This window comes from Pempheris klunzingeri, chromosome 3, assembly GCF_042242105.1.
Source record: "Pempheris klunzingeri isolate RE-2024b chromosome 3, fPemKlu1.hap1, whole genome shotgun sequence".
NCBI lineage: Eukaryota > Metazoa > Chordata > Actinopteri > Acropomatiformes > Pempheridae > Pempheris > Pempheris klunzingeri.
The window spans coordinates 12,264,667-12,316,503 of NC_092014.1; the positions used below are offsets into that span (position 1 = coordinate 12,264,667).

General features: G+C 41.3%; 3 protein-coding genes across 3 annotated transcripts; 2 read left to right on the plus strand and 1 right to left on the minus strand.

Moving 5' to 3' along the window:
* The first annotated feature begins 19,329 nt into the window (after positions 1 to 19,329).
* bdh2 (3-hydroxybutyrate dehydrogenase, type 2) lies at positions 19,330 to 26,904 on the plus strand. The gene is made up of 10 exons (XM_070856529.1): positions 19,330 to 19,371; positions 21,366 to 21,453; positions 22,591 to 22,669; positions 23,482 to 23,578; positions 24,845 to 24,953; positions 25,313 to 25,373; positions 25,565 to 25,678; positions 25,946 to 26,004; positions 26,187 to 26,279; positions 26,765 to 26,904. Exons 1-10 carry the CDS (start codon positions 19,349 to 19,351, stop codon positions 26,816 to 26,818), a joined length of 777 nt encoding a protein of 258 aa, XP_070712630.1. The 5' UTR covers positions 19,330 to 19,348; the 3' UTR covers positions 26,819 to 26,904.
* A 329-nt stretch (positions 26,905 to 27,233) lies between these two features.
* LOC139225697 (sodium/hydrogen exchanger 9B2) lies at positions 27,234 to 39,116 on the plus strand. Its single transcript, XM_070856527.1, has 13 exons — positions 27,234 to 27,342; positions 28,529 to 28,782; positions 29,602 to 29,803; positions 29,893 to 30,063; positions 31,969 to 32,111; positions 32,582 to 32,709; positions 34,098 to 34,273; positions 34,692 to 34,798; positions 35,296 to 35,445; positions 35,659 to 35,767; positions 37,022 to 37,158; positions 37,349 to 37,571; positions 37,971 to 39,116. The coding sequence occupies exons 2-13, from the start codon at positions 28,660 to 28,662 to the stop codon at positions 38,030 to 38,032; spliced, it is 1,731 nt and encodes a 576-aa protein (XP_070712628.1). The 5' UTR covers positions 27,234 to 27,342; positions 28,529 to 28,659; the 3' UTR covers positions 38,033 to 39,116.
* Positions 39,117 to 41,023: 1,907 nt separating this feature from the next.
* Positions 41,024 to 44,817, minus strand: cisd2 (CDGSH iron sulfur domain 2). Its single transcript, XM_070856530.1, has 3 exons — positions 44,640 to 44,817; positions 41,350 to 41,564; positions 41,024 to 41,139 (listed from the first exon to the last, which is right to left on the minus strand). The coding sequence occupies exons 1-3, from the start codon at positions 44,740 to 44,742 to the stop codon at positions 41,050 to 41,052; spliced, it is 408 nt and encodes a 135-aa protein (XP_070712631.1). The 5' UTR covers positions 44,743 to 44,817; the 3' UTR covers positions 41,024 to 41,049.
* Positions 44,818 to 51,837: the final 7,020 nt, after the last annotated feature.

Genomic DNA, 51,837 nt, shown 5'->3' on the forward strand with positions numbered 1-51,837 from the left:
AAACTGTAAACAAGTGCAACTGAATGGCTCCTCGGACACTTTTGGTCCCTTGAAAATTGTGATCGTTATTGTGTGAGGAGGATAATGACTCCAAGCATTAACATACTCCAGAGAGCTGGGCTGAGATCAGTTACACTCTATGCTGGAGAAAAAGGCCATGTCAACGAGACATAAAGAACAAGGTACAATCCTGATTGACAGCAAAAATCATCAAATAGAAATACAGCAACATTTGATTTAAATTATTAATGTTTTCCGATGCAGTAAAAGGTTTGTTTAAATCAATAATATCTGTGAAGCTTGTTGTCTTTCTGTGTCACAATTTATTGCTTTATAATATTTGTTTAACTGGAGAAAGATTTGGCACAGACAGTGACTGGTTGGCTTCTTTACTGATGACAAAACAGACTACACAGGGAACTGATACGTTTGAGATGGGCCTGTAAATTATGTTTGGTAAGCATCTAAATTGTAATTTAATGACAAATAACATCAGTTTTTACGGCCCTTTGGCAACAACCTGATATATGAGAATGGTTTACAAGTTTCATATTGGTGCTGAAGTGATGCAGTTGTTTTCCCAATAGAGAGGCAGTGATAGCTTGTCTAAATTTCTGAAATGTGTCACAAAAAAACAGAGCCAAAGGACTCACAAGTGAATAAGTCATTTCAGTAAGTGCCCCAAACGACACCTGCTTACATTCAAGTGATAAAGTCTCCCAGCCAGGAGGAGGCCACAGTGGATGGATGGGTCGACAAAATATACTTTAACAAAGGAGATTATAATTTCCTGTATCAAACTGACAGTCAACATTATTTAAAGCATGACCAGGATCATTTCATAACCCTAACCTCATGTTTGTTATAGTAACCATGACAACAAAGCTTAACAAAGTGCTTATTTTAACCCAAACCAAGTTATATTTTTGTCTAAACCTAACCAATCTAATTTTGGAAGGAGCAGATAAATGATGTTGTTACAGATCAGATCAATGTGCTTATCTGTTGTTCCATAGGGCGTGATGTATTTTGTTGTTTAATTTGGAAGACGTGTTTCGCCAAAGTCATTACATGCCTGAGTGGAGTGGAGATCAGGGGCTGCTATTATCTGAGCGTTTGTCTGTCTATCAACAGCAGTGAATAAAGTTTGTGTATTATTATTATTATTTTGTTAATGAATAAGAGACTTTAATGGATTGTGCTTCTCTGCTCTAAAATTATAGCTGTAAAGTGTTATGTTATGAAGAATATTTTTGAGAGTTTTGTGCTTGGCTTTCCAACACTTTCATTTTTGAGACACTTGATTTCACAAATGAATTGCAAAGTCATTGACAGAGAATAAGTAAATATTGAATAAATACTGACTGCTGTCCTCAGGGTTTTGTGAATTCACAGCCTGAGGTTAAATCCATGGTGGTGTACATTACAGCCATATGCTGAGTTGGTCCAACATTATTCAGGAAGCAGGAGTGTGTTTTAGCACACATAGGCCATTGGTTACTAATGGGTTTTAAAATCAATTAGAAGAACTGCAAGGCCATCAAGAAGTCAGCATAGATATGAGACACAGCATGATTTTAATAAAATATTATTTATTATTTCTTCTAATCTAGTTTTATGAGTGAGGTTGGAGTGTAGCCGTATTCATGCTTTGACTCAATTGGTTTGTTTTTAGAACAGGTTTATCTCTGCTTGGGTCTACCCTATCCCTACCCAGGGGTGAGCCAAAGGAAGACAGGGAGACTATAAGGGATGGTGAGTTGTCAAAGTGTTGGGCTGAGGGATGCACATAAGAGTGTTAAGAATGACTTGTAGAAGGAATTGAGGTGGTGTTTTATTTAATGCCACAGCCAGTTCAACTTTATTTAAAGTGCTGAGGGACTGAAATTCTAAGAATACTAATCCACAAGCTGGTTATCAATAAGCTGAGGCTGTGTCGTTTTGTCTTAGTGGTGCTACTAAGACTTCTGCATGGAGTGTGCATGATAATGGACGGGTGTTGTGAACCCAGTCTCCTAAAAATGATGTTATATATCTTGTTCTACAACGAAATTACAAGGATGTGTTTGGGATGAATGGTGGACATTAAAAGGACAAGGACTGTGTGTGGTTCAGTTTAGGCAACAGACTTTTTCAATAACAAACCAAAACCATAATCTCAACAAACCTTAACAAACACATTGGCTTGTATATTGCAAAGTACTTGTATGTAAACATAATTTCCAGGAGACAGAGTTGGTGTTGTTGGCTTCCCATGGCGCAAAATGAAGTTGTTTAACTCCAGTGCAATTTTGGTGGAGGCAAATTGTCCTCTAAAGGTGTATACATCTCCAGAACACATTACTTGCCATGAGGTGTTCCTTGAACACAACACTGAGACTACCCTTACATATCCCTCCTGCTGAGTAAGTAAATACGCAAAGGCAATTTCATATTAAAAAGGCAATAACTTTGGAAGCTAGCCTGTCACAAATCCCTCCTGATCTCTCTGCCATTCTTTCATTCACTTACCTGTGTTATTGCAGACTCACACCTTCCTGCCCTCCTTTTATCCCGTTCCCACCAGATTCATCGCTGGACCTGCTCCACCCAGTTTCTCCCTTGGTGTCTTCTGCCAGCATTTGCTTTGGTTCATAGCCAGAGATTTTCAACTGCCAACTGTATGAGTGTAGTTTGTTTTGTGAGGTCCTCTCACCTAAGATAGCAAATTACAGTTAAGTCAAGTTTAGTCATGCTGATCAGAACACTGCTTTATCCCAAAGCCTTTCAAGAATAGCACTGACCTAGTTATGTTATATAATGTATAAAGTTCAGAAACCAACCAAGTTCTTTTATATTTACTGTGTGTACTGGGGATTGTGCGTGTGCCGGGCTCTTCTGGGACAGGTGTACTCCACATTAACAGCTATTACTCTGTGTCCTCGTGTCATGTCCCCCATGGTATTACTTTAAAAGGATTCATCATTTCTTGAATCATCATCCCTGCAAAAAAGTATCTTGTTCAGCTTCACTGCTGCCATCTTGCCTTAAGATGAAAGCCACCATGCACACTTTGTAAAGCTCAATGGAGACATACCTCCCTGGATGTAACATGATTGGCAAAGGTGCATGGAGCTGGGTGGAAAACCACTATAGCTTAGTAGTTAGCCTTAGTCTAAAAAAATCTCTTACTTACTGACATACTTAAGATATAGCCTTGTTAAGTCCCTAATCATAATTGTAGTAAGAGAACAGAACAGTAAAATGTCACAAGAACATATTTTATTCTTTGCCAAACATGAACTAAATTTTAGTATAATTTCTTGACAAATCAGCACTGATATGGTGTTGTGATAAAATAATTCCATTAGCTGTGCGTTTTTAAATTCGAGTGACTTGCTTCACACCCAACAACAAAAAAAGAAAGAAATTGGAAACCTCATTAAGTTGCCGCTGCACGTTTTTCGATATCACTCAGCCATATCATTCTCTCTACATTATTTGGTAGAGGGATGATAATAATTGATAGCAACACTGCCGAGGAATTAACTGGTTTGAAGGCTGCAGTTGCCATTCAGTTAATTGATTGACAGAAAGTTAATTGGCAACTTTGTTGTTAATCATTTTGATTTCTCATGCAAAAGCATTTCACGGTTCCAGCTTCACAGATGTGATGATTTCAATGATCATTTCAATTTATATCTAATAATTTTGAGGTTCAGACTATTGCTGGGACAAAGCAAAGTATTGTGAAGGTGTCAGGCCAGTAATGGAGAGAATAATCTTTAGTAATAATGATCTTTAGTTGGAGTCCTACACAAAGCAGTTAAAATGAGTTCCACCTCAACCAACTACAACAGTAAATTCTTGCTTTTACATTAATGTATGAGAAATAATAATCAAATTATATGATATATGATAGCATAACAGGTATAGAGGCAACAGGCAGGGGACATTTTTCAGCAGTGAATATAAGTATAAGTATAATATAAGTATTATAACAAAACAATAACAAAATGACATTATATATATTTCCTGATTATAGTCACATATTTGTATTCATCAGTATGGAATTAGTACTTTAATGGAGTAAAGGATCTGAATACTTCACCATTGGCATTCAGTGACATAATATCTTATGGAATTTCTGAATTCTCTTACTTGGCCTTGAAACATCTTTAGATTTAAAGACCAGCTGTTACTGTTTTAAAGTTTTTGAGTTGGAGCTGGTCTTCGGCTCCGGGCACTTGAGCCACATAAATGCATTTTGAATGACATCTTGGCCACAAAACCTTTCAACGTTTACTGCAAACTTCTTCAGTGTTTGTTCTATAAGATAGCATTCATTATCACATGTTGTTTTCTCCTTGAGACAGATGAAGCCGCAAAACCTAAATCTACATTAATCACTTTCCCTCAGTGCCCATCTCTGACTGCAAGCAGCTCATTGCTTGTGACATGTTTTTCAGATCTCAGACACATCTCTTTGCCACAGTTTGAATTATCACACAACATAATAACCAGCTCACATGTGGTTTCAAGGCAAGAGTTATGCTGGTACTCCGGGGTAAAGAAATACTGTATGTAATAAGGAAATGTTGTGGTGTAATTCGTAGTCAGTGGCCTTTGACATATGTCACATGTTGCTAAGATGTTGATTGCATGAACTGTAAGTGCGTTCTGCCTCTGTCCACAGTTTCAGGAATAATTGCCACTGCTGGCATAGAAACAGAAGTCGCATTACATTGAACTTCCCGGTGCTTCTCAGCATTGAGTGGGTGAGTTAGATGGTTGACACATTAATGCATGCACTCTGTCACATGTTCTACCTTGTTCCAATCCGTCCATTTCATGCCTTTTTCTTCCACTGTTTTGTCTTTGATACTGTTACTTCCCTGTTGAAATGCCGCTGGTGTCGGGCATAAAGTCACTGTTTATCGTAACAAGTGGACAATATGAATAATACAAACAATAGATAGAGACAGATACATTACACATGCTGTTAATTTTTGCTGTGTTTACTCACCACAATGTCATATCAGTGCCATGTCTTTTCAACATAAATGTGGATCCCTGGTGTGCCTACATACTGCCTAACTATAAGACCGTCCTTTCTCTGCTTCTCCTGCTCCATCTTTCAGTAAATGTGCGTGAAAACACTCGGTTTAGATTTGGCTCCCCTTATGGCATCATAATCTGTTGAGCATGTGACCTCCTCCAGCGCTTCAGCAGGCCGACAGTTCCCGTCTCACTGAAAATCTCCTGAATCCGTCATTGTTTCTTCGTCACTTATGCCAGCTCCCGGTTACACGAAGATGTCGAAGGCGAGAGTGAAGCAGCAGATAGTTTCTGTTCTTCTAAAACAGAGCATTCAGCCAAAGACTGGAAACAGGTGCAGCAGCCACGCCTGCTGTGAGAAAAATAATGTATTTTTTTGAACATTAAACTGTTCTGGTAGGACCTCCAAGTACAAATATAAACTTTAAAATGAGCAGAATATGGGACCTTTAAAAATCCTCTTTCAACTGAGTCAATATTTGACAACTGCCAGAATGAAAATTGCCTTCCCAGATGAGCTGCTGAACAGTATTCATAATGGAATAAACTGAATGCATATTTTTCTCAAGAGCAGGAGAAGCCTAAACCAGAGCTGAAAAAAAGGTTCAGGTGTCAGGTGCAGAAAAGCATGTGTCTGTGTCTTCTAGATAGTTAGTAAGCAACTGTTTGCTAAAATGTTAGACATAATGTAATGAGCTGGTGACATGGTGGTGGCTTTTCTGTCCTGTAGTGCTCAATAAATTAGCTAATACAGCGTACAAGCTGTAAAATATATTATAATCAGAATGCTATCTCTAGTAAACATTAGTCTAGATACTGAACTATTTAAGTCTAATAGAATATCATTGTCAATACGCATGTACCTGTCTAGATACATGTGATGCACTTCAGCCTACATTCACAGTTCTACATTCGTTCTACATTCACAGTTGAACTGAAGATATTGAGAGGTAACAGGACAATAAACAGTATATCATCATACAGCAGGCCTAAAACACATTTCCTGGGTCATTTTACTCATTTCCAATTAGGCAGAGGTATATTTGTTCTGTCGAACATGAAACAGCTTTTTGATGAGATGGGAAAACAGTTTTGAATAAATATATATGCCAAGGTCAACTGTTTTTGCCCCATGACAAACAATGATGAAAATGTTACAAAATAGATTGATACAAAATAGTAAAATATTGTAAGACATGCATTTTTCATGAAACTGGTGCTGGATGTGTGGGTGGCAATGAATTCAAAGAGTCAACTATCATGTGTGCATGTCTGTCTCCACTGTGTCTCCCTGGCTGCTGCCTTCAAAGTGTGATTGTGAAGTTCATTCATTAGCTAGTTATGCCTGATGTAATAGACTTGTCTACATAGTTAGTGATACAAGTGTTTGCAGTATGAGGACAGGGGAATTTAGTTCCTCTCAGGAAAAGCCCATCTGTAGATAGCGGCTAGAAATATCTCATTAGGAAATTGCAATTCTTTTATAACATCAAAGGATATTCATAAGCTGCGCAAATTAAACAAGGACTCTCAGTGCTACTTGGGCTTCGGGAATACTCTAATTTACTGCTGCATGGTTTCATAATTGGAATTTTGTGGAAATCAAAAATGGCTCAAATGTGAAATGAGCACCATTTTCAGCTAAAATAAAAGGCAGTTTTTCGTTAGAAAAGCCCGTTGGCACTGCAGCTTTTATCTCTCTCTGAGCCTCAAACATACTAAACAGTCCTGACCTGTTTCAGTCTTTAGTAGCTTTATTTTGAATAGTTCCATATGAATTTATACATCAAATTAGGTTCACACTACATAAAGCTGGCATAATGGACATAGGCCCCATCCAAACAAAAACCACCTGCAAGACCTGAGCAAAAACTTGCCAGAACAGGATGCTTCAGGAGGGGGATACCAAACATAACAGGGAGAAATAGGTCTGTTTCTACCTAACGTTGACAGTGGATGGAAAAATCTCTGCGGTCGTACATCCATTTCGATCATCTTTGTGTTTTTTGTTTTTTTTAGCTGACATAATGACGATACCTGTTTCACAAAGGTGTGTGATTGGGAAGCGCACTAAAGCCTTCACTGCACACTGACGGACAATACAGATACTCAGCTGTAAGGCACAGCTGAAATGACGAGAGAGAGGCTGGCAGGAGGTGCGCTCCAGCAGCCCATGGACACCATGGACCGAATGAGAGCAGCCGATGAGCCGTGATACATGAAAAACAGCCTGCACATGTCCAGATCAATCATGTTACAAGCATTATTTGCAGAAGATCCAGTGAGCTGCGCTGACTGCGGCAGAGAGAGAGCACACACATAGACACATTTAAAAATACAGACGACAAGACCTTTAATTTCAATTACATTTTATGTGTTTCTAGTTTAAGTAATGCCACGGTTACATATTAGTTTTTCGATATCCCCCCTTCCCCGAACGACTTCCCCTGCCGCCTAGTAATTTGAACACTGCCTGTTCAGTTGACATCACCAGATAAAATTCAATTTTACTATTTTGTTGTAAATCATTGTCTAGTGTTTTCCTCTAAACTTAGATGACACTTAATAATTCAGACGATTCTGCTTGGCTGCATGTGTGCTGAGTTGTCAGAACTTGTCAAAACTTTTCAGAAAGCCTGAGTTGAGCTCAGAGTTAGCTGATAACTATCATGAACACTGCTGGAACTTCCAGCTCCTCTTAATCCCCCCCGCTGCTGCACACACCCCTCTGCTCTTCCTCCAGTCAGCACCTGTCAGCTTTTCCAGCCAGCACACCATCCACACCCACACTTACACCCACAGCCACTCTCCCGGTAATGACTGTCAGCCTATCAGCTGCAAGTCTGCTCATTCTGCCACGCACCTGTTGCTGGTTTTCTCATTCACTCCTCAGTACTTATACCAGTCAGTTTGTGCTCCTGCCTGCTTCATATCCTGCCTCAGTTTGTATGTATTGTATTTTGGGTTTTTTAGCTGTGTCTGTTTACCTGATTCGTATCTCTGCCTGACGTCTTTGTACCTCAGCCTGCTTGTCTGGAGTTGTGGTTTTGACTTCTGGAACAGGCTGTACTTTACTGAATCGTTCAGTAAAATCACCGTGTTGCCTTACTTCTTCCTCTGCCCTGTGATTCTGTGTGTGAGTCTTCTGAACTATGATAGGCACTTACACAGTGAACAGTTTTTGATATAGACCCCAGTGATAACACTGAAGTGTTAAGCTCCTCTGACTGGAACAAATTGTATATATAGATGTGAAATTGTGCTATCTGCACCACAGTGCATTATGGTAGCAACCACAACTATGTGTGTTGTTTTCAAACTTGGCCATTCTAGTTTTATTTGGAGATAGAATTACGTTTATATGCAGCTAATTTGCAACAGCAGGTACATTTTGAGTAATACGTAATGCCGACTGATGTTTTCTATTGACACAATGAGGAAATTTTAATTAATTTACCTGGCAAGCTGCAAAAATTGATACTCGTTGATACTGAACGTATTAATTGAATGTACTGACAACGCATTTAATTTTTCTGTATTTCTCTTCATACTTATTTCATTTGTTTACCACCAAAAGAACTTAAATGTTCTTTGGGGACTAAACTTTTTACATGGACCAGAGTCCACCATGTACACTCAAAGAAACATTGTCTGTGAACACAATCCAAGTAACCATTACGCTTGATCGAAAAACTTGATTCTGAAAACAGATTAGTTGTGTATAGATGTTCTTTCTAAGAGACTGGGTTGGCCTATGTGGATAACAATCATATTCAGGATATTAGGCTGCCTATCTTCCTCCATCAGACTTTGTTCGCCCACAGAAGGATCAAAGGACTCTGGGTTTTCATCCCATCAGTCATTTGTCCCCAGCTTAAAAGGAAAGATATGACTGATAAATTAAACCTCCTCAGATTCTCAGCCTCATGTCATACGAAGATGTATGTTGTTTGAAGTGTGTTCTAAATATTTATATATTATCTATATATTTTTATCTATGTATGCAGTCAGGACTGCTAATGTATCACCAAAAACGTTAGTTCTGGTTCTGCGGGGGACTTGGTGAGGAGGGTTAGTCCCAAAAAATCAAAAAGAACAAAGAGATCACTGTAAGACCCTTTTTTTAAAAAAAAAAAAGATAATTCATTACACATGCTATGTTGTTACTTTTACGATATTATATTAATTGTTCATCTTTGACAGCAACTGTTCATCCTTTTATTCCATAATGTAACTTCCCCAGACTTACTTTTATGATGCAGGACAAATCATTTGCTTCTTCTGAATGTTAAAGATAGACTGTTTACTCTTTAGTCCACCTGGCAAAATTAAACTTTAATGTTCTTTTCTCAGTGAAACCAGGTTGGTGCTCACCCTATAACAGAGAGGACAATATAAGTATGAAAAGTAAGTTAAAAACTTAATATAGCTTTGGCACATATAAGTCAGTAAAGTCCTTTTTCCATTTAAATCGCCCCAAACCATAGATTAATTACATTGTGTACATACATTGTTGGAACTTGTTTTTTTTCCCATATCCACGATATCCACCAATGTTGTCTCGTTATGTGACTTTTCCAACTTTTCAGCTGTAATCACTGTTGTCTGGAGGCATCCAGTTGCTTATGGGAAGTCACAGAGCCTTCTGCATGAAATTTAGATTTTCTGTTGAACACTAATTCCCTAATAATCAATTTCTCAACAGCTGAAATATATTTAAAAGGCTAATGATTTTGAAATGAAATCCATCTGCAGAATTTGTAGCTGCAGAATTATTTTCAGCACTACATCTTTATTCATTCTCTCCCTCTTTTTTCTGTCTTTTGCTCTCATTTTGGCATATTATTGGTTGCTGATATGGCTCCATGGTGAGTCTGTGGGCCACAAATTTACAACAGAGAAATCTGATTCATATTAATTTGGATGTACTAGCAACATGTGATTAAAAAGCTTGGCAGTATAACTTAATAACTGTAGCTTTTTGTCTAAGTTTAAACAGTTCTAATAGTACAAACACTTCCACATAAAAACAGAAATGTAGATTTTTACAGGGGAAAAGGTTCATGTTCTTTTTTTTTTTGGCACTGCAAGATACATTGCCTGATAAAATATGAGAAAAAGAGATACTGTTTCTGATTTCTCACATCTGCGTGTGGCCTGAAGACAACATACTGTAGATCACAAGAGGTATGCTAAGTAATTACAATCAATATGATGAATAGATGCACGAGTACAGCTTATTGATTTCTCCATAGATGTCCTCTGAGACAGCAGAGAAGTTATTAGTTTACCAGGTTTATGTTGGAAGATGAACTTTGGGGGAAAAAAATCATCCCTCTTGCTTTAGGAGTTCTCCATTTCTTTTATTTTTTGTGAGGTTGCACACATCCTGCAGGAACAGGACAAAAAATGCTTTTTGCTTTCACTTCCGATGTAAACTTGCCAAGTTTGAGTGATTCACACAAATATTATTGTTAAAGGACACACAACTCGGCATGTGTCGAAACCCTCTCCCCTTGCCATGGCTGCCTGGAGCTGCTTCAACTATCTTGGCCTCTTCCCAGGAAATGTTATGTACAAAGGTCATGGCAGCCAGATGGCTCACTTTTAGTTGAAAGTTGAGGAACAGTACAGTATACTGTATTGTACAATGGTTAGTGACTATGTCAGTGGTGTTTTAAGTACCTTCAAGATATATATTTTTCCAGTTACATATGTATTTCTTAACCAGAGTCACACCTAAAAGCTACCAAATCTAAAGGCACAGTATTCCAGTGCCAGCTGGAGGTTACAGGAATAGCTCAGTATGTTGTGAAATACGCTTTTATGCTTTCTTGCCAAGATGATTGGCGCCACGCTTCTGTCTGTGTATTGAAATCAACACTTTATTCTTCGAGCACTTCTGTGCAGCATCTCTGCTGGTTGCCTGGTAACCTCGTAGTGACAAGGACACTTTGGCTGGAGCCTTTTTATTCAAAAGTCAAAACACCACTAGAACATGTATAAACTGTGCTACTGTGCTAGCATGGATACAACAGCATTCCACAAGTTGAAGGTTTTACAGTGTATTAAAATTGCCCATGAATGAATCTGTTTGCATTTTATACCATTTTACTGAGTGTTTACTAAGTTTAGTCTTCTAGACTTTCCAAATGTTGGCAGACTGAATGGATCAAATTCTGATGGTGAAACTAGTCATTTCGTGGGGTTTGTGACTCGGCTGATTTATAGACATGTCTTTCACTATGTAACTCTGTATTTGAAATAATTTGAATAAACTGAGCTCAAGTTTTTGAAAAGCTGACTTGTTTTTACATTTTTATTTTTGTTTGGATTAAATAAAAGAGATCTTTGGTGATGTCGGTATGGATTTTGGTCACAGTGAGACTACCTGTTTCACCCTTCCACTCAAGGCATGAAAGCAAAAAGAGTTGATTTCTTATAATGTCAAACTATCACTTTAACTCCATTACACTTTAAACACTTTAACTTTTAACACTTTATTTTCCCCAACTGACTTTTGTTCCTCCTCCCTTCACAATACTGGAGCAGGCCGTATGAGGCAAAAATGGCAAAGAAATGAAGGCCTAATAGACAGTTTATTAAAGCTTGTGTCTCAGCCAAGGGATATCTTTGAACCTGGAATCAAAGTCAACATTTCTCACATCCAAAAAGACAAGTCAGAGCTTGAAATAAGCCTAGTGTAAACAGTAGTTATGGGATATGTGTGTGGCACTTTTACTGTAACAGGAGAGATACAAACAATCTTTACTCAGTATTGTCGTATTCTCAAAATGATCAAATCCATGTCTGGCAGATTGGAAACTGTTGATGGGATTTTCCAGCGGATCTATCACAATCCACTTCAGTCCTCTGTCCAACACTGCTGCTGTTGCTGCTGCTGCTGCTGCTGCTGCTGCTGGGTCCCTTGGCGAGTCCCTGAACTGTGTTGCCTCTTACATAAACTGTTCTGTCTAAAACCTTTAACCCTTTATCGGGCAAGGGACCATATTTGGCAACTTAAGTGAGAGTTCAAAATGCCGCCCCTTGCCTCACCACGAGGCAGTAGAACTACAAGATTTCTCCAAGCCAATCAGCGACAATCAGGCTACATGACAGACCGGCAAGAAACCATATATGGTAACTTCATTGACCTTGATTTTCGCTATAACATTAAAAATAATTTTGAAAATTAAGTAATTCTATCACTATGATAGTCAAGGTGTAACGGGTTATATTAAATTGTGCTGGTACTAGTTTTATGCCATGTCTACACAGGAGGCGTGGAGTGAGCAGCATATCAGCATATCAGCATCTTCAGTCCTACGTGGATTGATTAAAAAAGAAGCATATCTGTCCCGTCAGACACGAGTGAGCCAGACGACTGAAAGAAGCAGCGAAACTTGAAAGCTGCAGTAATCTATATTTTTACATTAACAATGGGTGAGGAGACAGTGTGTAATGTAATCCACAAACAATTATCACTTCGTTCTGCAGTTCCCCGCAGCTCGATGGAGTGTTTTACTCTCCTTTCTCTCATTGTTTTGGTTGTGGAGGCCACAACTATTACTGTTTTGTTTCAGTCTCATTTCTCTCACTAATACAATTTTCAGGCTGAGCAAGAAGCTGTTACCAACCAACAACAAAAAGCAGAGTGAATATTGAACTTACGTTGGTCTGGTGACGAGAATCACAAATCCAATTGAATGCTATAGTTGTTCCAGGTCTACTTGATTGTTTAAAAGTCGCTGTGAGGGAAATTGTCTGTGTTCCTCTTTAAACCCTGGTTTGTGCTACAAGCTATTTATGCAGGTCATGTCAGTACCAGCAATAGCCTCCTCCTGTGTGTTAAGGTATGTGTTTTCTATGAAATGGGGACCTGACCAGAGTAGTAATACTGTGGCAATGCCTGTTAGAGGTCAAACTATGTACTTAGCTTTGAATTTAGGTAAGATTACGTGTAGCATAACGCAGTAGTGAGTTGTTCACACAGTATATACTCTGACCATAAATTTACATTCAGAGATTAGAGACTGCAATCAATTGTTATTGCTATTGTTCTTTTGCATAAATCTATTTTGACCTTCATCAAACATTACATAAAAGGCATATTTCCTCATTTGTGATATCAGAACAATGTACTGCCAATGGCAATTGTGAATTAATTCATTTTTCAAAGCTTTATAAGCTTTTCCCTCGGGAATTCTAGTCTTTGCTGACAGAGAATGAAGTCCCTCAGATACTTAACTTGGTCAAATTAAGACGTGTTAACAGGATCTTAAAGAAAAAATAATTACAAGGGCATTTGAGAGACAGAAACCAAGACAGCAAGAGAGTGTGAGAGATACAATGACAAGTCGTATGACAATTTCTGAATCACTGGAGGCTTGCGCATGAAATGTGTTTCATCCATGTTTATATATGTCATGATCTGCTTTTGTTCCCCACTTCCTTTTAAAACACCAAGTTTTTGCGTTAAGATAACGGTCTTATCTCCTATAGTCTCTGTTTCTCATATTTACTTCCTGTTTTTGCTTTCCCACCTATGTAATGGGCTGCATTTTATTTATTCATTTAACATACCCTCGTTGGCTTCCCCATCCCATCACAAGTGTTGTTTATAGACCAGACCAAGTACCAAGACCCCGTCCCATTCTGACAAAACGAATACACTTTCACACAATGAAAGAAACTACTGTGAGCTGACAATGATGACAGTCGCTGCTGATGGAAAGCTGGCTTGAGCAGGAGAGAACAGACCAGCAGACTGTTGTTAACAAAATCTTAGCCTCGCTCAAACAGACATTAACAAAATGGATACAAATGGAAATGAACATGTGGTTATTCAGACAGACAACACTTAGATTAACTCCACCTTAAATATGTGTAGGTGTCTGGATAAAGTCTGGCCACTATGTTGGGTCAATGATCCACTTGGATGGAGGGAGACTGAAGGGGCATGAAGGCCCAAAACAACCTTAATCTATCAAAGTACTTCAGTTGCCCAGCGTCACGTACGCTGTTATGTAATGCCAAAGGCTGAGGGGATTATAAACTGCTAATGAAACACAGCCATTGTCTTCACCTGTTCCTGTTTAGTGTCAACTGTCTTCTCTTTCCTCGTCACTCTGTCACAACTTGTTCCAATCCAGATTATTTGTTCCTTGTCCATATGCTTTAGGTTCATTGTTGGTTTCTGTTCCTGTGAGTTACGCTTCTGTTTCTGTTATTAAGAACCCGTGTCCAGAGTTGTACCCATGGCAGCCTTCACCACCTGCAGGAAAGGAGAGTAACAGCAAGAGGTCAGACCTCCAGCTGGTGTCCCTGCCTTTCACAGCCAAATGGTTACAGCTGCCTTTTAAAGCTGCTGTTGTGTGCTGTTTTTAAACTTACTGCTATTCATACAGATGCCCAATTAACTTATATCTCCCTATGTGTATACAGACTCTTCTTTTCACTTTTAGTCCTCAGGAACAAGTAAATCAGATTCATACCAAGTTGAGTTCGATCCTTTGTTTAGATGAATAGACTGAAGATCTCTCTTGGGACAGAGGTTAGGGTTTAAGTACTGTCTATGCACTGTAATGGCTCTACGTGTATTGACTCATTTGGTTAAAACAAATAATGTAAATCTTGTGTAACGTCACGACAGATTGTTTTGGATTAAATAGATATACAGCCTTACAGAGGAAAACACTCAATCAATACGTTATTAAAGGTTTGCAACAAGTCACCAATGATTCTCTACAGATGTATTGATTCTTAAAGGATACTTCAGTGATTTAGACATAAAGAATGGTCCAAATCGATGCCACAAATGCTGAGATATCCTAACTTGACTAAAGCAATTTAAAATTCTGACTTCCATGCGCTGTCTTACAAAACAGATTAAAAAGAATACATTGAAAACCAATGCACCAGGCAGAGATATGCTGATTTCTGCCCCTGGCGTGGGTCCTCTCCTAGCCTGTAATGCAACCAATGGCATGAGTGTAAAAGTACATTTTTGGTAAGAGTAATCTGAAAAAAAAAAGTCTTAACTGGAGGTCCACTTGCTAGCTTTTCTCTGAATTTTCAACTGCATCTCGTGATATTCACCAGTAGACAGAGCTTGATGACCATGAAGGGTAGTTGAAAGATCCGGTAAAAGCTAATAGGTAAAGCTTGAGTTAATTTTCATTTTTAATAGCATCTCTTTCATCGTTTCATCATTTGTGACAATGGGTTTTTGTTATCTTGTAGTTTCCTAACTAAGAAATACTCTTGATGATATCATACAGTTTTTTTTAACTTTCCAGAACCATCGGTCTGACATTCACGTCCTCTTTATGCAGCACATGGCCAAGTGTGAGATGATGTGGTGAAAAAGTGTAGACAGTGAACTGTAAACAGCAGACAATGAGTCAAACACCATGAATGTCTGTGAGCCCAGATATGTGATTGCTCAAAAGTGTGTGCTGTCACCCCCCATTTGCACGCATCTCGTCCCACTCTATCATACGACAGCAGGCCTTTTGCCTTGGCATCGACAGTGGCATTCAGGAGCAGGTATGAATACTTTTGCCTTTAGACATGGTGTACACAACACTTTGTGCAAACTGGTTTCTTTCAAGCGTATCCCAGCCTTTGTTCTCTAATTATCAAATCTCCTCCAGAGCTGCAGAATCGGCAAAATACAACTGGGGTCACAGGCTGAGTAGTATTAACCATCACTACTGGCTTAAACCAGTGCATTTCCAACATTATAAAAAGTACAAAAAAATGCATTACAATTCAAATATAAATAACTGTCGTTGTAAGTCAGCAGATTAAGCGTTTGATAGCTCACTCACTTCAAATGTCATCACTTTATTAAATCAGTGTTATCAGTTGTTATGTGCACCATAGTCGTGTGTCTGTATGGCCCTACTGCACTGCACAGGAGGCCCTTCTCATAACTATGGCAGTGGCGATTTGAGGACACTCATTACAGTTTGCTTTGAAGAAATGCATGGAATTTTCAATAGGCCTGGGAGACCTTGTTGGATTTTTTGTAGCGGGAAGCAGGGTTCTGGACAAAGACAAAGACTCCAAAGGCAAAAGGACCTTGTAAGCGCTTTGAATGGGGAAACTGTAGGCTGGCCCTCCCTGGGGCTGAAAATGAAAGAGAGAGAGAGAAAAAAGCACAAATGCTCTATGGAAAAAAAATATGGCTTTATTCATTTGTTGAATTGAATTAACATAAACACTTTAAAGGGTGCATACTTTTTTGAATCTATAGGACACAAGTGAAATTATGTTGAGCAGGGTCTAGACCTTTGATGGCCTTAATCAAAATTAGGCTGCGGGCCACTTAGACTGTTCTCCACTCATTTGACACAGAAGCAAAATCTCTTGTTTTTAAGTAAGACCTGATGAAAAACAATAACTCCCCTTTCATTTTTAAGCCTATACAGAATATCATTTTAATACATTTGTTGAATACTTGATTCTGATTAATTATGGCATTCTATGGTCTGTTATTTCTGTATAACAGCCCTTTGTGGACACGATTCTGATAGCAGAAGCAATAAAATCAATAAAATGAATATTTTATGTCCAATCATTGATTTCTTTAGTAAAAAAAACGTGTAAGCAGCATGCTGAAGACCCGAAGGGGTTCCTTCTGAGAATCAGTCTGTTGGTACACTTTTCTTTGCTGTAGTCTGCTGGGGCAGCAGCATTGGAACCAGAGATGTAAACTCAACAAACTGATAAAGGAGTTAGCAGAGAGGAGAACTCTGAACAAACTGTTAACCATCATGGACCACCCTCTCTACCACCAGCTGGGCAGACAGCAGAGCACCTTGTCCAACAGACTGGTACAGATACAGATACAGGAAATCATTCCTGCCCAAAGCTATAACTCTTTACAACAGCTCACCTCTGTCGAGCAGGCACCTCTCATCCTGATGTCTCTTTCAAATAGCACTGTTGCTATATAGTCCTTCCTCAAGACTCTATCTATCTATCTATCTATCTATCTGATGACTTCCGCTTGCTGTACATTATCCCTTACGTGTCTGCTCTGATGTTTAACAGGGAAAATATGAGAGCTTTCTCTAGAGATAGAGAGAGATGGAGGCAGAGGTGGATAGACCTGTTGTGAAATAACAAAGAAATAAAACGATAAGATGACTGAATTGAAATTTATTGTGCTCTTAACATCACATCTTAAGGATCTTATAATGCAAGACACTCTCACTCGCAATGACGCTCCAGAATCAGTCCAACAGCCACATAACAGGTTTGTGAGAAATGACCAGGGCACTATAACAAGTGGGAAATATTGCTATCTCTGCTTCCATCGGTTTAACAAAAACTTACCTGCATTGTCATCTTCCTGGGTGACATGACCACGTTGTGAACCAAGAGTGGAGGTGGTTGATGGACCTGCAATGGCATAAAGGAATGAATTACACCCTGACTTATTTCTTGGAATACAGAAGAATATCATTTCACACCCTGTTCATACTCATCTGCAGTCGGAGATATGTTTATTGGCATCTGTGACCATGTGTGCTTTTACAGTGTTTCTGAAAAGGGGATAGAAAGAGTAGGTTATTCATGTTAGCCCTTTAGTGCCTGGACCTAAATTTGTACTGTTCTGTCAAACTCTATATAACACCAGGTATGATCATCACAGCTCCATAGATAATGTTATATAGATAATGGATAGATGATGGCTTAAATTGAAGAGGACCCTTGTGCCAATAAATTTATGAACCTTAATCACTGATTTTTATAATTTCTTTGGGTAAGACTTTCTAATAATGAGCATTTATTATTAGGTATTAGTTAATGATGAACTAATCATGAATACAACATTAATATACCTTTATGATTGATTAATTAATGCTAGGTTAACATGTGACAAATGTGTCATCTATAAATGACGAATGCTCTTCAAAAAACTTTGCTTTCTGAATATTAAACACAAACTCCAGGTTCAGAACACTTTGTAGTAAGTTGTGCATTTTTAACACTGTATCAATTTGATGCAGTCTATATAAAATGTGACACTAATCATGATTAGTGCATTAGCATGCTAGACCATGTTACAAGAAGTCTTTGATTGACACTGTGAAGAATGACGATGCACACACCGTCACTGACACACACTGAACAGAACAGCTCATTTATACATCCTTTATAAACCCATGATATACAATACATTACTTAAATGAAATACATGCAAGAATATTGTTATTGTTATTATTGTTATATTGTATTAGGATAAACCTGAGATTGGGTAACACGGTTTTAGGTATGAGAATCATTAAAAACTTGCAGAGACAACCATTATGTCATCAGCCCAGCACTTACTCTATTGTACCATGTTTTTGTCTGCAGACTGATGTCTATCCTTTGGGTGTGTAATGGAGTGGCTCCCACTCCACTTATCTGTGGGGATGAAGAAAATGGCCTCATTCAAGAACAGCTGCTAGGCTGGTCTAGCCAACGGCAAATGGAAAATTGATTATAGGCAACGTATTTTAACGTGTGGCAGACCGACGCAGTCTCTCAACAGGTCGCATATTTCAGTCACAATTTGCTGAGTGTTTATTATTACCATAATTAGAAACTGACATGTCTAGAAAGGGTCACTTCCACAAGTGTTTACAGTATTTCTGGTCCATCACATAGTAGTTTGTTCAAAAAGCAAAAATTAACATATGTGAAGCACAGCAGTAGGAAATAATTTGGTACTGAGGTGTACAAAAAGCAGACAACACACTGAATCATCAAAAGCGATAAAAATGTGATGTGTAGATTCAGAAATATTTTGTCTCCCATGTGGAAAATAGAGGAAGGAAGGAAATAAAGGAATGAAGAGTTTCAAAGTTCATTTTTCACCTTAGAAACAGCTGCATTGTTTGACTTGGATGCACACTGACACTCTCACATCACAAATGAAGGTAAACTTGCACTTTACACCAGCAGCCAATCATTATTCCTTTTACAAAACATTAACCCTCAGTGATAATAAAATTAGGCCCACAAAGAACTGTGTGCAGAATTCAAAGGTCAATTTCCAGCTTCCCTTCCAACACTAGTGAGTTTGATCGTAGAGACAGAAAATAAGAAACTCAATTCATGGCTTGCTTTTGAAGGAAAAAGATGCATTATCAATATGTTTAAGTAAACGTGCAGAACTAAGAGGACTGCACTCTTCTGCTCCCAATCCATCATCTGAAATTACACACTGCTCACACACTCGCCTCCTGGTCAGGAACCAATAGCAGTGCACGCATGTGGTCACGTGCTTTACGCCTCTGCTCTTTGACTGCCAATGTGTGTCGGACCCGAGCAGAGGTGAGTTTCCCAAACAAGTCTGTCCGAGCTCGTTCTTCACTTCGCAACAAATGAATAGTAGTAATAGAAAGTCAGTGTTGGTCACAGTTTAGCTGTATTGACTTCAACATGTGACCTGCTTGTTTGCTTCCTGCAGTATTTTAGCGTGCAGCTGGTGAGGCACGTTGATAGAAACCTTTCTAATATAACGACCACACTCAGAGCACTGAGGGCAGACTGTCAGTGTGTGCAAGTGTCAGTGCTCAGACCACACATTGACAGCAATGAGGGAACAATCCCTCAAAATTAAAACATACTGCGAGCAAGCACCCCTTAAAAAGAAGTGCGCCATTATTAGGAGCTTTACTGTAATAGCAGTGGTGAAAATACAGTTGAAATCTGTCTGTGGGACCCATACATCCGCTTAGAAGAAGAAGAATCCGTTTTGAAGTATTTTCAGTATTAAAGTAATCCGGTGATAGTTTTTTGTCCATCCATGGGTACACTGTTAACAGCAAGCCAATTCGGCTCACTTTTAATGGTGCTAGTTTGCCAAAATAGGTTGTTTCCACTTTGTCTGAGGGGGTGTTAAAAAACCGCTGTGCCACAGTAACTACAGTTTGTTCTGTAAAGGTTTCAAGCATCTTGAGCCTTGCTGAGGTTCAGCAGGCGGAAGTACACATGTAGCATACGGAGATTTCAAAATAAAGTTAACTAAGTCACTGCATTTCTGTTAATGATTGCATTTGAATGGCATTATCTAGAAATGCCCCTAAGTGCCACTGAGGTTGTCACTCTAATATTACGCTGCAAATAATTGCAGCTCTCAGTCATGTCTGCACCATTAAAGCAGTAGCCCTCACTGAAAGCTTGATATATATATTTATATGAATATTACCCCATGACAGCATGTGTGCATCCATTCATTTACTCCATTATGAGAGGGAACATTTAATCTGTTACATCTGTTAATCTGGCACTTAAGTATTAATAGGCGGGAACCTGATTTAAAAGCACCAAGTCCACTTAAAATGGATGAATATATACATACATATATATATATATATATATATATGTATATAAACTATGTAGCACTAAATAGTCTGTATTGTTAGGCAAAAGAACATGGCAGAGGGACAAAACCACTGTGCGTCATTTTAAACAATCAGCATGCCAGGAATACAAATTAATAATATGTCTGAAGAAAATGTGAACTGGAACTGAAAAGTTTTGCTTTTTGTTTGCTTTGCTTTACTTTGCACAGTGTTGTAAGCCCTCAGTTTTATGCTTGTTGAGGAGGAGAAGAATAAGATAGAGCTGCGCTAAATGGATAAAATCACCAATTTGGGTGCTGATTGAAGATTCAGGATGCTGAATTTGCTGAATAGCTGCTTATGAAGGGCTGAGTAGAGCAAACGGTAACAGAAAAACTGAAAAATAGCCTGTTTGTTAGCTTAGCAGAGATTGTTCCATGGTTGATTAATGGAACTAAAAGTAAAACCTTGTGCTGCACTCTTGGGGGTTCACCTCCCCAGTCGGTGTGTTTACTGATCTTTTTCACTGGATTATTCTCTTGGTGGAGTTTGGGTGTCTGTGACTGGTGCTGTCATACTTATATCTTCAGCCATGGCGGCTTTAGCTGCCCTTACCCATACTGTATGCCTACGTGCAGTCAGACATGTAACTGACCACTTCCTCTAATTATTCCATGCAAATGTTAAGTAAACTACATTTAAATGTGAGACCTTTCATGAACTGAGTGTATGTTTTAGCACAGACATCCTCTTTTCCCAGTAGAAGTTGCTATAATACACCACATATCTTGCCAGTTCAGTCTGAACTGCAAACTCCCAGTTGAGAAAAATCTTTCATAAGAACATTTGTAAATATCTAATCAATGTTCAGCGGGAGATTTTTGTATTTATTATTTTTTAAGGTAGAGAACCTTTCTCGTCAAAATGTACCTGTTGTTAATGCAATACCCTATTTCTGTTTGTTTGTTTTGATCTCAGCAGCAGTGAAAGGTGCACCATGGGTCGTCTGGACGGGAAAGTGATTGTGTTGTCAGCTGCCGCGCAGGGGATAGGACGTGCTGCCGCAATAGTAATGACCTTTAATAAGAACTTCTCACTGATATATCTCCTACCAAATCAGATGAACCTTATATATTTAACAGCTTGTGGTGTTCAACCTCAGAGCAGTATGTGTTTCGACTTCATTACATGTCTCAGCCAGTTCTTGTGTAATGCAAATAGATTTGATGATATGATATGTTAGATCTTTAACAGCCATTTGAAAGGGTGAAAGTGTAGCACTCCAACAATAATGGTGATCTAAACACAACACAACACTTTCAAAGTACTTGGCTACGGAAAGATACACTGTGCATATATTTAGTTGCCTTACCTCATCTTTATACCAAACATGGAGGGAAGCTCTAATCCACAAATAAATACGCAAGCTGTTGCTTATAAAAGATGTCATCAATACATTCTTTTATAGAAACAACCACTTTTGCACGAATTTGCTACCATTCCACATGCATGTTCTATAAATGACCACGCTGCAGGAGTGTTTCTTGAGATGAAGCAAACAGGTTCAGGACAATCCCCTGGTGATATTCTCACCAACGAGATAGCAAAGCACTTGAAAATCTCACAGACATCTTTGCAAAGATTGGGTCATCGTCACATCCATTCCCTTCAAGTGATGCCTTTGAGTGTGTAAAACTGTGCCTTGTATTGCAGGGATTTATGTTTTTTGTGCAGTGCGGAGGAATCCAAATGGAGAGGTCTATTTATGTCTCAGATCATTAGGTTCAAATCACATAGTATTAAGGTTGCATAAAGTGCGGTGGGTCTATTGAGTATTTTCCATTTGTACTTTAAAAGCTGTATTTTGTTGATGCGGTGTGGTCTGTGGTTAATGATGCAATCACTTCATCCGTTGTCACCGAAATGGAACAGCTTTAAAGTGATCTTTCTAGATCTTGGTGACAGCACTGTGACCTGAAGTCAGTGATCCTGTGCAATAAGACAGAAATTCAGATTTAATTAGAAAAAAACTTAGCTGCCTCTCACCGCTCCCAGCCTTATTTAACAAAGGAGCTGTAATGCATTTTGGAATTAAAACATTCAAAACAAAAAATATTCCTTTTCTATGAGGACAATACTGGGCTGCAGGTTTAACACCATGACCCGTTCAGACATTGTGGAACTCAGATAAGTTTTTCAACCGCAGGCATTTGCGAAGGAGGGAGCTACAGTCACAGCGACAGATATCAACGGGGAGAAGCTGAAGGAGCTGGACGGCATCCAAGGTACGATTAATCTCTGTTGGTGTGAGGCTGCCATCTGCTGGGTATTCAGTGTTCTTTCCCTTCTGTTGTGGCCTCAGTAACTTGGTAGCTTCCAGTTTGTCCTGATTTTTAAACTAATGTTTTAGGGCTGCAACTGTCAATTATTTTTCTGTCAAGTAATCATTCTACATTTAGTCAGTGAACAGTGGACTGATCACTACTAAACCACGCTGTCCCATCATATCACAACCTATATATCATTTAATAATCATAATGTTAAAATGTACTGTATGCGATGACATTTTCTTGTTTTTATTTTGTTTTACTGTTTTTCACAGTATCTTTAATGTATATCCATTTCAACAACCTTTATGTTGGTTCTATTGTAGCTTTTATAGATGCAGGATACCTGATGTGGTTGATAAACATAACCTCTGATCTGATTTTCTGTATTTTTAACCACTCAGCAGTAAATTGTTGCTCGTTGTAGAACACCTCCTTTCTGGTAGCTCACAAGCAAAGCACTTCACTTCAAACTGCTGTCTATAGAGCTGTGGAGCAGCCAGCGGAAAAAGATAGTGTGTTTAGAGGGCAGCAGCCAGGTGTGAATGTGTGTAGTTGTGCAGATGTGACGTAGGGCGTTGTCAGAACTGATTTTATCTATAGCAGCTCGCTTTCTTTGGTAATTGTAGAGGACTGGCTGCCTCACCTTAAACTAGCTTCTCCTGCAGTCAAATAGTAAAGACAGAATGAAGAAATCAGTGCCATAGTGTCAAATCACTGGGACCTTTTTTTTTCCACATTTAAAACCCTCTTTTTCTCTTCACCAACAGGGATCAAGACCAAGGTCGTGGATGTAACTAAGAGGGACCAAGTGGAAGCACTGGCTAAAGAACATGCCCGTGTAGATGTGCTGTTCAATGTTGCAGGGTACGTTTACACTCTTTCCTCTACCGTCTTATCATTATTGTCCAAACATCTCGTGAATCAATCAATCCACACTGTTCCACTGAGTGACATGCTCCTGCATTACCTATTATAACGGGCACTGCAGTTTATTTTGAGTCATGCCCACATACTTGTACCAGCATGCTGCTGCTCATGCAAGCTCATGCAAGCTCATGAAGAAGGCCAGCTCTGTCCTGGGTAGCTCCCTTGACCCAGTGGAGGTGGCGGGAGGGAGGAGGAGGATGATGGCAAAGCTATCATCCATGAGACAGAGCCACTCCCACCCCATGAAGGACACACTGACAGCACTGGAGAGCTCCTTCAGTGACAGACTCCTCCACATCAAGTGTGTGAAGGAGCGATATCGCAGGTCCTTCCTTCCAGCAGCTGTCAGACTCTACAACCAGCACTGCTCCCAGCAGACCACACTGCACCAAAACTGACAATAACAGCAGTATAATGTACACCAGCTGTGCAATATATTTATTTGGAACAAAATTTCCATCACTTAATGTGCAATACTTTTTATATTCCCCCGTTTTTTATATTCCCCTCTTGTGTACGTTGTCCCTATTTTTATTCTTTATCTTGTCTAAATTGTTCTATTTTTGCTGTTCTTTTATTTTTGCTTACTTGCTGCTGTAACACTGAATTTCCCCGCCATGGGACTTTTAAAGGAATAACTTATGTTAGCACACCGAATCCACGGCTGAAAATAGTCCACAACAAATGCGCTTCTTGCTGCTGTTTGAGTAATATTTAAAGGTTTACACAGACACAGGCAGTCACACAGTATTTAGAGACAGATTAACACATCTTAAGTTTTGTCTTTTCATTTGTTGACAAGAGTAAATATGCAGAATATCGCCAGTTTTATCTTTTCGCATATAATTAGTGCTTATTTTTCTGTTTGTATTGCCAATATGCCGTCTCCACATTAAGCAGGTTTATCCATCTCCTGCTTAACTACATTTCCAAAATCCCTATACCTTAAGGTTTAACCTCTACTTGACCTTTTGTCAATCTCCTTAACAGAGGTCTCTAAATTGACACCTTTAGGGTTCAGCAAAATGTTGAAGGGGTTAATGCAGCATCTCCTATTTATTTTTATTCAATGATTTATTCTTCATTTTGATATTTTACACTCTTTAGGTATTTTACCTCTTAGCTAAAGCCATATATTTAGATTACATCTAATGCTGTCCTGTAATAGCGTGAGACTACTTTTGGTGCTCTCCTGGTTTACAGGTTTGTGCACCACGGCTCCATCTTGGACTGTGAAGAGGCCGACTGGGACTTCACAATGAACGTGAACGTCCGTAGCATGTACCTCATGTGCAAGGCTTTCCTGCCAAAGGTGACCTTCGCCCTCTTTACCGAATTTACCGAATGCTCAACAATTCTGTTGTTGAGAGAATGTAATAGGTGCTGCTGTAAATTAAGTGACATATGCTTTTATTTTGTTTTCGTCCTTTGTGCGCTGGGATTAGTTGTATTACTCTGAGCCTGTGGCATGATGGGCGGTGACTGCCCACTAATCCAGCTTTAGCCCGCAAACTACCCAAACTGTCTCAAAGGGGAACTTTAGCTCTGAACACAGCACATCTTACATTTATTTCTTACTTGAAAATGAAGACTGTTGCGTCATTTTACTCTTCATTTTACCAATTAAATTCTGTTTATATGCCACCTTCCTAATGTATTTTGTCATTCTAGATGTTGGCAAAGAAGTCCGGAAACATCATTAACATGGCATCTGTTGCGTCAAGCCTAAAAGGTGAATGATCTTCCACAGATCATTTAATTGTAGATGATAGTAGAACAACTATTATGCCCAATTAAAGGGGCATTAAGTCGGGGAAGTATGACCATGTTCATTGTAATCCTCTTATCTCAGATAATTGCTTTGTGTGCGTGTGTGTGTGTGTGTGTGTGTATGTGAGTGACATATGCGTTTCCTTGACACAGGTGTTGTGAACCGGTGCGTCTATAGTACATCCAAGGCTGCAGTGATTGGGCTCACCAAATCTATAGCGGCTGATTTCATTGACCAAGGCATTCGCTGCAATTGTGTTTGTCCTGGTGAGTTCAGCAAAATCAAACCATATGACTGCATCCTTAAGTATTGCCCAAGTATTACTCAAGGTTACTAGCATTTCAATAGATAACAATGTACTGAAGACATCCTTTAAAAACAAATTAAACTATTTTTTTAAAAGAGTGAAGTACCATGTATGTTTCAGGACATTGTGAAACCTTGAGTTAGCCCTTCAAAGCCTAAATAACTGATGTGTTCAATATTGCTCTTTTTCAGAAAAAAGTTAAGGTTGTTCTTGTATATTTTCTCAGGTACTGTTGATACTCCATCACTGAGGGGCAGGATCCAGGCCCAACCTGACCCAGAGCAGGTACGGTAGACTCTGATTTACTCTAGTCGTTTTCTCTATTCTTAATCTGACAGTAATGCCTGCATTAGTCATCTATTTAACAGGCACATCTTATCTTGGTTTCCACAACAAGAAATCTTGATGGCTGGGTATTAAAGATAATGCATGTTATAAGTGCAACCCCTCTCTGTTTAACTCCTCAGGCTTACAAGGATTTCATGGCAAGACAGAAAACTGGCAGAATGTGCACAGCGGAGGAGGTGGCGTACCTGTGCGTTTACCTGGCCTCAGATGAGGTGAGTGCAAATAACGGATCCACGTCACGCATGTACCACGTGGTAAATTATCTCAGCAGTCAGGCAGTGTACCTGGACCTCCATGTCCACTGAAGACATGAGGGTCCAGGTGGTTTGTATGTGTTACAGAAATGTGAGGAGCTTTGCAACCTATAGGGTGTTAACATAGAAAACCTGGTGGCTACATTAAAGGCATATTCAAGTATTTTGTTAGACTCTAATTGTAACCACTTTTAGGCCAATAAATAAAAAAAAATAAGCAAGGACTCACAAGAATTGCATTTCTGGCATTGCAGAGAAGATTTTAGAAACTTTATTTGTGGTGTCTGATGAAAGTGTTTTTGTGAGAGGACTCAGTGTTTATAGCTCAGTGTTTCTGTAATCTTTGCTATGTCCCTGAGTGTCTGTTTAGCCTCAATGTAAACTTTCACACAGTGAAATTATTCCCCAGTGATCTGATGTTTCTCACTTCCTCTTCTTCACAGTCTGCCTACGTGACCGGCACGGAGCAAATCATCGATGGAGGATGGAGTCTGTGAGAAAACTGTTGCAGCTCATCACGACAGTCATAGAGGAGGTTGTCTCTATTCTAATTTGAACCCAAAATAAAGTGCACAAAATTTAACTCTATTTTTTTGTTTTTGTTTTGCATATTATGTTCACTGATTCTGTGGGACCGATTTCCCATTTTTACTGACTTAAATCTGTGCTGCAAATGTGTGCAATGCCAAAATGTTAACATGCTGACTTACATGTTGTACATGTTGTAATAAATAGACCATATTACAGCTATATAATAAATACATCTGTACAAGCAATCTATCAAAATGAAGATTATTAATAATAAAGTACATTCTAAAAATCTCATCAAACGTCTTTACCAATACTTTTGAGTGACTTTTCCATTTAACCTAACTTCCCCCCACCAAGCAGGCACTTTAGTGCGCTGCACACACTCGGCCATCACTAATCCGCCTGATTCCCATTTCCCAGCTGGTCCATGATCCGCAGTACTACCAGACACGCCGCCACTGACAAGCGATGACAGTGTTTACTTTATGAGGTGAGCTGCCTTTTCTTTAAAGTGGGTATATCTGTAGAGGAGCCCGGTCGGAGGGGTCAGGAGCGGTCTCTGTAGCGGGACTTCACTGACCGCTGTGGGTAGGGAGCGCCCAGCCAGCTACAGGCGAGGAATCCAATATCGGACAAGACGCGCCTGTATCCGCCAAATCTGATGATAGTACCCACATGGTTGATAGTGGAAAGTCAAACGGAGCTTGGCTTCATTTACCAAAAAACCAGGCGTTGTTATTAGTGGTGGGTGAGCTTGGTGCTGAAAGTCTAGTTAGTCCACGGCGGAAGCGTTTAGCGTCACCACGTTATATTCGGCATTAACGCAGTAATGCGTCGTGGAAATAGTCCGTGGATTCCTTCAGACTAACATGGCTCCCGGTGTAATGACAGGCTCATATTTTATAAAAATGATTAAATATACCGTTGCTAGCGTTAGTTAACTCTGCTGCATTGACAGAACGCTGCTGTCCGATAATGGGTCCAACGGCTTGGTTTAACGTGAGGCGTGGATATGCCTCTCCACTAGCTAATTACTGTAGCCTTGCCTTTTATCATTTTAGCTTAGCTGGCTAGCTTCATGGCTACCGACGCCAGCTGGACAGGTTTGTGTGTTAACTCTAACCTACTTGTCCTAGCATCCACAGTAACGCAGCAGAGCTAACGCTAGCTACATGTGCCATATGGTGGAGCTGTAAGCATTGATTAGTCTGGTCTGTTGACTATTGGATTAGCCGACGTCTGTTGCCATAAGTAACTGTCAAAACATTGTAGTAGTGTTTGCGTGGTGTGAAACACTCGTTAACGTTTGTGCGTAGCCTAGTTTGAGGTTAAAAATTGAAGTTATTAAGGAGATAATGTGTGAATACCGTAAGAAGTTACCTTGTAGTGTGCTTCATGTTAACTCTACATGTAGCTGTAGATGGTGGCTGCACACATCCTTCAACAGGCAGGAATCAAGCCTGGGTTTTATTTCCCCTTTCTAACACCTCTTTGTCAGACCCAGTAACGTTACAGTATTTGTTAAACAAAACAAAACAAAACAGGCCTGTGTGTGAGATTAAACTTATCATTTCTTGCCATGCCAATTTCCACACCTGAGTCAACACCATTGTTCTCCATTATTAAGTAAATAATAATTTGTTATGCCACCTGATAAAACTGCGTTGTATGAACAGAAGTCTGTGGTCAGAGCTGGACATACAGGAGCAGAAGTAAAGGAACTGCCCATCAATGGCCAACCCCACCCTTCGGCTTGATGTACTGTGACAGAGAAGTAAGTGGACCAGAAATACTGTAGCCGATTGCCATGGAGGACACTCAGCCCAAACCTCTTACCCCAGAGCCGAGCCCGGCGCCCAGCCCGGCACCCAGCCCAGCACCCAGTCCGCTGCTGGACAGGATTACTTTGCCAGGAGCAAACCATGTGGAGGTACGGAAATTTTACTCTCACACTGATAACTAAAATCATTCATTTTCATTTACTGCTTGAAGAAACTGAAGTTCTAAGCTTCTAAGCCCGACAACAGATATCATCAGACACATCATTTGTGTTTTTTTTATATACACGAAATAAGAAATTTTTACTTATCTATGAATGATGTGGTTGCTGTCATGTGGCTCCGCTTCTTTATCTCAGGAATCTATCCACTGTGCTGTTTAAAATCTCTCACGTTTTAATATACTACGCTCAATCCATGTAAGATTACTTGTGCGTCTTAGATCATTTCTTCCATTGGTTGTTGCTGTAATTCTAATGTGAGGATTAAATAAAATGCAGTTCAAGCTTTGAGCCAAAGTAACCACTTGAGCAAAATGACAAAGAAGGTGAGAGTCGTAGTTATCAGCTTCCTGGGCAAGTTTATTATTTGCTAAGAAACTGTGGCTTGCAATCTGCTGGTGTGACGTACCTCTGTGTCAACAATACTGATAGGACACAAAGCTTAATGAAGAGGCTACAGGGACATCAACCAGTTTTTTAATCGTTTCACGAGAAAAATATTCATATTTGTGTCATCGTGACACCTTAGATCTGGGGTTCTGTGTAAAATGTCCTATTTATGACTGCTCAGCTACTAATAAATATGTGCTGTGCTGAATATTGCTGCCACTAGTCATTTTAAGGCATTAAAAATTTGATAAAAGTCATAAAGTGTTACCTTTGAGATGTGTTGTTAAGATATCTAACAAAACGTGGTGAAATTGTGATCGCTGACGTGTTCTTGAGCATATTCTGATCCTCCTTTTCCAGCACCTGAATGTGAACCAGATCCAGGTGGTGGTACGGCGCTGCTCCAGTCCAAATGTCACAGAAGAAACCACCTATTTTATTCCTCGAAACCCTGTGGTGGATGCTGGCACTAACACAGACCCGCCAGTGGTCTGCTGCCCCTTGCTCCACAGATTTTGCCCATGTCCACCAAGAGGCCTTCTGGCCTCTCTCGTTACTAAATGTAAGCAAAGGGAGGGGTTCTAGTTGGACTGTAGTGAGTTCCTACACAGGAAATTGTAGTCTAATGTCTGTGTCCTGTGTCCTCTCCAGTTCTTTTGGCAGCTGTGCTCTTCGGAGTGGTGTGGTCTATCACAGAGGATGAATGTCTTCCAGGAGGCAACCTGTTTGGCATCACAATCCTCTTCATCTGTTCACTCATCGGTGGCAAATTGGTAGCTCTCATACGTCTGCCCAAACTTCCACCGTTTCCACCACTCCTTGGTGAGTCTTGAGAATGTAGTGGTTATGCTTTGTGCGCTGGTGTGTTTACACAAGACTTAACCTCATATTTAGTTACACAGGCTCCTTCACCAGGGGGATATTAAGTATCTTGTGTCTCATTGTCAGTGTCAGTGTTAAAACTGCGTATTTGAAAAGGGAAATTACTGCCATACTTTTGTTCAGAACATTTAAACAGATGAGGTTGTCATGTTGTTACCCTCAGTGTTCCAAATCTATCGCTTTTTATATCTTAAGTCTTCTAACCAAGCATAAGCCAGACAGGCTAGCACTACTTAAACTGTCTCTAGTTTGACTATTATTGATTATTTGATTATTGCTGTTTTTGTAAAGCAAATTACAACATGCAGTTCCCCACTGATACCTGCAAAAGGATAACCGCAGTACAACGAGTGTTCTGTATGTACAATACAAAGAGTTTTATTTGTCATAGCTGATTAACGTCAGTATATAGAGCACGTTTTTAATAACTGCTTTTCATGTAAGACTCTGATGGCGAGTTGTACGCATCACAGTGGAAGCACTTAATATGACCTAAAATCAAGCTCAAATGTCTCTCTGTAGCGTTTGATTCACGCGAGTTGGCCAAACAAATATTAATGTAAAAGAAATTTTACAAAACATTCTCCTCATATGAATCATCTCCAGGTGATGTGTTTGTCCTGCATCTTAATCTAATGAGTATTAAGATGACGCGCTCATTTGGTGACGTATAACAAACAGAGTTGACTGATTCATTTCACCTTTGTCATGGATAAAAAAAAAAAAAGGACATGGGGTCAAAAGTGAGTTCCTGATTAACTGTGCAATCATGTTACTCATTTTCTCCGTTCTTACTCAAGTACACATTAGCTGCTGGTGCACTCAATTCTGTTGGTATTTTGTCTGTTTTGTCATTTTATGTTTTGCTTCTATTTGTTGTATCATGAGTCTACACAGTAACAATTGTAGCGCGTACGTTGGCACTAATTATGAAATAAAAGAGATGTCAGTCAGGCTCTGGTTAATTGAATCTAGTTAACCCAAGGTGTCATCTAACGTGCTATTTTATATCATTAATGCTGGTTTGGAATAAATCGCAGCATTTATTAGAAGACAGTTTAAATGTCCTCTTCTTTAGTAATTGGTTGAAATGTAATATAATGTGAATCCCTAGTGTTACGAATTTGGAAAAAGAAATCATAAACTAGTAGCTGCACCCTTAACAAGATAATAATCAAGGAAGCTGGAGCCACTCCTTATTCGCAAATAACATCAAGAGGTAGATTGAAGTTCAGCTAAGACAAGCAAATATTGCAATTTGTTTGTCTCTAAATTTCACATCCGGTGTTTTTTCCTCAAGAGAGTATCCTTGTTTACCAGTTAATCGGCAGATTCTGTATTATAATCGTATCTAGTAGCAATAGTAGAAGATTGTCGTCAATCTGAAGGCTAAAAGTGAAGTCCTATCCTCCATCCTCACTCATGAACAGTTTAAAATATTTCTTTATGTGTTCTTTTCCTTGTTGCAATTTATCAGTCGATTTATTTTAAACCCATTTGAGAATACATCTAATGCTGTAATCGTAACATTTTAGATTCAGCACAACTCTTAAGAATGTGGTGTAATATTGTTACGTAATGTTCTCAGTCATGTTGCATGTTTTGAACACAAGAATTGGCAGACAACTTTAGAGAAAGTTCGGAGCTTGTTGGAACTTGAATTATTCCCGCTATGAGACAGCCATCACATTCCCACAGCAAGCCTCGGTGTCTCAGGTGTCACCATGAGCACCGTAAGTTCAAAAAGCAACAGGCGGTCTTTATTCTTCTTGTGTATCTGTGTGAGAAACGGTCCTCAGTGCTCCTCCTCATCTTTCCTCTGTCACGCCCTCTGCTGTGTTGCAGGCATGCTGCTGATGGGCTTCCTGCTTAGAAACATCCCAGTTATAACAGATGGGGTGTACATTGACTTCAGATGGTCTGCGTCACTAAGGAACATCGCTCTGGCTGTCATTCTGGCCAGAGCGGGTCTGGGGTTGGATCCCACGGTATTCCACATATTCTGCTATTGTATCTGCGTAGTATATGTACACAGAAATGTAACAATTATACACTGTTTTTTATAATGTTGTTTGAAACTGACTATTCTCATTCATTATTATTGTTTTATCAATTAATCTTTGTCAGAGCATAACAGAAACTAAAGTGATGTCTTCAGATTGCAGATTGCTAGCGCCGTCTTAATGCTTGACGCCTGATAGCAGTCAAAAAAATCCAAAGTAATCAATTTCCAGTGACATGACATGGAAAAAAGCAAGCGAGTCTAAGCCACAAGATCTAATTGGTTAGCAGCAGAGTCAGCGGCAGTCTTTTTCTCCCCTCAGTTGTCACATTTTTCAGTCAGTTAATCAGCAAATCATTCAGTAGCGCTAGACATGACAACCCTTGTTAATCCTCTGTGTGAAAATCAATTAATTACTGTAGCAAACTCTTAAATGATGTGTGTTTGTGTCATTAGGCACTGAGGAAACTAAAAGCGGTGTGTATACGTGTGGCAATTGGGCCCTGCATCATCGAGGCTTGCACCACAGCTCTGGTCTCCCACTTCCTCTTGGGCTTGCCCTGGGTGTGGGGCTTCATCCTTGGGTAAATACTTTCTCCCCTTCTCCTTGTTTTTTCTTAATAACTTCTTCTGAATTACTATTACCATTATTTTGCATTTTTTATTGAATAGTTGAATGAAGACACAGGAAATGTAGGGAGAAAGAGAGGAGAGTGACATGTGACAGAGGTCAGAGCGCCTCACGAACAAGACCACATGGTTGCCAATTCGATTTCAAATTCTGTTTCTTCTAAAAACAAAGAGTACAAGTGCTCAGTCAGTTTCAGTCGGTCGCAGTAAATCCAGGCAACCTTTAAGTAGTCTTGAAGATGAAAAACCACTGATAAAAGAAAAGAAGAAAGACAGTCTTCAGGCACTCTTAGCCAGAGCAAGGAGACAAGTTATAGTGAAAGCCTTCATTTAATGGGCATGCTTTTAAACTGATTTATTTCGACTTCACAGGGTCTCTTTTTTCCCCCCAGTTTCTTTTATGTTCCTAAAAGAAAGACAATCAATTTTTAATTCACAACACACTTCCATTATCTGCTGTGTGGGCAGACTGTTCAGCTCTCTGTGCTACAGACACCGTTCACTCCTTTGAAGGAGATGGTGGCAGAGGGACAATGTCAGGAGTTAGGAATAAGACATGGAAGGCTGAACTTTGGCGACAAAGATAAGTTAGACTAATACCACGCAACACAGTGTACCTACAAGGAGCACGTTCCCCTGAAGCTGAGAATAGAAAAACGCACCGCCGCCAGAGAGGCACCAGATCACATTACAACCTCTCGTCCACTCACACACAGTGTTTGTTGTCTGATGGCCAATGGGGTTGGGCGATAGGATAAATAAGTGGGCTACTGATGACAAAATGAATCTATAATTGATGAGTTTTTTAGTTCCAAATAATTGCATTTTATTTCTGCCTCGTCACCTTTCATATAACGTCAGCCGTTGAAATAGACCCTCGCGATATCTCACACAGATGAACTGTTCACCCCTGTGAATGCTTATCAGTGGATGGAGGCCAGTACAAATATTTTTGCACTGCCCAACTGAAATGTCAATTTTAGAGGCTGAAGATTACAGTCAGCATAAAACAGTGCAGTTGTTTTCTGTTCATTTTTTTTTTTTAGATTCGTCACAGAATTTGAATGAATGGACATTTCAGAATTAAACATTTAGTGTGTTTGTGGCACAGTGAGATGCTCATTGTTAGATAATTAAAATCACTGTATCAAATTCAGGCATTGTGTCACATCTACAGTATAAACTATATGTCATACAGCAGGAATGCCGCCCTTGTGCATCTTTTGTGTGTATTTATGTGTATTTAAAGGCTCATGCTGTATTTTCCAAAAGGAAGACTTAAATTTTACATCTTCGTAGGAACACGCAAATTAATAAACAATCCATGTCGTCCACATTGCAGCTTTGTGCTGGGTGCTGTGTCTCCAGCAGTGGTGGTTCCCTCCATGCTGGTGCTGCAGAAGGACGGTTACGGCGTGGAGCAGGGCATCCCCACCCTGCTGATGGCCGCAGGCAGCTTTGATGACATTCTGGCCATCACAGGGTTCACCACATGCTTGAGCATGGCCTTCGCCACAGGTGACCTGTGCTTGTTTTTTTTCTTTGTGTGAGTACAGAGGTGAGGGAAAATATGAGGTGCTGAATTCAATGTTATCTTCTTGAAACGCAACACCATCTCATCTCCAGGGGAGTGACAGTAAGGTCAATGTGCTGCAGTGAAGGTCAACATCGAGAGGCTCGTAAAATAAATAGCGTCTATCTGTAGTTTGTCAGGAGCTCAGCAGAGGGTGTGAGTGGGCTGTTTACTCCTGTTAAAATTTGTGTTTCATGCTCCCAGTATACCACAGTGTAGAACCTCTGCAAGGCTTAACTAAACTGTATTTAAAACACTAAATAAAACATCAGTGTTTACCCAGCTGCCATGAATTATAATTTTTAAGACTAAGTATAAGTATATTCTATTAAACATATTTTTTGTCTGTGCTGATCCATCTAGGCTCCACCTGGTACAACCTCCTCAGAGGTGTACTGGAGGTGGCTGGTGGGATGCTCGCTGGGATTCTTCTTGGCTTCCTCATCCAGTACTTTCCCAGTGCTGACCAGGTTGGCATGCTCCTACAGTATCACCATGACAATATACCAGTTTCGCTATTGCTTAGTCATCCTTACACCACTTGACAACACAGCCTGTGCGTGAAAGAACTTGAGAAGAGCCAAGAAACGCTCGTGAAAAAAGCCGGTGTCAAGTTCTCCAGCTCTGATTTTAGAATGATAAACTCTGAGGGCTTTTGATGAGAACACTTTGGATTCATCCAAGTGGGAATATATATTGGGATATAATGGAAGAGAGGTTTTTGTGGCAGATATGACTGTGCTATCTCAACTCTGAGTGCATTTTCATTGCCAGTCAGAGTCAAGAGTTATCACAAAATCCCTCTGTATGAATCAGCGTAACACAAGTGAGAATAAACACTATTTCATATATATCAAATATCACCAACTAGCTAATATCTGCTGATGTGTATATGGAGCATTTTGTATTTATAGGTTTCATTATATTAAGCTATTCTGTATTTGATTATTCTGTCTTTTTCTCCCAGAAACACGTTGTAATGAAGCGATCCTTCTTGGTGCTTGGTCTGTCCGTCTTTGCTGTGTTCGGCAGCGGCGTGGCTGGGTTTCCCGGCTCCGGGGGCCTCTGCACCCTGGTATTGGCGTTCCTGGCTGGGCTCGGCTGGGGGTCAGAAAAGGTAATAGCACATGCACGTTTTTCAGCTCTCCATTCACATTTATCCTCTTTGCGGCTGAATTCTAACCTTAACCCCTCAGACACATATTTTTTATAATGAGTTATTGAAGCATACTATTTAAAGTTTAAGGTTGCAAAATAAGTTCTTCCTCAGTGCATTTGCAATTAAAAGATAACCATCCTAAATATTTCTGTGTTTCCTGTTTGTCTGAAGGCACGTGTGGAGGACGTGGTGTCGTGGGCGTGGGATGTGTTTCAGCCTCTACTCTTCGGACTAATAGGAGCAGAAATTCGAATCTCTGAGTTGGAGGGGCTCACAGTTGGTGAGATGAGCACCCGAAAAAGACACACGCTCATAAACACTTCAAATAACATGTGAGGTGGCTGTTATCACTGACAGAGATTCAAATGTGACTGGATGGATGTAAATATATTTGCATAGTCAAAACAATGCATACTGGGAAAATTTTATTTGTCTTTCCGTGTTCAGTAAATATTAAATGCTGAGTCTGTGGTAGCGCTCAGACACAGTACTGTACTCCCATAGAAGTTTCCATATGAGAAAGTTCTTTGGGAAACAGATTTCTCTCAAAAACAGTAATCTTATTCGTGCCAGATGTAATGACAAAAATAACATATTTTGGTGTTCAGCAAGTAGCTGTAATTGAGGCACAACTACACATCGTTTTCCTGTATACGAATTTAATATATATTAAAATATTAAAAAACACAACAGAATTGGCCTCTCTGGGGAGCACATTTGTGGTGTTGATATAATGCATACATTTAAAGTATTTTACCGTGTATTTGTGCTGTAGGAAAATTCCACCCAAACTCTCTCCTTGGTCCATTCAAAAACTGCGTGCCGCTTTTAAAAGAGATGCGAGCAGCAGGTGTGGTGGCCATTATTAAAACCTCAGCTCATCCCATTTGGACTACAGGCTGTTCATCCTTTTTAAAAATATGTCCAAGCACTTTCCCAGATAGCCCTGTGCCACGTTAGCATTGCACATGTGCCTTTGGTCAAAAATATAGCAGAAATTCCATGAATCACTGACCGTGTACCACTTCTACTGTCCGTTTTATGAAATAAAACTCTTCGTGTTATGACTCATGACATATGATGAATGTCTTGTCAGAAAAAGTTGTTTCATGAAATGTATGGTATCAAAATTATGGACAGCTACCTTTTGAGAAAATATTTTTTAAATCTATAACAAAAAATTGCCATATATAAAAAGTATATACATCATCCTAAAGAAAAATCCACATTCTTTTTTTATTTACTAATATTTTATACTGTAAAATTACTCCAAGGTGTAAGAGGAAATATGATAAAGGTGCGTGAGTACATGCAACACACATAACCCATAGTTGGATATTTCTAAGTAGGTTATTAATTAAGCACCATTCAGCCAGCCTGGGTGTTTTTATATTTTTCACCACTACTGCACTCGTCCTTGCCTACATTTGTTAAGAGGAATTACTGGTTACATTAATAATAATTGTTTTTATAGCAGTATATCTCTGTATTATTGTAGCACCTCTGTATGACTCTTATCCATTTGTCTGTTTAGGTCTGGGTATAGCCTCTCTGGTCATTGCCCTGCTGGTTCGACTGCTGTTCACCTTTGTCTGTGTGTCATGTGCCGGCTTTAACTTGAAGGAGAAAGTGTTCATAGCCCTAGCGTGGATGCCCAAAGCCACAGTGCAGGTATGCCAGCGCTGGAATATTTGACAGTGGTATACTCGTTTTACTTTGTGCAGTTTTTGAAGTACATATCTGCATGATTTTCTTTTTGAAAACAAAATACAGACACAAAAGTGTTTTCATTTCAGTGGTGATGTTAAATGTCATTTGTGAGTGAATCTAGAAGAAACACTAGCGTCCTTTTCTTCATCAGGCAGCCATAGGCTCCACAGCTTTAGACATGGCCAGGGTAAAGGACGAGAAGGAGATGCAGAAGTACGGCATGGTTGTGCTTACTGTGGCTGTGCTGGCCATCCTTCTCACAGCCCCTTTGGGAGCTCTTATCATAGGGCTCTCTGGACCTCTCCTCCTACAGAAACCAAAGAACTCAGCCTGTGGTGAGCGAGTCAAACACAATTTATCATCATTTTTCTTAGGTAGGTAAAGTCCTACTTTCAACAATTCAACAAAGCTCAACACCCTCGCGAACCTCGCCTTGTAGAGCTGTGTTTGAGTAGTGAATATCCTCTCCTGCAAAGCTTTTCCCTACGTCACCTTTGTGATCGATGCGCCCACCCGCACGAGGATTTGCATAGCTTCAAGGTGCTGCTATTTACCCTGCCATTCATGCTTTCATATCTTTTACATCGACACAAAAGTGGTATTGTTGTTGTTTCACTGGATTAACCACATTGCAAATGGATGTATGGATGTACGCAAGACTTCGGCTTTTGTTTTGTTTAGAGAATTTGAATTTGAATAGCATGTAATCAAGACTTTTACTGGAGCGTTTCTCATTACTTTTCCTCCCTCTGTCTCCTCTCCGTCTTTTCTAGGCACTGCAGCAGGAGGCGACGATGACAATGAAACTCCTGTCACCTACGAGAGTACACTCTGACAAGCGAGGACATTGTAATGAGAGACTTCCGGTGTGCTTTTACACCTCAGATATTCGAGTCCTCCTTTAGCCACCAAGTGGCTCTCTTTGTCTCTTAATCTGCCGGTCAGCTCCTGATGTTTGTCGTGCTGCAGGAACACATGAATCACTCTGTATTTATAGCCTCTAGTGGTTTCCCAGTTTCAAGCTCCAAACAAATGACCCACATCCCAGCGTCTGCACTGTTACGCTGTATGAACAGAATGCAAGAAGTTGTTTTCTGATTTAATCGGATATGTTAGTTTGAGGCATGAATGTTTTTTTTTCTTTTGTAAAGGTGGGGTCACATTCACTGAATCAACTATTTGCCCATTTTTTAAGATGACATTTCTATAAACTATTTATTGTATCTGGACTTGAAAAGGTCAATTGTATGCTCAGTTTTATTATAAGCAGTTTTCTTTGGAGGGCTATGTAAGTCAATGTACTGAAAATATTTTGTTTTAAATTAGACTACACAGTTGGCATACGCTAAAGTACTTAGGTGTTCTGCTCTCAGTACGATGTTTTTATTACCACTTTGTGTTTGTGAATGTTTGAGTATTTTTTTTTTTAATCAAATATGTATTAGCTGTGTCTTGTTGATGAAACGGGTTTTGTGTAGTTGTGAAAGACTCAGGAGAAGATCTAAATAATCCACAATACTTTTGGTTTGCTTTATGTACAACAATAATAATACATTTTATTTAAAGGCGCCTTTCTCGGCACTCAAGGACACCGTACAATGGATTAAAAAAGTAAAAGGTAGAATAAAATAAATGCTGCTAAACTTCTATCATCTACTACATGCACTCTGTTTGCTTTCAGTGTGACGAAACAATGATCATGTCCACATTCGAAAACACTCGTGTAAACCCACGTTTTATAGTTTGGTAATGAAGTAAAGAGTTTTCATGTTTGTCACACATTTGATTTTTTTTTATTACACAAGTATGCAGTGTAACTTAAGATGTTTTGATTTGTTTGAATTTATTTTCATTTAAAAGGTTCTTGTGTATTATTAGCAACTATTTTATATGATAGATTTACATGATCGAGCTTTAGTTTTTTACCAAATATTCTTTGAACAATAAATTATGAAACATACCAAGAATTGTCTATCACTTTGTGTAGTTATAGTTTGACAGCTTCATTTATTACTATTTACCATGTTGATACAATTTGGTTTTATGATGTCCTTAATTAGGGTCACTATCCCTTTAAGGGATGGAAGGTTTGGTCTGCTGGTCCACTACTTTCACCTAAACTGAAATCACTTATCCTACTGGCCTTAGTGATTCACTGGCTTTTAACGCCACCATGAGCTTCACATTTCTGGTTGAGAACTGAAATGTCTTTTAATAAGCATTGGATGGACTGCCATGCAGCTTGGTACAGGCAGTTCTGTCCACTTCAGGATGAACTGTAATAACTTTGGTGGTTTCCTGACTTTTCATCTAGTGCCAATGTCAATGAATTTTAATTTGTTCATGTTCACCAAACACCTGAAAAATTAGTGACATTCTTATAAGCGTCTGCTGCACTTTGGATTTAGTGCTAACATAATTAACACACATTAGCGTGCATTAAACCGAACTAACATGGTGACCGTGGTTAACAGCATTGTCATTATGATCACGCTAGCATGCTCAAGTTAGGATTTAGCTCAAAGCACCATTGGCTCAAAGTAAAGCCTCACAAAGTTGCTAGCAACTACAGAACAACTTACTCTTGTTCTGACTGTTTTCAATTCACAAGACAACATCTGATGCCATTTCTTGGAATCTTATTTGTGTCTTTTTGAGGCTGTATTAACAGAGGTGCCCAAAACGATGTGCTACTCCCAGAATATGAACCTGAAAGCAAGTTCTACTTAAAAAACATGAGTGGCAGAAAATTAGAAAGTAGTGTGCTCAATTACTGTGTCATTAAAATTATTTAAACTCAAGGTTAAGTGAAATGTTTCCCCAATCATAGAGACATGACCTGATTCCTTTTTTATCTTTCAAATGCAGAATGAATAAATTCCAGTTGAAGGTTCATGATCACACAGTGATTCATGAAAATACAAAAATATCATGAAAATACAGATCTGACAATAGACGCCTTTTATGTATAAAATATTGCTGATACTTTAAAGAGGAAATACACTAGCAGGAAGTCAACTATATACAGCCATTATTACAACACAGATGTTAGAGAAAAGGTACAGAGAAGAAATCACATGCTGCAGAAATGACATTCTCAAACCTCAGAATGATAGTGAGGTTAAAACTGTATATGACGGTGTAGTGGTCTGAAATGTTTGTAGGCGCTGGAGTTGAATATAAAATGTAAAACTCAGATGTTTAAAGGCTATGAACAAAATACAACTGAAGTAGTAGCCTCCCATATACAAAATAACTTATAAGAGAATATTTCACATCCTGTAAGTGTGGACAGTATGTTAATATTTGGCACACAGACAAGCTAAAGAAGGCTGGTTGTTAAATAATATCAAAGAATTGTCCAAAATGAAGGCAATACAGTACAAAATGTTGATTACAGGCTGGACTGGTGTGAAAGCATTTCATTTAAACAACCATTAAACTGGGAAAAACAGTTTCCCTGATGGGTTTAGATTGTTTACAGTCATCATAAAGTCACTGCAAATATGTTTCAAGTTTTCCCCTCAAAGTGGTCCCAGTGATGAATTCTAATTGATGAAAAAGCCACAACAAAAATTTAATTTATAGTGAACAGTGAAAAATGAGCCATAGAAAAAAAACCAAAAAAAAACACACAACTCGGAAAACCTTCTTTAACAGCAATGTCACTAGAGAACCTCAATTGCAGTTTTCACGCTACCAGACTGTGAAAATTTGTATTTTTAGGTGTGATAAACCTAAAACAATAATGTAACACCAAGGCGAGACCCAAGATTGTTGTGGGGGGAGGAAAAAAAACTGTTAAGAAATGAAAACCAGAGAGGTGAAAGGAAAACTCCCATTGGTGGTCAATTACAAGATCTTCTTTTTGAGTATGAGCGGTCCAACGTTGTCTCCTGTTAGCTCGTTGTGCTTTAAGTGTGACTTGTCACAAACAGGAAACTAAAACAGGAAACAACTTCATATTAGCTGATCAGCAATACACAGAAACAACAAACTCCCCCTTATCTTGAGGTAAAAAATACATTAATTAATGAATAAATTATAAGTTTCAGTAACAAAAATATAACCTCTCGGATGTAAGTGAGTATTTGGCAGTGGCAAATAAAAATAACTCAAATAGTCAAATAGTGAAATAACCAGTCAACTTACAGTTTTGGAGCGCCAGCAGCGACAGTAACACACGTTTGCGCTGTTCAGGTCCTCGATGTCTATCTCGTTCACCACTTTTGGGTTCTCTTTCTGGATCTTCAGGTTGATGAGGCTGTCTCTCTGCTTTTTCTTCTTAGGCAGGAACGGCCGAATGGTCAGATAGCCCAACAAAGCCAGGATACCGAGGAGAGGCAGCAGCCGGAGCCACTCGGACACTGCAGACACACATCAGCAAACATAGGGGGATAACTACTACTAACACTGGCATGCCTTGTGGAACTAGAGTAGTGCTGCTGGCCATAGGCTGAACATGTGTTTGTGGTCATTGGCTCTATGAAGAGATAGATCTTCACGTATGGAGGCTCTAATATCTGACATGACAATTTCGAGCTGAAACAAATAGTTGATGAACCAATTTGTGAACTGACAGAAAATTAATTAACAGTTACTTTGATTATTGTTTAATCTTTTGAGTTATTTTCCAATGCCAATGGTTGATGGTTTCAACTTGAGGATTTGCTGTTTTTCTTTCACACATACAAAAGTACATTTTTGTGTTTTGGACTGTTGACAACAGGCTTTAGGAAATTATAATAGGCTTTTTTTTTCTTGATTTTCTGACATTTTGCAACAAATTAATTAATCCAGCATATATATATCCAACATATAACAGTTAGTCACACACAAATTTCCACTTAGAAAAAAAAAATTCCACTCTTCACCACTCAAGAATTCTTCAATCACACTTAGATCATAGAGTTTATTTGGTGAAATACTACTAATATACATGTTTCCTTATGACAATCTGTTATATGAAGTTCAATTAATTGTCGAAACTGACTATTAGCTTAGCTATAGCTTCAACAGTTGAATATGCTTCTAAAAGTCTGATGTAGTAGATCTGACATCAGCTTGATGCTGAAGTACTGCAATGACATTAAAACATCCAAGAGATTTAAGTTGCAATAGTTAAAGTTTAAAAGTTAAACTTGTTTCAAAAATACATGATTAAGTAAAAATATATAGCTGAGTGAGTCCAACCTCTGCTAGGCCTACTTCTAGTCTTCCTCCTCTTCTGTGTCCTCCCCCTTGGGAGGTGACTGCAGGGTGACACACTGAATCTACTGGACCATCCACCACTGGAGATCTAGCTCACCTCTTATCTGCATTTCTACTCAATTACTGCGCTCGATCGTTGAAGTGTATCACCTCACACAAGCAGCCATCAGGGGAAAAGCTGAGGCCAGAAAAGTGCTGTGGGAAAACCCATAGTACAGTCTGCCATACATGGAGAGGACTGACAAGTGAAGAAGCACTGTGGGGATTAACTACAGTTATGTAATTTCACTATTAGCCATGAGTGATACCCCGGCTCCTGGAACTTCTCATAATACTCTTATGGCAATTAAAATACTTGCAATAACAGGATTTTGATGCCTAATGGGACATGACTAATCCTTATTCCTATAATTCCTTTTAAAAGGAATTCTATTTCACATCTATTTCATCTTGTAATCCCCACTGACTGATTATATTGCTAATTTGGGGCAGAAAACACAACTTTGGAAACAAGCTCTAACTTCAGCCACTGTCTAGTAACATCTAATTTAACTAATAACAGTAAGACTTTCATAAGCTTGATATACCAAGCACCACAATCACTAATATCTTATCCGTGTTTTTGGTTTCATGGCCTCGTCAGAGCGGCTCTACTCAAATGGTTCTACTATGTCAAATGTCACAAAAGAATTTCAGTAATGTAGTGCCTTGTTCAGCTTTTTGACTTTTTGGGCTATTTTTAGGCTTCATTTGACACTTTTTGAAAGTCTGTGTTGGTGGAAAGGTCGAGCTGAAGTAGCTGGTGAGCTTCAAGAGGGACTTTCACTTTGGTTCTCTAAACACTGCTGTGCTTTCCTTGCTCTCCTTAATTTGAACTGTGTACCTGTGCTTAACTTGAGTGCAAAGACATTGTTTTCAGTATATGGCTGAGTTACTGTGTTGTCGAGGAGATGCAAATAAATTCATGAATGAGCTTTTGTGTTCAGCGTTTAACAGATACAAGAGATGTTGATAGGACATAAATAACCCACGATGTAGAGGCCAAAGGGATTTCTGAAACAGGGATCCAACGATCTAACTTTTACTGTCCAGGTGAGGCTCAAGAACTGCTGCTCCGCTGTGGGGAACGCATTGGAATCATTTTTAAATGGACCATCATGAACCAGGCAGTAAAAACTTAATGGACCATCATGACTCAATGAATAAGAAGCAGAAACACAGAATTTTATATGGACTCTCATTAAGAGACTGTACATAATGTGGATCGGTTGTGTATGACTGATACTAATCCACGGTCAAAAACATCCAATCTACTGTACAGTTGTGTTGGTGTTTGTTTAATGCATTCAAAATAATCTCACCGGAGCTGGAACCATGAAAATGTGCTGCAGTTTCACTTGAAATCTGACTTAAACTGTTTCATACCTGATTTCATACCGATCAGCTAATTGTTGCAGGATCTGCCTTTGAACATACAGTATATTTCTGCCATTGTACATATTAGAGTTAACATTATTGTGCATATGGTTGTTGTATTGTAGTTTAGCCTTTTAATTGTACTTTTTTCTCTTGCAATGTTTTATGCGAAGTAGCTGCTGTAACACTGACATTTTCCTTTGGGGATTAATAACTATTCATCCCTATTACATAAAACTTTTATAAATTGCAGAGATGGTGAAACTTTGGGACCCAATATGGAGTCACAGACCTGAAAGAGGCTTTAAAACACTGATCGTGAAGTAGTTTGCAGCCTCTAGTCCAGTGCTGACTGTCATGTCTGTGCATCCCTTGATGGCGTGACAGACATATTGTGCTGCAGGCAAATATAGCATCACATTTCCAGCTGTTGGGGTTAAGATGGTATCACTTACACAGCAGAGGACAGGCTGCATCTTATAACTCTTAATGAAGACGCTTTGTGGTTAAGGTCAAAACTGTATCAGCATCAGACTTCACCGTGGAGAGTGTTGCTTTGAAACATGTGCTACTTTAAGGTCACCGCTGAGCTGATGTTGCTCAACAAAACATCCAAATCAAACGATTATGAAGAGTTTTATGGGAGCTAAGCAGCACGTAGACACATAGTACAGGTTTAGTCCACATTGTCACGATGGCTGAGTTTTTGTTTGCTAACGTAAAGAGCTAACTTATGTGCCCAAAAGTGTCCCCGGTGAATTCAGAAGTCATCTTCACAGGACAGTCAGAAGTGCAACACAGCTGCAGTCCATTACCTGTTAACCTTGCAAATCCGCCGATCGACTCCGGAAGCGGAAGCCTCTTCAGGTAGGCTGGCAGCTGAACTTTTATTATCCTTGAAATAGTTTCCAAAACCATCTTGAATTGGTCAATGTGGCAGGTTTTGTGTTTGACTTGAATAGTTCCTGGGCTTCGTTCATATCATTGCGTTTATTTCTGAGCGCAGCTCGTCGCCGGTACGTAAACTCCTGACATCAGACTTGGAAACAACCGAAGAAAATGCGTCGACGTCTCTGTGAATACACGTAGCAACGGCTCGTGACGGAAGAGTGTGTGGCCAATCAGCGTTGGAGGAGTTGGTGGCTCCTGATTGGACGACTTGAATTGACAGTGAGGAAGGTGGTTTCTGTCTACTTCACTGCTCCTCGTAAACTGCGGAGTTTAAAAACGTAAATAATGTATAATTATCATTATAGGTAAAGTAAGACGGGAGGGAAGTAAGGGAATAAATATACACACACGTATGTAATGTTTTGATGAAGATTATTGACAAATTGGCACACAAATTGTACATAGAACGTGAAGATCCATACACTACAGCACACTTTGGCTCTTTAATCATTAAATGCCGACTCATGTAAAGTCATTTCTTTGCATCTTTTCATTACTGGGTCACATAACAGACATCTTTTTACAGAATTACGACACATTGGGGGTTACCCAAACGCAGCGCCACTGTGGTTGATCCTGTTTTGCCTTTTTGGCACAGGGGTTTTTTTTAGTGTTGCTGGAATTTGTCAAAAATTTTCGACATTCACACATCTGGGAATGCAGTCAACTTCATGTAGCTGGTTCAGTGACATTAATAAAATATTTCATATTAAATGATTGGCTACACTGCTTCTCACTCACAGCCCTCTGATCCCAGAGTGGGAGTGATGGGTCAGACCATACCTGGTAGGGCTGGCCAACATAAGTCTTACATAAGGCTAATGTGAACTGATATAGATTTTTCAAGTGTCAGAGATTTTGGCACACTGTTCATAGCACTGGTGCTATCCCTTTAATATCATTAGTTGCATCAATTTGATTTACTACCTTGATTTGTCAGGTATGTAATTTTCTGGAATAGCAAACAACGGACATTCATGACTGGGCCTATTGTCTATACACAAAATGTTATCATATATGAAATTATAATGATAGAGGATGCTGCCCATGTCACTCACCTATAAAAACCTGAGACCTGACGACCAGGGTTGATCATATTGTTACAGTGAAGAGAAATATGATCAAACACGTCTGAACATGTGCACTGTATAGTAACATGAGTGGTTCTACACAACAGAATGTTACAACACACTGTGAACATTTTGGGGCACTGATCCACCATCTGAATGCCCCACAGATAAATAGTTTATGAGAGAAAAAATGTCACACTCGTACCTACAGGTAATCTAGAGACACCGATTAATTGGATTTGTGGGAGGAAGCCAGAGAGAACCCTCACAAGCATGGAGAGAACATGCAAATGCCACACAGGCCCCAACTGTAACCCTGGCCGGCCAGGAGATTTCAAATCTTGAAGCGGCTTGCTGTGAGAAAACAGTGCGAACCACCGCAATCTTCCAGAAGTGGGGATGTGCAATTTTGAGCAAATCGCATTAGCCTTAAAGGACATTACAAGTATTGCTTTCATTAAGCAAGACAAATTAGTGTATGACAACTACGGGATAGTTGAATGCTTCTTTCTTATCTTAATAAACAATACAAATACTATTGTAACGTTCAGCAGGATGGTGGAATAACGAGCCCAGTTGTTAGTAATGTAATTTATTACTAATCTTCGGTTACTGTCGGCCGTAACCACGCCAACATAAACATAACAATAACGGAACAATTGGGCAGCTCTCTCTCTCACCAAGCGCGCCGACCAGAGGACGAGACATGCCACACACCACAATCAAGCACACACTCTCGCCCCGCCCTCCTCCTATTCTCAGCCACTCACATGCCTAGCAAAACACATTCAGGAACAGTGGGACTTTTCAGAACAGCATTTAACACAACAACAACAACAGGGATGCTACACTGCCCCCCTCTTACTAACTCTCTCGCCCCGAGAGATCACATAAAAAGTCCCTGAGGTGACCTGGGGGTCTTGTCTGTCTCTGGGGCCTCCTCGTAGCGGACACAAGAGGCTGTGTCTGCAGTCCTGCAGTGCCCCGCTGCTGCACACAGGGTGCGTTTAAGGGTGGGGGAGAATGTGGGGAGTGGGAGGGGGACACAGTCAGTGAGTCTGGGGGTGTGGCTGCTCTGTTTCTCCGGGAGTTGATTGGGGGCTGAAGTGGGCACGCGTTGCCTCTGTATGGTGCCAACCTGTCCCTGTGGAGAACCACCCGTCTCCCCCTAGGTGGCAACTGGACTCTGTAAACCACCTCCCCCAGCTTCTCCAACACTTCACAGGGCCCCACCCAGTGGCAATCTAACTTAGGGCACCGGCCCTTCTTTCTCCTGGGGCTATACACCCACACTAGGTCCCCAGTCCTGAAGTCTCTCCCTTTTGCCCTCATGTCATAGTTCCTTTTCTGCCTTATCCCAGCCTTTGCTAGCTGGTCACGGGCAAAAGCATGAGCAGACTCCATCCTGTCCTGGAGCCTCCTGGCGTATTCTGGTCCTGGTGGAACAGCTGGTGTGTCTGGAGGGTTCCCGAACGCCATTTCTGCTGGTGTCCGCAGCTCTCGGCCCAACATAAGAAGGGCAGGTGTGCATGCGGTGGAATCCTGCACAGCTGACCTGTAGGCTAGCAAGACGAGGGGGAGGTGCATATCCCAGTCACGCTGATGTTCTGCAGTGAGGATGGCAAGTTGTTGTGCCAGGGTTCTGTTGAACCGCTCAACAAGTCCGTCACTCTGCGGGTGTAGGGGTGTGGTCCGGGTCTTGTGCATGCCCAGGCGTGCACACATGGCAGAGAACACAGCAGATTCAAAGTTCCTCCCCTGGTCACTGTGGATCGTCTCAGCTGCCCCAAACCTGGCGAACATTCCCTGAACCAGCGTGTCAGCCACAGTCTCCGCCTCCTGGTCTGGTATGGCATACGCCTCAGGCCATTTTGTAAAATAATCCATGGCGACCAGGACATAACGGTTCCCCTTGTCTGTGCGGGGAAATGGACCCATTATGTCCACTGCCACTCTCTCCATTGGAGCCCCCACCGCCAGCTGCTGGAGCTGGGCACGGGACCTGTCTGGGGGACCTTTGTGCGCTGTGCAGAGGTCACAGCGGCGGCAAAAGTCCTCAACATCCCTCCTGAGCTGGCCCCAGTAAAAACTCTGCCGTAGCCGACGAAGGGTTTTGGAAACTCCAAAATGTCCCGCCCCAGTGGTTCCGTGACAGGCCTTTAGAACCGCCCATCTTAGGGCCCTGGGGACCACCACCTGCCACCTCTCCTCTCCTGTAGCTGGCTCTTTCCAGGCTCTCTGAAGCACTCCATCCTTAACTCGGAGAGCTCCAAACTTTTCAACCAGCCCCTTTGTGGCAGGCGAGCACCCAGCGACCTCGTCCCACTGAGGCTTCTGTCCAGACTCCACCCACCGTAGCACTGGTTGGAGGTCAGCATCCTGTTCCTGTTGCGCTCTCCATTCTATCGGGTCGACAACCTGTGCTGCTCTGCAGGCTGGCCTGTCTCTGAGGTGCCTGGTGTCTCGCTCCTCCTCTGCGCGGAGCTCCTCCTCCCGGACCTCCCTCCTCTCGCAGTATCGACAGCCGTCAGTGGCACAGGGGCGCCGGGACATGGCGTCAGCGTTGGCGTGGCGAGCTCCAGCCCTGTACTCCACTGTGAAGGAATACGGTGCTAGTTCCTCCAGCCAGCGTGCAATCTGCCCCTCCGGCTCCTTGAAGGACATTAACCACTGGAGAGCTGCGTGGTCAGTTCGGACAGTGAAGGGCAGGCCGCACAGGTAATATCGGAAATGGCCGATTGCTCTCACAATGGCCAGGAGCTCTCTGCGTGTCACACAGTAGCGACGTTCAGCTTTGTTGAAGGTTCTGCTGAAGTACGCCACCACTTTCTCCCCTTCTGGCCCCACCTGGCTCAACACTGCTCCCATCCCAATGTCACTGGCGTCTGTGTCCAGGGTGAATAGCAGATGGGGGTCCGGGGGGATGAGAATGGGAGACTCCATCAGGGCTTTCTTCAGATGGTTGAAAGCCTGTTCACAGTCTGGGGTCCAGGCAAAGTCACTGTCTTTCTGCTGCAGGCGGAACAGGGGTGCAGCAATGCAAGAAAAGCCGCGCACAAACCGCCTGTAGTAGGATGCCAGTCCAATAAAGCTCTTCAGCTCCCTCACGTTGGCGGGGGTTGGCCAGTCCTTCACAGCCTGCACTTTCTCTTCCAGTGTGCTGATACCCTCACCTCCAACCTTATGCCCCAGGAATTCCAGTTCCTTTCTCATGAAGCAGCACTTGTCTGGGTGGAGCTTCAGACCTGCCGCCGCTATCTTCTGCAGAGTCCGCCGCAGGGACGCCAAAGCTGCCTCGAAGGAGCTTCCATGGACCAGGATGTCATCCAGGTAAACTAGACATTCCTGTCGGGGAATGTCAGCCAGCACCTTCTCCATCAGCCGTTCGAATGTGGCCGGGGCGTTGCACAGGCCAAAGCAGAGGACACGAAATTGCCACAACCCCCTGCCAGTGCAGAAAGCAGTCTTTGGCCTAGTTTCAGGGGAGAGGGGCACCTGCCAGTATCCGCTGCGCAGGTCTAATGAGGAGAACCAGGATGAGCCAGAAACTAAGTCCAGAGACTCGTCGATGCGGGGCAGCGGGTACGAGTCTTTCTTGGTCACGCTGTTCAGTGGTCTATAGTCGACACAAAATCTCATTTTTGGGCTCCTCTTCTTGTTTACCATCACAACCCCCGAGGCCCAGGGGCTGTCAGAGGGTTCGATGATGCCAGCCTTCAGCATCTCATCTATTGCACTGTCAGCAGCAGCCTGATGTGCTAAGGGAAGACGGCGGGGACGTGTCTTAATGGGCCGTGCATCACCAGTGTCTATGTCATGCTGCACCAGGTGAGTCAGGCCCACTTCCTCCTCAGTCAGTGCAAAAATGTTCTTATACTCCAATAACACCTGCCACAGCTCCTCCTGCTGTGCGGGGTCCAAGTTGTGGCAGCTGCGTTTCCATACCTCCTTCACCACTGTCAGCCTGTCCACGTTTCCCACCGTGGACTGCAGGTCTAGGGCAGGAGGGCCCGCAACGGCTGGAGAATGAGGGGTGAGGGGTTGGGGTGTAGGGGGGGCTGCTTGGGGTGGGGGGTGTGACCCATGATGTTCCTCTGTTGCTCTCCTGGTTGGCAGGTGCGGTCCTGAGGCCTGTGCGGGGTGCACCATTTCAACTGTGGGGCCCCCAGGAAAGGCCAGTGTGTTCTTCCCCAGGTCTAACACACACTGTGTGGCACGCAGGAAGTCCAGACCCAATATGCAGGGGTCCTGCACTGCTGCAACCCACACCTTAAAGTCCACGGACAGTCCCCCCAGCTGGATGGTTATTACCCCTCTCCCGAGCATGGGGGCTAACTGACCAGTCACTGTCCGCAGCTTGACCACAGTAGGTTCCAACTTTGCCCCTGCTGGAACCACGTCAGGTCTCATCAGTGTTGCAGTGGAGCCAGTGTCAACAAGGGCTGTGCATGAAGCCCCCGCCAGGGTGATGGGGACATGGCAAAAGCTTCCTGCATGGGTCCACCCCACCACCCTTGTGGACTCAATGCCGTCATCAGCTTCTGGGGAAAGTGGAGCTCTTTTCCCCCAGCTGTTCAGTCGGGCTCCGTCCACTGGAAACACGACAGGCTGGGATACAGGAGAGGGGGCCTGCGTCATCCCATCTACGCAGGCCCTGAGGCGTTTCCCTGAACACCAGCCTGCTTTGGGCACCGCACGCTGATGTGACCAGGCTGGCCACATGTCCAGCACACAGGGGGGTCTCGGTGAGGACGGGTGCGGCGGCGTGTCGATTGTAGTGACACAGCCCGAATCAGTTCAGTCAATTCAGCAGCCCAGGCCGGCTTCTCTTGGCCCAGGCCGACCAGCTCCACACTCCTCCCAACCGGCCTGCTCCCACTGTGGTCATTCTCTGCAGTAGCTCCTACTGCCTCTCTCTCCACAGCCAGCTCTAGTGCTTCCTGCAGACTGCGGGGGCGTGCGAGCTGTGTCTGTATGCGCAGCTCTCTCGGGGTGATGGCTCGCACAAACTGGTCTCTGGCCAGCTCATTCTGCACATCAATGGGCATGTGGGCATATGCTCTCCTTGACAGGGTCTCAATGTCATTAGCCAACACACGGAGCGGCTCCCCAGGCCCTCTCTGTCTGTTGGACAGCTCCGCTCGCAGGACACCGGGCTGGCTACACTGTCCAAACCGCCGCTGCAGGGCTCCAACCAAAGCCCCGTAGTTCCCCCTATCGGCTGGGCTGAGCAGCAGTAAACATGCCAAGGCCTCCTCCGTAAGGCACAGAGCCAACTGGAGCGCTTTAGTGTCCTCCGACCAGGCAGCGGCCCTTGCCAATAGTTCAAATTGGGCATGGAAGGCCTCCCAGTCCGCCTTACCGGAGTATTTCGGCGTCTTCCCATACAGTTGGTGACTCTGGGCGCCGCCATCTTTATTCAGACATGGCCCCGCGTCTTTGGCGGGTTTTTCCGCACTCAGCGAGCTGAAGCCGGCGTCAGCTGCTAGCCTCCTGGCCGTCTGCCTGAGGCGGGCTCTATGCTCCGCAGCACGGTCCAAGCCACCGTCATGTCCCGGTGTGACATCGTACTCATTGTCCACCGCCTCAACCTTGACTTTAGGACGAGTACCGGTCATTTCCCGCTGCGCCGCCATCGCCACCGTAGGTCGAGCAGAGTTAGCTGGTTCGGGTCGCTGCTAGCCGAGATCAGAAGTCCAGTGTTTCACTTCTGACACCAATGTAACGTTCAGCAGGATGGTGGAATAACGAGCCCAGTTGTTAGTAATGTAATTTATTACTAATCTTCGGTTACTGTCGGCCGTAACCACGCCAACATAAACATAACAATAACGGAACAATTGGGCAGCTCTCTCTCTCACCAAGCGCGCCGACCAGAGGACGAGACATGCCACACACCACAATCAAGCACACACTCTCGCCCCGCCCTCCTCCTATTCTCAGCCACTCACATGCCTAGCAAAACACATTCAGGAACAGTGGGACTTTTCAG

What these genes read in the sequence shown, in the direction of transcription:
- cisd2 (XM_070856530.1), bottom strand. Translation starts at nt 44,742, where the DNA reads ATGGTTTTGGAAACTATTTCAAGGATAATAAAAGTTCAGCTGCCAGCC. An exon ending in CGGATTTGCAAGGTTAACAG is followed by an intron (nt 41,565 to 44,639) that starts GTAATGGACTGC and finishes GTGTGTCTGCAG; the next exon opens with TGTCCGAGTGGCTCCGGCTG. An exon ending in GCTGCTGGCGCTCCAAAACT is followed by an intron (nt 41,140 to 41,349) that starts GTAAGTTGACTG and finishes TTCCTGTTTTAG; the next exon opens with TTTCCTGTTTGTGACAAGTC.
- bdh2 (XM_070856529.1), top strand. Translation starts at nt 19,349, where the DNA reads ATGTGTGTCGGACCCGAGCAGAG. An exon ending in GCAAGGCTTTCCTGCCAAAG is followed by an intron (nt 24,954 to 25,312) that starts GTGACCTTCGCC and finishes TTGTCATTCTAG; the next exon opens with ATGTTGGCAAAGAAGTCCGG. An exon ending in TTTACCTGGCCTCAGATGAG is followed by an intron (nt 26,280 to 26,764) that starts GTGAGTGCAAAT and finishes TCTTCTTCACAG; the next exon opens with TCTGCCTACGTGACCGGCAC.
- LOC139225697 (XM_070856527.1), top strand. Translation starts at nt 28,660, where the DNA reads ATGGAGGACACTCAGCCCAAACCTCTTACCCCAGAGCCGAGCCCGGCG. An exon ending in TCGGCTGGGGGTCAGAAAAG is followed by an intron (nt 35,446 to 35,658) that starts GTAATAGCACAT and finishes GTTTGTCTGAAG; the next exon opens with GCACGTGTGGAGGACGTGGT. An exon ending in TTTATCATCATTTTTCTTAG is followed by an intron (nt 37,572 to 37,970) that starts GTAGGTAAAGTC and finishes CGTCTTTTCTAG; the next exon opens with GCACTGCAGCAGGAGGCGAC.